Source organism: Clupea harengus, chromosome 24 (assembly GCF_900700415.2).
Source record: "Clupea harengus chromosome 24, Ch_v2.0.2, whole genome shotgun sequence".
Taxonomy (NCBI): domain Eukaryota; kingdom Metazoa; phylum Chordata; class Actinopteri; order Clupeiformes; family Clupeidae; genus Clupea; species Clupea harengus.
Genome location: NC_045175.1, coordinates 3,939,992 through 4,012,080, shown reverse-complemented (window position 1 = coordinate 4,012,080; position 72,089 = coordinate 3,939,992). Strand labels below are relative to the sequence as shown.

The 72,089-nt window shown below is 41.3% G+C and overlaps 4 protein-coding genes across 5 annotated transcripts in view; 3 read left to right on the top strand and 1 right to left on the bottom strand.

Annotated features, from left to right (window-relative positions):
- slc2a15b (solute carrier family 2 member 15b) overlaps positions 1 to 10,464 on the bottom strand; it is a 17,021-nt gene extending 6,557 nt beyond the window's left edge. Inside the window, exons 1-5 of one of the 2 annotated variants that reach the window (XM_031562350.2) lie at positions 10,306 to 10,464; positions 7,771 to 7,869; positions 2,756 to 2,916; positions 1,391 to 1,515; positions 786 to 931 (exon numbers count right to left, since the gene is read on the bottom strand). In XM_031562350.2, the coding sequence (XP_031418210.1) occupies positions 786 to 931; positions 1,391 to 1,515; positions 2,756 to 2,916; positions 7,771 to 7,869; positions 10,306 to 10,350 (576 nt within the window). In that variant the 5' untranslated portion in view covers positions 10,351 to 10,464. The remainder of the gene's footprint in view (positions 1 to 785; positions 932 to 1,390; positions 1,516 to 2,755; positions 2,917 to 7,770; positions 7,870 to 10,305) is intronic. The other variant, XM_031562351.2, reaches the window with a different exon arrangement.
- Positions 10,465 to 27,189: 16,725 nt separating this feature from the next.
- LOC116218984 (cytosolic phospholipase A2 gamma-like) lies at positions 27,190 to 31,660 on the top strand. The gene is made up of 8 exons (XM_031561757.1): positions 27,190 to 27,285; positions 27,597 to 27,690; positions 28,023 to 28,165; positions 28,329 to 28,530; positions 29,052 to 29,163; positions 29,887 to 30,033; positions 30,209 to 30,298; positions 31,611 to 31,660. The coding sequence occupies exons 1-8, from the start codon at positions 27,269 to 27,271 to the stop codon at positions 31,658 to 31,660; spliced, it is 855 nt and encodes a 284-aa protein (XP_031417617.1). The 5' UTR covers positions 27,190 to 27,268.
- A 241-nt stretch (positions 31,661 to 31,901) lies between these two features.
- On the top strand, positions 31,902 to 34,792 carry LOC116219218 (cytosolic phospholipase A2 gamma-like). Its single transcript, XM_031562336.2, has 6 exons — positions 31,902 to 31,995; positions 32,693 to 32,863; positions 33,095 to 33,178; positions 33,293 to 33,447; positions 34,139 to 34,304; positions 34,514 to 34,792. Exons 1-6 carry the CDS (start codon positions 31,908 to 31,910, stop codon positions 34,720 to 34,722), a joined length of 873 nt encoding a protein of 290 aa, XP_031418196.1. The 5' UTR covers positions 31,902 to 31,907; the 3' UTR covers positions 34,723 to 34,792.
- Positions 34,793 to 40,800: 6,008 nt separating this feature from the next.
- LOC116218983 (cytosolic phospholipase A2 gamma-like) lies at positions 40,801 to 50,148 on the top strand. Its single transcript, XM_042703410.1, has 12 exons — positions 40,801 to 40,817; positions 41,859 to 41,955; positions 42,194 to 42,336; positions 42,995 to 43,086; positions 43,344 to 43,363; positions 43,815 to 43,914; positions 44,912 to 45,055; positions 45,928 to 46,017; positions 47,323 to 47,502; positions 48,475 to 48,566; positions 48,973 to 49,138; positions 49,946 to 50,148. The coding sequence occupies exons 1-12, from the start codon at positions 40,801 to 40,803 to the stop codon at positions 50,146 to 50,148; spliced, it is 1,344 nt and encodes a 447-aa protein (XP_042559344.1).
- Positions 50,149 to 72,089: the final 21,941 nt, after the last annotated feature.

Here is a 72,089-nt window from a genome sequence, read left to right as displayed (position 1 = left end):
CATCATCATCATGTCAAAATCCTGTTAATGACCACATGGCTTTGCATATTATTATATTTGCTTTTATAAAGTTTCAAATTCTGATTTCTGATTCTGAAGTTGGAGACTCTGGCAAACAGATCTGTTGCACAATAGAGTTGTATGACTTCCTCTAAAGGTAAAGTGTATTTGCTCAACGTGTCATGAGGGCAAACAGTGAAGAAGAGTTGCTACTGTATGTTCAGCATCAACAGAATTGTGTAACCTCTTCAGCACATAGTTACTGTACTCCTCCTGGGAGAAGGATATGACATCAATACCCTCACCGTCACAATCATCATCATCATCATGTCAAAATCCTGTTAATGACTACATGGCTTTGCATACCTGACTGAACTCTGCTGACTCCTGACTACATGTACACACACCTGTCATACCTAACCAAGAGCATTGCACTTCCAATGAGTTTGATTAGGTGAAATTGAAGCAGGGAGAGTTAAGGTTTTTCTGTGCCGGGGGGTGGGGGGTACTCAGAGGCAGGTGAGAGAGTCCTGACACGAACTGATTTACTCAAGAATGAATAGTCATACGCTTTCTTTTTTTGGCAGGATCGCGCCATCACATTGTTAACAGTAACCCCCTTTAAATCCTATTCTCAGAGTAATTTTCTAAAATCCTATCTGGAACTTGACCTAGAAACAACTGGTGGACCCGATGACCTGGCTGAGGGACCAGTGTTTGTTTCGTTGTCTGTGTTTACTGTGTTTGTTTACTGTGTTTGTTTACTGTGTTTGTTTACACCACACCTTCCCCAGCAGCTCGTGCAGCCCCAGGATCTGCGCCATGAAGACTCCGATGCAGATGAAGATGCTGGGCACGAGCCCGAGGAAGCCCCGCAGGTTCTTCGGCGCGATCTCCCCCAAGTACATGGGCACCACGCTGAGCGAGATCCCTGCAGAACCCAGCACAACATCGCAGAACATCAGGCCGGTACTCCAAGTACGTGCTTTGGTGACAAACCTGGGTAAGAACGTAGTGGTAAACCTCCTAAAGGAGCAGCCCTATGGCTTGGTTTTGTTAGGAGAATTAAGCCTTAGGGCTCCTCTATTAGGAGGTTTACCACTTACTCTGATTTAACTTTAACCCAGGTTTGTCACTAAACCACATACTTGGAGTACCTCCCCAGAAACGGAGGCTTACATGTAGATTACTTCAGTCTAGCCATCTAAATAAAGCCACTCGATACAAAGAGCATGTGTGTGCACAGCTCTTAATCTTTCAGTTCCTCCTCTAAAAGTGGACTCACTGTCACAACATTAGAAGGCGATGTTTTATGTCTTTATAATGCACAGTGACTTTTGTAGGACAGTAGAGCTTAATGCTGTGTGATTATGAGAGGCTGACCGAGTACCTGAGTGTATTCCTGTGATGAACCTCCCGACGATGATCATCTCAGGAGAGCCACACAACCTGCTGGACCCCATCAGCGCCCCCCCTATGAACACCAGGACCGTGCTGTACACCAGCGTCCCTTTCCTATGATGCAGGTGCGCAAACACACACACACACACAGAGACACACACAGACACACACACACACACACACACACACACACACACACACACACACACACACACACACACACACACACACACACACACACACACACACACGCCCAAACACCGACACACACACACACACACACACACACACACACACACACAGACACACACACACGGACATGCACACAGGCACGCACCCCCACACACACACACGTACACACGCTCAAACACAGACACAGACACACACACACACACACACACACACACACACACACGGACATGCACACAGGCACGCACACAGACACACACACACAGACACACACACACGGACATGTACACAGGCACGCACACAGACACAGGCACGCACACAGACACAGACACAGACACAGACACAGACACAGACACAGACATCTTTGATCAGATATTTCATGCTTAAGAACCAAATCAAAGACTAAAAACTAAACATTGGTCACGAAAACAAAAACAAATAGACAAACTCACAGCCAAATCAAAGATGAATTAACCACAACCAAACATGCAATTACTACCAATTATCATACGTCACTGAACTAAGAAATAATTCAAAAAAGGACATTTACATATGGAGAAAAACAGTAGAGACACAGAGAGGTAAAACAGGTTAAGGTTTAGGAGTTTAGCAGATTCTTTTATCCAAACTAACTCAGCAGGATATGTGTATAAATATAATATTTGACATATAGTTGACCTACATGTACATGTACTGTATGTATTGTATGTACATGTGTGCATGTGTAGAATATGCACAACAAAGGCAAACTGCCAAAGCAGAATACATAATGCAAAAAGCATGCCTGCCCCACATGGCATTTTGACATTGCATGTCACACTGCTTACAAAGCAAAAGTCCTCAGTCCACTCTCTTATATTCTATTGTACCTGATGCTTACATGGGCATGAGGCTGTTAGTGCCTTAAGGGCAAGTTCAAGCTTGACGTGGCATGACGGTTGTATGATCAGTCAGTACTGGTCTGTTTACTTACAGACATCTCCTTCAAATGTCACTTTTGGAAAAGGGCCAAGAAAGATGGAGATGGGAGGGGCGAACCAATAGCAATGCTCCGTACCTCCCAAAGAAAGGTCAGAGACGGGAGAGGCGAACCAATAGCAATGCTCCGTACCTCCCAAAGAAAGGTTAGAGATGGGAGAGGCGAACCAATAGCAATGCTCCGTACCTCCCAAATCTGCCGACGAGCACTCCCACCATGAAGGAGCCCAGGAGGCCGCCGATAGCAAAGATGGAGACGGTGACGGAGTACATGACCGTGAGGGTCTGCTCATCCAGGCCCACCCCATGCCTCCTCACCTGCGTGCTGTTATAGAACGCCTTAATGTACTGTGCAGAAGGAGGAGAAACAGAGAGAGAGAGAGAGTGTGTGTGAGAGAGAGAGAGTGAGTGTGTGTGTAGGTATTGTGAATCATCCTTGTCATGTGTACACGCACTCTACAATACAGCCCCGCCACACCCAAGCTCTAAGTCCTTAGCAAACTGCAATGGCGTGCATCTCATCCCAGAGGCATTGTTTTTTTTAGAATCAAAGTGTTTATCGATTTTCATGTGAGAAATACACACCTCACATTTAACATCACATTAACATTCTGCACTATACACACACTACACAGCAATCAGGGCAATAAAGACAGAAGTTAGTTAGTGTTAGTTAAGATCGAATAATGCTTGGAAATAGTTAATTATGGGGCACTAGTCAGTTGAAATTGAATAAAAGCTAGGAAGTGAGACCAGACCTGGTAGAATTAACCCCTACCATCATTCAATCTTGCAATACGATCTTCAAAGGAGGCTGTGTCCGTCATTAGCTTCAGCCAGTCTGTAAAACTAGGCCTTATTTGGCTCTTCCTGTGTCTAAGGACAGTTCTTACTGCAGTGATAAACACAGCTAGTGCCAGAGAAGACTCTGCTTTAGACACTCCTGGTGGTAGAAGGGACCTATTTACAAGCAGACATAGCTGTGGAGACTCTGGTAATGCTGTAGTTAACCACTCTCCAATGGTTTTAATGATTTGTTTCCAAAAAGGAAAAACTAGAGGGCAATCCCTCAAAAGATGGAGGTAGGAACCTGTGGCTTTCATATATTTCCAACACAGATTGTCTTTCATTAATCCCATTCTATGAAGCTTAACTGGTGTATAATAGTATCTGTGGATAACCTTGTAGTATGTAAATCTGCTAATTGCATCCCTCACAGGCCATCCTGCATCGAAACCACCTTTTCCCATGCCTTTTCCTCAATGTTTGAGTTCATGTCCCTCTCCCAGATTTGCCTTAAGTGATTACACTGACCAAATACTATCTGCCATTATCTTATAAAAAGCAGAGGCAGTACGAACCAGCTCCGGCACCTTAAAATAGCAGAGCGGCTTATTTGTGTCTTCATCAAGTGAGATCGTCAGACTTACAGAGCTCCTCAGTACTTCCAGAAATCTGCTTTATCCCTTTAATAGAATTTTAGTTTGAGTTCCTCAAATGACTGGAACACCCATAGGCATTGTTGAACAGCTACCATCACTGTCTCTCTTTTTTTATTTACTTTGATGGTTGTCATACGGAAAACTCTCTCTTTCTTATTCTCTCTTTCTTATTTACTTTGATGGTTGTCATACAGAACACTCTCACTTTCTTATTTACTTTGATGGTTGTCATACGGAACACTCGCTCTTTCTTATTTACTTTGGTGGTTGTCATATGGAACACTCGCTCTTTCTTATTTACTTTAGACTCTCAGTCCACACACTGTTGTCTGTTTTCAGGGCTTTATGCAACGGGACTAAGACTAAGATAAATCCTTGAGCGATTGCACGAGGGGAAACTGGGAGAAATGTAAGGGCTAAATCAATGCATAAATGTGGAGTCAGACTGTGCCACATGATTGCGCTCAAAATAGAGAATGAGGATTCAGGATTCAGAGAATCAGCTTTCTGCTTCATTTTTATGTGCTTTTTTCCCCTTTTAATTAGTCCATTTCTAGGATTAATTGGTGTAAAGCCGATGATGGATAATTAGTCACTTCCATCACACGCAAGCTTATTTTTATTTCGAAAAACTGTTTGGAAGGAAAGAAACGGATCGCCACGGTCTTGTACAGCCTCTCCCCTCTTTGAGGCGGTTCACACCTGGGACCAACATGCGTCTTGGGTGACCCGACCACGAGTGGGCAGCTCCATGTATGTCAGTTCACACCTGGCATTAGAATGTGTCTCCACGCGCGTCTCGAGTGACCACTTGTGATCGGATCTCACATCTCTGCTCTATATGCAAATAAACACGTACAACATTTCCACTTAAAACGACCAAATGTCTTGTTGTTTTTAAAAGTGGCAGAAGGTAGCAATCAAGGATTCAAGAAAAAGAAAAAAACTTCTCTCTGGATTTATTTTTCGTCTTGCGTCTTGAGTGCATCTTCTTTTCTCCTTCTCTCTGCCTCCTCTCTGCCTCCTCTCTTCTCTTCTCCTCTCCTCTCCTCTCCTCTCCTCTCCTCTCCTCTCCTCTCCTCTCCTCTCTCTCTCTCTCTCTCTCTCTCTCTCTCTCTCTCTCTCTCTCTCTCTCTCTCTCTCTCTCCTCTCCTCTCCTCTCCTCTCCTCTCCTCTCTCTCTCTCTCTCTCTCTCTCTCTCTCTCTCTCTCTCTCTCTCTCTCTCTCTCTCTCTCTCTCTCTCTCTCTCTCTCTCTCTCTCTCTCTCTCTCTCTCTCTCTCTCTCCTCTCCTCTCCTCTCCTCTCCTCTCCTCTCCTCTCCTCTCTCTCTCTCTCTCTCTCTCTCTCTCTCTCTCTCTCTCTCTCTCTCTCTCTCTCTCTCTCTCTCTCTCTCTGCCTCCTCTCCTCTCTCTCTCTATCTGCCTCCTCTACTCTCCCTCTCTCTCTCTCTCTCTCTCTCTTTCTCTGTCTCTCTCCTACCTTCTTTGGTTGCTTCAGGTCAGGGTCAGCTGACTTGTGCTTTATGTCCTTCAGCTGTTTTACCGGCCTGTCAATCAATGTGCCGCACCTAATATGTCCATTTCTGTGCTTTAAAGATTGACCCACCCATCACACTCTGCCATGTTCTTCTCGTTCGCCTACGCGCGTGGAGTCACTGGGGACGGGGCAGTTCTTCAAGAGCCCACGCTTAAATTTACCCTAGGGGCTAATCACAGGACATAGCATTCCGACGGATCAAATTTAGAGGTCTGTCTTTTCTTGTTGACATGTTTGAGTGAGTTACTGTAAATGAATGTCTTCCTGAGTGCGTGTGGAGTGCAGAGGCCGCTTCATTCCCCCTTGCACTTGCACCTTCAGGAGGCCAGCCACACACACACACACACACACACACACACACACACACACACACACACACACACACACACACACACACACACACACACACACACACACACACACACACACACACACACACACACACACACACACACACACACACACACACACACACACACACACACACACAGACACACACCTTCACACAATGTGTAATGCAATTACTAGCCTGGAACTGCTAGCTTGTCATCTGACCACACTGAGAAAAAAAGGTCACCTTAGAATTTGCCTCCCAATGAATGGACATTGAAAGCCCATTTAGACCCTCATTCAATTGGAAAGAGATGGAAGGTAAAGTGGGAAATCTGAAGGGGGAAATCTAATCTGCCAATACAGTGCAAATCTTGTGGCAATGGCTACTACCCATGTACAATACTTGCATGATAAATCTGCGGCAAAGAGCTTGCATATACATTTAATTCTAAAATGGTATAATGCCCTTCAACATGCAACGTAGGTCATATACTGTATAAAACATATATTCTAACATTGTTATTTTATACTATACTAAAAATAAACATGTTTGAATTTGACAGACTTTCCATATGGGTATCTTAGACGCTGTCTGGCTTGTCTGGGGCATTTAGTCCCCATGTCAAACAGACGGAGGGCCGATGCCTATCAGTGGGCTTGACACGCATAGCAGGCACACATTCCATCGCTCATCTCCTTCCCAGACATGTGGCCATGGGGAACGGAGGAATTATGTGTGAAGAAGAGGAGGAGGAGGAGGAGAAGAGGAGAGAGAAGAATAAGGAAAGTGGAGGTTATCTCTTTGGGCCATCTGCCTGTCTGCGAGTCATGTGACTCCTCCTCTCCTCTCCTCTCCTTCTTTCTCTCTCTCTCCGCCTCATCTCGCTCTTCTGCTTCTCTTGGTCGTCTCAGTTCACGGTCGACAATTCAGATCAGCCGCTTTGTGCTTTATTTGCTTCTGCTGTTTTACCGGTTTCCCAATCAGAGGCGTGGAGCTATGTAAATTCCTGTGCTTTAAAGATGGGCCAACCACCCACCCCTCCCTGACACACACACACACACACACACACACACACACACACACACACACACACACACACACACACACACACACACACACACACACACACACGCGCACACACGCGCACACACGCGCACACACGCGCACACACACACGCACACACACACACACACACGCACACACACACACACACGTTTACTCTCGTGACTCCTCGACTGGCAGGCGGGGGCCACTTAACGCCCATTCTCCACATTACAGCCCATTAACACCACGGTGGCCAACCAATTTCCAGACTGGAAGCTGCACCCGCCCGTGCTGCCCACAATGAACGCCTCTTTCCTCCTCTTCAGCTTCAGACTCTCCCGTGTCAAAAAACGAAGCAGGTCGAAATCAGAGCGGACTACCGTGCATCGTTGGCGGCAGAGGATTTCTGTCAGTTTTACCATGAGAGACCGTCCGTTGTCCGCTGAGAGTTTGGACACTGACACAAGACATCAGACAGCAGTGTATGTGAAGACATATCGATTTGTAATGAACTCACAGTGTTTTTAAGGCAAGTTAAGACATTCTCAGAGCATATGTGTCTTACCTGTTCACCCTAAGTTATCAAGGATGCAGCATAACTTGCCACAGTGTGGCAGGGCAAAAAATATAAAAATAATTGGTTCAAGGGATGCAACAAAAGTAATAAAAGTACCCTTAAGTTAAGATACATTAGGCAAGGTTAACTGGAAATAGCAAGTTTTATGTAATTATTACGTTTGTGATGAAGTAAATAAATGTCCGTTTTTTGTGTGAACTAAAGCCATTGATTAACAGACTAACTGATACATAGATTGATTGATTGATTGATTGATCATGTTGACTCACGTCAGCAGGAGAGTTGACCACAGCGAGGTTGTAGCCATACAACAGGGAGCTGCCAAAGGAAGAGAGGAAAGCTACAGCTAACAGGGACTTCGTCAGGTGCTGAGGAGGAGACAGAGGAGATGTGTCAACTGGACAGACAGACAGACAGGCAGATAGACAGACAGACAGACAGACAGACAGACAGACAGACAAATAGACAGGAAGGCAGACAGACAGACAGACTGGCAGATAGACAGACAGACAGACAGACAGACAGACAGACAGACAGACAGACAGACAGACAGACATCTTTTAGTTACTCCACAGGGAAATGGTGCCTCCTCTCCAATTGCCCCATAAAGGCCACAAAGAGTAAGAAACATGCAGGACAAATTACATTTGCACGTAAGATGTATAATATCAAACATAGTGGGTAGTAGACTGAGATGCTAAAGTGTTAGCTAATTAAATGATGTCTTTGGCAATTAACCTAATAACATACCAAAACAGTGATGGGGTTTATACAGAATGGAAACTAACTACATGCCACATATAAACAAAAGAGCCAAAACAAAAAGAGCACAGCAGTGACTGAACTTAGTTTGAGAACCTGTATTTCATTTGGCCCACAATCAAGAACAAACATAAGCCGCTTTCTGTCCCAGGAATCTACAGAAAGAGCTTTTCCAGTGGTCAACCTGAACGGACTCTGTTTAACCTACTTCAAGCCAACGTTTGAACTGGCCAGTCACTTTCAGTAGAACTCTTCACATCCAGGGTACAACTCTGCTTCAACGGCGGCCCCAGCTACAGCAAGTAGCCTACTACCAGAGCAGAAGCCAGTCACATTCACACCACATTAGCATCTCGCATTTCTCTGTTTCCCATGACATTGTAATTGGTTCTACATAGAGGAATTAATCCAGAGCAATGGCTATATAGACACATACTGTATTCAGTGGCATGAAATAAGACACAGTGTGGAGTATAACCTGCCTGCGGTCTCTCTGTGTCTGATGTTGGCCATAGGCCACGCTGGCATGCACATGACTCCATCAGATGCTGAATCAACTCGTGCCAAAGGGGGTGAATATTTGCCTCGCCAACGTGGGTTACGTTAAGCCTCTCGCCAGAAGAATGAATTCTTCTGTACCGCCTAGGTAAATCTCCCTATTTTGTTTTTTGCTTAAGTCAGCACAGAAAATCAGAGATCGGAGGCCGGCACGAGACATCTTTCCAGTTTACACTTTTGGGTGTACAGAGCAATGGCCACCACAAAGCCTACATAAAAACTGTCATATCCAACCAATTAAAATTTGTGGCCAATCCTGAAGTGACAGTTCCATTGTTGTCAGTAGGTAGAGCCATTTCATGAGATAGGACACATTAAATCATTGTCGTTCTCACTGTAAAATGCATCGTCATTAAACACAATACACCACATTATCTAAAAAAAAGGGGCCTTGTGTATCAATAAGTAAGTCTTATAAGTACTACACTACTGTTTAAAAAGAAAAAAAAAGTTCAGCACAGGTCGCAAACTGCTGGAGACGCTTGTGTCTTGGCACCAGGCCACACACCCACACACACACACACACACACACACACACACACGCACAGTTCAAGGCTCAAGGCTCAGCCCACTGTATCGGAGGCCAGGGTGGGTTACTGAGGACTTTTCCCAGAGTTCCTAGCACTGCCAATACAGTAGGGAAGGCTCAGCATGTCCCAGCATAAGTAGTATTAGCCGGAGAGGATGACTTTCAGAACTTGTGCTCTGAGAGTCTGCCCTACAACATCCTTGACCACAGTTTATATAAGAACGACTTGGTGGCCGTGAAAGAAAGACTACAAGAAGCAACAAAAATAACTGCTCCTGACAATAGGACATTATTTGACAGAAAATTGTTCTTAATGTTCTTATATGTTCTTGTGATCTGTCAAGGCAGTGCATGTCTCCTTGTCAGTTGACCACAATACAATAATAGCTTACAGATGACCAGACGTTTAATTTAGTGACTGAACAGTCAGATGAAGAGACTTATGCAATTAAACGTGAGAAAGGGCGCTCAAACAATGGTGCCCTGTGTTACCAAATCAATGAAAATTTAGCCTTTCTTTGAATATTAGAGAAAACTTGGATCCTGGCAACAAAATAATACACTCAAACACTCAAACACTTCTGAGCCTCTCTTTCTCTCAATGTGTTTTTTGCAAACTTAAAACAAGGTCAGTTTAATCCTTAACCATGTCTATCCTATTCTTAAAATCTTGTGACTCTCTGAGATGACAGAAAGAGACAAGCATAGACCTACCACCAACGGATGACACTAAAACTTTCAAGACAGAGCAATGCAATAATGCAATTTCATAAAACTTCTGGCACAGACACAGACACAAACATCAGATGACAGATGCCACACAGCAATTCAACGGTGCGATCTGCCCACCTTTTCAATGTGTTGTCTACCACACAACACGAGGAAAATAACGTAAGGTAACGTTGTTGCACTTTCAGGTCGTCAAAAGGAAAAAAAAGGTATAATTATTACTTACCCCTGAAATTTTCCCACTAGAATCAATTAAAGCCTCTTCCGCCATTTATAGATAGGCTACATAGAAAACGGCTCCCCGTGACGCAACGCAACGCTGGGCGAGGAGGCTGAGAATAGTGAGGCTGAGTATAACAGTTTATGTCCCCGCTTTACGATCCATGTTGCTTTGGTAAAGGGAGGGCGTGTTTTGTGGTGACTGACTGGATTTTAAACTAACGGCTACGATTAAGGCAGCGTGGATTCCCACCAATCGCTACAGCTCCCAAAGGAATGATCCTGCCCTTACCGACTTCACTACCAAGTTGTTTCCAGAGTTTCAGCGGCGCGTTTTACAGATCAAAAGTTCTTTAGCACGTGCAAGTATGTGGCCAGTGTGGGAACCACTATCTGACATCTGTCGAAATGATGACCATAATCGAATAAAGATTGTAACATTTTACCATATTAAAGCCTGACACTTCACGATACTTTCCTACGCCTATTTTAGTTGGTTACGAATCTTCCTTAAGAATTTAGATATGCTATGGTAGGCTATGATGCTAGATAGATTAACATTTATAGCCTAATATCTATTCTGTTAATGTCTATTGTGCATTCATGGTGAAATAGGAGGCATAGAGGGCATATATATGCTCTGCTTTTTTCCTTCTGAGGCATTTAAGTTAATGTATAGTAACTGGATTAAGGACTGCACATCTACTTAAATAATGCTAATATCGGTTTGCCTCTCTAATTGTAGATCTACAAAGCAAAAAGAAGAATCTCTTTTTGGCACAATTGGCTCTTAGTGGTTATTGAAGTTTAATGATCTGATGTCAGGCCTGCACTGCTTGCTATGGTACATGGTTAAATGAAACACACGCACGCACGCACGCACGCACGCACACACACACACGCACACACACACTATAATATATCTTAATGTTCTGGGTGGATCTCCATGACCAATTCACAAATGGAAGTTTAACTTTTTGACAATATTTAAATGCAGAACCTAAACATGGACAGCTATTTTGATTGGGGGCCTGGTTTGGAATCCCACACCTTGAGCAAGGTATGCTGTACAGAGCAGAGAGAGAGAGAGAGAGATCATTTTCTGACAAGGTCCTGTCCAGACTTTGCAGAGAACCAGGTTAAATGAGGCCAAAGATGCCAGAGTGGAAATTATGCAGTGGTAATTGAGGGATCAATGTTTTCTTCCGAGTACACACTTCTGAGTATACTTTTCAAAGTATACACTGAACTTAAGACCGTACAACACAGTTCTAAAAGTACACACTGTGCGTATGTTTCGAGCAGGTTATTTTTGCCATCTTTGAGAGAATGAAAGATGGGGGAGTGAAAGACCTGATTCTCATGGTCCAATGCAATTGCATTTCTCTGCTTCATTTCACAGATACAGAGAGTTGACACGCGACACTAATTTGACACTGAGGTGTAAATACTACTTTTCTTCACTCCTTCCTTAAAGCAGCAATAAGGAGTTCTGTTGCAAAACTAGCAAGCTAACTGCCTAAAAGGTATGCAAAAACATTGCAAACACCACCAACAGCCCAGTTGACACTGATAGAAGCTTGCCAACATACTAACTGGTGTCTTTTGGCAGTATAGCTGGTGTTGTCATGCTGTGAAAGCTTTTCTTCCATTTTTGCAGTGTGTTCCAGCCCGGAACATAGAACTACATAGTGACATGGCTAGTGGAAAAGACACAGGTGTTTATCTGTCCTTCACATGACCATATGCTATCAAAATGAATTAGAGGATGGTACCAAAACTAGTTGCCTATAAAACCATACCTCATAAAGTGTCAAATTGTTGCGTAGTGTTAGTTTAAAGAAAGCCTAATGGTGGAACACACTGGCTCTCAATCAGTTATCGCTGTGCACACCGTTTCCGAAATAGATCCTCACTCTTCAATGCTACGCTTTTCAATCCTGCTCCTATTCCTCTCCGCAGTGCATACTATCTTGAGGTCAGTCTATTGAAAAAGCTACTGATTGGCTGAGACAGGTGCGCTCAGCTGATTGGTAGTGTTAATTGGCTACAGTAAGATATGCAGTGCAGGGCAGGATGGCAAAGATGCAGGAGGTAGTTTTCAGTAGTTTTTTGTTTCATAAACTCTCTGTAGTAAGGAGAGTCTTGTGATTGACCTTGAGTGGAGGGAGTATGTCTGCTGACAGGATGCATCGTCATGGAGGAGAATACACACCTCCCCCTCCTCACACATACTTGCGCTCACACACACACACACACACACACACACACACTCTCTCTCTCTCTCTCTCTCTCTCAAGAGTATGCTGCATGTTTTCAACAGTACACTGCAGCACATGTCTGCTAATGCCTGTTAGCCTCCCTATTTGTTCTTCAGACATTCACACATAGACAGTTTTAAGGGCTCAACATAAACCAACATAAAGATGTTTGAAGAAGAACCATGAAAGAGGACCTGTTATGCTCATTTCCAATGTTCATAATATGATTTTTTTATTCAACTAGAATAGATTTACATAACTCAGCGTTCCAAAAACATTTTTTTTTTCTCATACTGTACATCTCTATTCATCTCTATTCACCCTCATACTATTCATCTCTATTCATCTCTATTCACCCTCTGTCTGAGACGCTCTTTTAGAGCTCCTGTGTCTTTAAGCCCTCCCCTCCCGATGAGCCTAGTGTGCTCTGATTGGTCAGCTAACCGGACAATAAGGATTGTGTTTCGAGATTGCGTCATCTTGTAACAAAGGAAAATGGCTGCAATTCCATTGAGACATCAGGCCGCTGACAAATGACGGTGAGAGTTACTTCCTCTGGCGTTTACTTTGGGCTTTGGGTAACCTTTAACCGTTTACATGCGAAAAAAGCTACATAACACACTAAAGGAAAGGAAAAAAACAGAAAACTATAATAGGTCTTCTTCAATGGCAGCCCAGTGGTGGATAAATACAGTGAGCCTTTGGGGTCATAGAGTCTTGATGCTGAGGCCCCCCCCCCCCCCCCCCCCAGGTCATGTGCTGAAAGTCATATGACTTCCATCGGGGCACGCTTTGCCTGTGGCACCCTGCTGCTTTTGTGACCAATCAATTCCTGTGGCTCACATAAGGCTCTATTCACGTGTGTGAGGGGAGGAGAGGAGAGGAGAGAAGAGGGGGGGGGGGGAGGAGAGGAGAGGGGGAGAGGAGAGAGGAGGTGTACCCTGCTGAAATGTTATTTAAACCATACAAGCTCACACACACACACTAACACACAGACACACAGATTCACATACACAATCACCTCACAGGCTCACACACACATACAGACATACACACTCAGGATTCAGATTCGTTCACTCATGCTTACACACAGGCACACAGATTTTGTGTACATTCACAACAGAGTCCTTGAAGAAGCTTGCAGATCCAGAGTGAGAAATGTCACACACAGCTAAACAAAGCCTAGTACACACACTACATAGTACACACACTACATAGTGCACATAGTACATAGTACTAATGAGAATGAGAAGTCTGCCTTTGAGTTTTGACACTATGTGGTCAGCATACTCAACACATCCCACCCCATCCTCAACCTGAAAGACAAGCATGGATCAAAGGCAAATACAGAGGCAATGGAGGAGAAAAACAACAAAACTGAATGAATGAATGAAAGCACAAACGGATGAATGAATGAACGAATAAACGAATGAACGAATGAACGAATGAATGAACGAATGAATGAACGAATGAACGAATGAACGAATGAACGAATGAACGAATGAATGAACGAATGAATGCATGAAGGAATGAATGAACAAACGAATGAACGAATGAATTAATGAATGAACAAACGAATGAACAAATGAATTAATGAATGAACCAATGAACGCACGAATGAATGAATGAATGAATGAATGAATGAATGAATGAGAGATGGTTGATGGATGATAGATGAACATCAGTCAGCTTTCCTCCTGAACTGATTGCTGTTATATCTACTGCTACTGATGTAGTTATCAATGTTATTAGTGGCGGTTGTGGGTGAGTAAAAAAAGTCTCATAGCTTGTGAGAAACTACCAGGCGTTGGCGCTGTGGATGTCCAAACTGCTGTTGCCCTGTAAGATGCACCTGACAAGGAGAACCAATCAGTAAATGTTCAGCGTGTGTCCTGACTAAAGGATCGAAGGATCACAATCAATCAGATAAAAAAGTGAACAAACAAATAAAAAAAGTAAAAACAGCTCAACATGCTACTGTTCTGTGTTTGCCTCTTGGGGCTCCCTCTCATTTCTCCTCCTCTCTTTTTCTCATCTCATCTTTCCCTTCCTCTCCTCTCCTTCCTTCCTTCCCCTCTCATCTCCTCTCCTACCTCCCCCCTCTCCTCTCCTTCTCTTCTCTCCTCCCCTCTCCTCCCCTCTCCTCTCCTCTCCTCTCCTATCCTCTCCTCTCCTCTCCTCTCCCCCCTCTCCTCCCCTCTCCTCTCCTCTCCCTCTCTCCTCTCCTCTCATCCCCTCTCCTCTCCTCATCTTCCCCCCTCTCCTCTCCTCTCCTCTCCTCTCCTCTTCTCTTCTCTCCTCCCCTCCCCTCTCCTCTCCTCTCCTCTCCTCTCCTCTCCTCTCCTCTCCTCTCATCTCCTCTCCTTTCCTCTCCTCCTCTTCTCCCCTCCCCTCCCCTCTCCTTCTCTTCTCCCCCTCTCCTCTCCTCCCTCTCCTCTCCTCTGCTGGGGCCTGAGGCCTCTCACAGTGGCCCGATGCATCACATGCTCCAGCGCCCTGAGCCTGAGGAGCAGAGGATTAGCAGGAGCTCCCCATGAGAAACTACCGTATCATGGATTAACGGCCCACCTCCACGGCTCCTCACAAAACACGCGAGGGAACCCTTACAGGAAAGCACAGTTCCCAGAGAATTACAGAGAATTCCGGAGAGTTCCGTGTGCTCCCCTCCCATATGGCCTGGATGAGGCCTGTCACATGAGATGTGAGGTGCAAGTTGAAAACAGCAGCATTAATCAACATTATGAATGACAAACTGAATGCGTTCACTGCTTCTGATTAACACACAAGTACAGTTTAGAGTATTCAGCCTTACCATCATTTCTGTCCTTGATTTATCCTAAGAATTCCCAGGCTAGCACGTCCTCAAATCCCTTCCCATCCTCATTCGCAAACCTTTTCTGGGTAGTTTCTATTTAGTTTTCCAGTGAGTTTCTTTTATTCCTGCCCTTTCATGCTCTTAGCTGCGTCTGAATGACGGTGTGCAGGGATCACTAAAAACCCCCCCACACACATATCATCACCATGTGACTGCCAACCCCACGAGGAAGTCTGCTTATGACTGCACCAATTCACTTAGCCATTGACTTATTTAAATAGCAGGCCAGTTAAAGGGGGAAGAAGAAGAAGAAGAAAAAAAAAAAAGAGAAATGTTTCCCAGGTGGGCTTCTAATGCGATAACCGCAAGAGGTGACAAACATTTTCTGCGGGACAGTTGTCCACGTTGCCATGCAGATGCGGACAGTGAAGGACACCGCTGGACACAAGAGGACTCCTGTGTTCGGGCCTAATGAGCACCAGGTCTCTGCTTATCTCGTTTGTGGTGCCAATGCAACCTGGGATATATATAGCCTCCGCCGTCATCTCGTCACGTTAGAAATGCCCGGCGAATGGCTGGAAGAGGGAGAGATGCGTCTCATATAAAAGGCAACAGCCTCCTCTTTGTCAGTCTCTTTCATTTAAGTATCTGACTCTCTTTGTCCCACACTCTCGCTCTACTCTCCCTTTCCCTCTCCCTCTCCCTCTCCCTCCCTCTCTCTCTCACTCACTCTCTCTCTCTCTCTCTCTCCCTCTCTCTCTCTCTCTCACTCACTCTCTATCTCTCTCTCTTTCTTCCCCTCCCTCTCTCACTCTCTCTCTCTCTCTCTCCCTCTCTACTCTCCCTCTCTCTCTCACTCTCTCTCTCTCTCTTTCTTCCTCACACTCACTCTCACTCATGTTTTCTCTTGCCCTCATTTTCTCTCTCTACATATCCATATCTATCTCTCACCAAGCATCGTATGATTTTACAATTTACTTTTTTTAACCCATCGGGATGAGATCTAGGGGTATCAAACCATCCCTTCATCTTGAGTACCAAAGCTAAAGATGTTTAGCTCCTTGAGTCTATTTCTAGTGACCAGGACCCCTCGCACAGATCTGAGGCACAGATCATGTTGAGATCATAGTAAAGTCACAGATCTCTCTCCTAGTCCCCTGTTGAGATCATAGTAAAGTCACAGATCTCTCTCCTAGTCCCCTGTTGAGGTCATAGTAAAGTCACAGATCTCTCTCCTAGTCCCCTGTTGAGGTCATAGTAAAGTCACAGATCTCTCTCCTAGTCCCCTGTTGAGGTCATAGTAAAGTCACAGATCTCTCTCCTAGTCCCCTGTTGAGATCATAGTAAAGTCACAGATCTCTCTCCTAGTCCCCTGTTGAGGGGAGTATGGGGTTGGACCGGTGCGGTTCTGACCCGAGTCAGCTGCTTTCAGGACCAGTGACTCATTGTGAGTCACTAAAGAATTAAATGAACAGAAAATGTTGTGAGTGAACCCATGTGGAAACGGTCTGTAAAAAACATCTTGGAATCACACTTGTCTTTTTTTGGGAGAGGAATATACTTTATAGTTAGGCTGACGTTGTCATACTCATAATTCTAGTCAGAATATGAGTCTGATACTGCTCCATTAGGCTGTGATTATGGGGCGTGTTTCAACCGAACCAGGAAAAAAAATTCCTCTTCGCTCAATTGGATATATCCACAACCAATCAGAGCAACGTAGTATGACCATAACGTAGACCATCGGGGCCAGCTGATGAATTCAACTTTTACCGGATCCCGTAGGAAGGACGGCAAAAACATCTTTTCGATCGACAAATGCCTTGATCACGTTTCTCTGTTCCTCTTTCAAAATGAATGCGCTGTCGATGTCTTCTAAAACAGACTTGAATCTAAACATCTCAGCTCTACAGCGGCAGCCATGTTTTTTGAAAACGAATTCAACCTAAGCTCTTTGGTGACGTGGTTGATTACGTTATTGTTGATCATCTGTCCATCATCGTATCAAGCCCGCCCTGACAATTTGATTGGTCTGTACAGCTTCTGGTCGGGCATAATTCCTCCTCAATAGAGCAATGCCAGACCGAACTTCCTGACCTCAAATGTTGTGGGCGGGGTTACGTTTGTCTGGTACCCAGGCTACTTTATAGTGGTAAATAGTACAATATCAACTTGGATCAATTGCCACCTTTGTGAGATCAAGAAGACTAATCAATCTGAATCAATTAAAATACACTATTATTTGTAACATTACCTCACACTATTAAATAAGTGAAGACGTGGCATAAACGGACTGTATGATTGTTGAATGAATGAACAGTTTATTCTTACATGAAACAGTACATTTAGTTGTTTCGAGTATAAACCAGATTAAAGATAATAGAAAGAAAGCCAAATTGATGTTAACAACCATAAGCAATGATAATAGTATTGAAAGAAATGGTTGCCCATTGTTAAATATAATAGCCAATTAACCACATAAACATAAATACATTGTATGCAAAGAACCTGTTAATAAACCCATATTGAATGTGAACGAATAAAGGGATGAGTGGGGGAGAGATAGATGACATTTCTATCTGTGTGCCTCTGTGTTCTCAGCGATAAGGATTGGGGTGTTTTGGTTATGTCTCGAAGGCCATAGGGTCGCTCTGACCTCTGAGCAGAGATGGGCAGTATTTCTATTACTTGTATTTGAAATAAGTATTTCAATTACTTTTGAGTATTTTGTAATTTGTATTTGATAGGGCTGATAAAAAATCTAACGAAATTTGTAACAAAATACTTTACAGTGGAGTCATTTTGTATTTAAAATACTCAAAATACTTTCTCCAGTGTTTAGGCAGAAGGAGATTTTTTTTCAGTCGGATTCTACCACTAAACCATATGATCTGCCTCTGAATTTCAGTGTCGAATCAGGCAACAGTCAGGCAAAAGTGGTGTTTCAAATGGCCCCGCCCCTTTTTGGGGCGAAATGGAAATCGCCCCAGATCTCTCTCATTGACTCTCATGTTAAATAATTTTTTTTCACAAAACAGGGCTGTGTTCGAAAACTTAGATAGCTGTCTTGATCCTTGTCAATTTATCTTCATTAGTACGCCGACTAAAAGGAGGTTCTTTCAAAGAGCGAATCGAGTTGTTGCACTGAACGTTAGCCATCTTGACAGAATGTGACTTGATCAAAGCCGCAATAACGTATGACGAAAGCACGGTGGGGCGAGCCCTCCCGGAAGCCATAGAGATTGCATTGAGAGTCACACAGCTGCTGCCTGCAAAAATATATATACTGTATATACATAATCAATCAAGTTGATGTCTTTTAATAGCTTTGCTTAGTTACACTGACATTCTGTGACTGTTCTTCGTTTTTGTTGGGTTCACCAGGGCTTTGTGTACATTATATAGCCCCAGGGGCGGTCGCCCCTGAGCCCGTGGGTCTAGGGGGCCCGTAGCCGGGGCCCATAGACATATTTATGTCAATCTTAATAGTCTGAATAGCCAAGTCGCATTGCCAAAAATACTGATGTATACCCATATTCAGCGAAAAAATTACACTGACAGGTGTTATAGGCGGAATATGTGCACGGGGGGAGGGGGCGTGGCGGTTACAAACATGAAAAAAAAAGGGTACGGGACTAAAATGTTTGGGAACCACTGCCTTACGCCACTGACAAGGGCCCAGCATAATAGCCTGCACCTGGGCCCGTGGTATTTACATTACGCCACTGTATAGCCCAAACCTGAATGCTCTGCTATACCAAATTGTGAGAAAACGGAAAATCCAGAAAAAGTATTTCCTATATTTTAAATACAAAATACATGTATTGTATTTTGTAACATTTTCTGGCACCAGTATTTTGTATTTTATTTTAATACATTTATTTGAGGGGTATTTTGTATCAAAATAAATGTTGATGTATTTTTGCCCATCTCTGCCCCCGAGTACATATCCTGCAGCAGTTGGTAACTGTTCTATATCACACGTTAGGGCCTGACCCAGTTTTCAAGAAAAATGGGAAGTCAGGCTTTAACCTTCAAACTCCATCTCTGTGCACCCTCATTACACATTCTTCATATTCTGACACATGAGTGTTTGGGTTGCAGACATTTGAAACAACTCTGTTATGAGGGTAGGAATATTATGAGGCTAACTTTGAAGCAGTACTTTTGCCATTTGAGGCTTGTGCCCCATTTAAGAGCTGTTATTCATACATGCGTGGAGACACTGGCACCACATTTGTTTGGGGAGAATGCCATTTTTAGCCATCTTGATGAAGCTATAGCTTGACATGCCCCTCAGTCAAAATAGTTTCAACTTGTCTTTTTCTTTTCATCTACATTTCTATTTGTGGTATCAATATCTAGGAGGTTTATTGGTGCTTTCATGGGGTAAAAAAACTATTTTACTGAATGTCACTATGGGTGGCCTGATGTAAAGGGACAGGCAACATTCCTAGCAACCACCCTTGACTATCGTAGTGACACCCAAGCAACCACCAAAGCAGCCACCTCACCTACCGTAACAATCACACAAACTACCCTAGCAACCTCCTTGACTACCTCAGTTACACCCAATTCATTTACACCCAATACATTTTTTCTAAAGCTTTTACTTTGTTTTCAAGTGCAGTGAGGTAGAAATGATACTCTGTGTTCTCATTGATAAGTGTTTTGGTTATGTCTCTGAGGCCATAGGGTCGCTCTGACTCCTGAGTACATATCCTGTGTCAGGGAATCACAGTATATCCTGTGTCAGGGAATAATATGAGGAACATGACAAGGCAGCCACTGTGACCACCAAGTGTGGTCACCATAATCTCCCAAATGGTAATCTTATCATGGTGATAAACTAAGGCCACACCCTGGCACTGTTCTGACGCCTGGGGTCAGCAAATCAACTGAGGTGGAAGCAACAGCCACCAATTCTAGTGTGGGATTGGGGGTAGGCCATTGAGAACCAGCTCAAGCACGCAATTTTTGGAAATCTAAGAAGTGGGGACCTCTACATTCTCGTCTGGCTCTCAAATCAACTTCTTCTGCTTGCGTTGGAAAATGCCAGTATTAAACTGAATGTGTTTTCACTTCCAGGTTCAAGTACTCTATTCAGGCTTTCAGCTACTCTGGTGGAACAAAGTTCCTTCTTTACCTTTTATTGTCCTGTTTGACATATTATTCTCCCTCTGGTTGTTCTTCTGACATGGACGTGGTGGTCAGGTGAGATTTCAGGGTTTGCCTTATCTGTGTTACGGTGGGGGATTGCATGCTTTTACGTTTTTAGAAAGTGTGTGTGATGTAGTCATATATACGTTTTGTAATCAGAAGTTACAGTTCAACGAATCATTGGTCGTATACAACATTTCATATCTATTCCTATGACTGTTAGAAAATCATTTTGGTGAAATGTTCAAAGCGTTGTCTTTAACTAGGAATCAGCTTTACTGTCCTCCACCCTATGCTACGGATGAGTGTTGATGTGAAGAGATTGAGTTCTAAATCTGAAATGTGCCACCCTCTTTCCAGACATGACCTCTGTGATGAGGAGAAGAGCTACATTCAGAAGAAGCTTCAAATAGGTAAAATAGCTTTTACTAAGTCATTTGCTTCCCATAAATGGAACACTGTTCAAGTGGATTTGAAACTAACCAAGTATTTGTCTGTCAACCAATTTAAGAGCCTTTTAGATGCTAAGGATGTGCCTCAATGCTGTTGTTTTAAATGATTCTCTGATTTTTTCTTTTTTTACTTTATGCTATTTTTAGTTTAATGTGTTTTGTTTATTTATTTTGTCTGTTTTGTTTTGTTATGGTTTTAATATTTATTGTTCATCTGTATTATGTACCCTCAATCAGGGCATTGCTGCAAAAGAGCCCTGTGCTCAGTCAATTCTCCCTGAATAAATAATGATGATAATGATGATGATGATGAAATAGTAGCCAACTGTCTGTGCAGTCATGACATAGTCTACAAGCATGTGAGTAGCCCATATTCATCCATCGATCCTTTCTTCATTCTTTACATTCATTCATTCATTCATTCATTTATTTATTGGAGAGGTGCGTCATTGGTGACAGCAGGTCAAACAGAAGCCTTTGAAAAGAATTGATGTAAAACTGTTAAGATCCCATAAAGTCACTGGTTCACAAGCGTTCAAGAAAGTTCATGAAAAACAAACAAACACAAATGTGTTGCTGTGTGTGTGTTAAAGCATATTTGTGATGTCTGCTAAAACATCGTGATACTGGCTTAACCTTTGTACAAATAACTTGTTTGACTGACTAAGTGAATGAATGAATCAATGAATGAATGGATGAATAGACACATCTGTGGATGAAACCAAATGACATTTCTGTCTGACTGTTGGCCTCTGGTGGAGGGCAGAGGGCGCACACCGCCATTCTGGGCGTCCTACGGCAGCTGGGGCAGGACAATCTTCTGGACTGCTTTCTCTACATGGCTGGGGTATCTGGATCCATATGGTCAGTAGCGCTTGGTCACTAAGTAACCATGCGTTTCATAAAGTGATATGTTTAGTTGTAGTTTAATTACATTTTATTTATGTATTTCTTTATTTTTATTAAGCGCTTTCATTTCCTTCATTCTGCCCTTGATCAAAATGGTTCCTCAAAAGGCAGAAACTGAAAGAGTATTGAATGTATGATTTGTTGATTTGGTAGCTGAGAAATAGGAAATGATAACATGGTCTGTTCAACTGAAAAACTCACTATCTGAAAGCCATTCATTGTGACCAACCCTGCCCATTAAGATTCAGGAAATTAAATGAGTGATGGTTAAGACAGCACTCATGGAAAAAAATATTCCTGGGGCTCTGAAAGTACTAAAAGGAATTCTTTCCTCTGAAGGTGCAACATGCTCTACTTTTTAGCTGCAGTATATTAATGTGCATTGCGAGTCTGTTTCTTTTGTGAAATTTAGATGAAATGTCTTAATAAAACACATGATTTCAGCCATAATAGATATTCTTACAGTTATTTTAATCTGTATGCTGGTGTGAACATAGTATGTGAGGGACTTATAGTCTACTCTGCTGCCACCTAGAGGACTATAGGATGTACAGCCCCATACTCCTTGGGTCGGCTGATGACATCTGGACCGATCTTAGGACCAGTGATTCATTGTGAGTTACTTAAGAATGAAATGAAAATAAAATGTTTTGAGTGAACCCATATGGAAAAGGTCTGTAAATAGCATATAGGAATCACACTTACAATACTAGCATGATACATCTATGGTAAAGAGCTTGCAAACACATTTCATAATGCCCTACTGTATATGAAAGGGGCCATAATTATATACTGTTTGTTTACACACTGTTATCGTATGTATTATATAAAACTTTACATATATGAATTTTACAGACTTTTTCCATATGGGTGATGTCAGTATTTCTCCTGAATTGCAACCAGCTGAATGCCCTTTCCTTTCCAAGCATATCCGAGTACCTACAATGGCCGTCAAATGCCATAACAACCTGATAAGCCCTATCTCAAGCCAGTCTGTGTGTTTGTCCCTTCTGGGCTACTGTAGAAACATAGCGGTGCAACATGGCGGATTCCGTGGACAACAAGAGGACCTGCTCCCTATGTAGTTATAAAGGGCTCATTCTAAGCAAACAAAAGCACAATGAGTCATAGTTACAGGTAATTTATACACTAATGGAAAACATAATTATCAATACTATAATGCATTTCTGCTAATAGATGCCACTTAAAAACCACACACTGTGCATTTAAGACCAGAGACACGGGGACAAATGATTTTTCACTGAAAGGCTGCCACAAGGGGGCATGTTGTACATGCAAATTGAGTATTTCTCTTTCGCTCATTGTTCATGTGTGTATTTGTGTGTGTGTGTGTGTGTGTGTGTGTGTGTGTGTGTGTGTGTGTGTAGGTGTGGGTGTGTAGTTGATGCAGCATCAAGTCTTTGTTCCAGTAAATGAACAGTAATTAAACATGTGGAACATACTCCAGAAATAAAACATGTGGAACACGTAATAAAACATGTGGAACATACTCCAGTCATAAAACATGTGGAACATACTCCAGTAATAAAACATGTGGAACATACTCCAGTAATAAAACATGTGGAACATACTCCAGTAATAAAACATGTGGAACATACTCCAGTAATGAAACATGTGGAACATACTCCAGTAATAAAACATGTGGAACATACTCCGGATTCAGCGATGTAGGTCAGAACCACAAACCTCCAAAATTCTAGCCATATATACTATTTTAGGATACCTCCTGGGCTCTTAGAGTAAATTAATTAGGCTTCTAATGTAAAGTTTCTCTGACCCTTTGCCTGAGCTGGTTCTCAATGCCCTACCCCCAATCCCACACTAGAAATGGTGGCTGTTGCTTCCACCTCAGTTGATTTGCTGACCCCAGGCGTCAGAGCAGTGCCAGGGTGTGGACTTTTGCTTTATCACCATGATAAGATTACCATTTGGGATTTTGGTGACCACACTTGGTGGTCACAGTGGCTGCTTTGTCATATTCCTAATATTCTCGTGCAGGATATACTGTAATTCCTTCGTGTGTGTGTGTGTGTGACAGAAGTCAAAATGTTTAAAACATCTTGAGCTTCTTTCATACAGTACAAAATTATTAAAATACAAAGTGGATGACACCAAACAAAGGCCAAATAGCTGGTAAAGTTCGTGTCCCATCTCAGCAGTCACTGGGAGCATATTTATACGGAAAAGACGCTGCTTTCTCTGAAAACTATACAGCCATGATGAAATGTTAAACGACTTAAATATACTGGTCTGTTCAGAAAATGTTATTCCTGATGAAACTTGACTCGTAATGTGGAATCAAATAAAGTATACAGTATGTCTGTGTGTTAACACAGCTGAGACATTCTTCAGTGTATCCAGTAGCCATTTCATTGAAAGAGGAAGTCTTGCTCACTAATTAAACCCTGTTGCAACATACACCCCATGCAAATGTGAAGTAAACAATGGTTTAATCAGCTTGGCAGCTGCGGCATGTGACCAAGGGTGTTGCAGGTGTGTAAAAAAGTACATCTTATTTCATATTACAATACGCACTGTGTGTTAACTGTGTGAATGGTAAATAACAAATGAAATGTTGAAACAAGTGGCCAAGATAACCGCTTACTTACTGTTGTGTGCAGACAGAGAAACCTAATGAACCAAAAACCCAAATCTCTGATATCAGTAGACCAAGGCCACAATTTATTCATCAAAATTGTATTTACAGAAGATACATTTGTATAGAAGTGGATAAGGCCAAAACACCTCAGCTCTATCCTTGATTTTGCGCCAGGCGGGTTTAGCTAAGAAGTCTACTCTGATTCTGAGGCATTTAGATGATATTGATATTGAGTTGATATCAGAGTACTACACAATGCAAGTTGTTTGTCTTTCAGCGATATAGTTGATGCTGTGCTGTGAAGTGTTCCAACCCAGACCACAGAACTACACAATGGTGACCAATCGAGGGGTTAGTGGGGCAACAGGCCAGGGTGTTTGTCTTATGAGTACCGCTGGGTGAGGTTGTAGCAAATGTATATATAGGAATGGATATACCAGCTATTTTAACACATTACATCCACACTTCCAACAATAACTACAACGAGGCAGACGAGGAAGACGAGGACAGTCCTCAGCTGGGTCTGTGTGTGTGTGTGTGTGTGTGTGTATCATTCACCTTGAGAGTGTCTCCTTTTCTAAGCTCAGCTCGTTCATGGCGGAGGGGGCTCAAAAGCACCGTTCCCTTTATGCTGAGGAGTGATTAAAGAAGGAGGGAAACAGAGAAGCAGAGAGAGCGAGAGAGAGAGAGAGAGAGAGAGAGAGAGAGAGAGAGCAAGAGCAAGAGAGAGAGAGTGGGGAAATGACACATTGAGATCAGTGCGATAACGAGCACTTCTCTGAAGCAGCAGGCATTCTGCTGTTGCTCCGTGTGAGAGCTCACTTTCTTACACTCCTGTAAAGCGTTAATCAATTAACAGTTTCGCACGGTATTATACACATACTGGCATAACACACTACACTTATACACATACTGGCATAACACACTACATACATACATACATGCATGCTATATTATTAACAATGCCCTTAAACACTTTATTAAATAATTATTTAAAAACAATATGGACACCCCTTCTCCAATGAGCGCTCCCCTCGCGGAGCGCGAAATGAACGAAGAAAATCGTTCCCAGTCCTGCATCCCAGTTTGCTCCCACGTTCCCGGAAGACACAGGCAACAGGTAAGTACAACGCTAAACATTTTGGCCAAACCGATCAGTGCACACAGAAACCCCCATCCCGTGTTAATCACCCATAATATCACATCTAAGCAAACCCAACATCATAATCACATAATCCATCGTTCATTATATCTGTCCATAAGAACGTATTTTATAATCAGTGACCATGTTCAGGCGGGAAACCACTGCTTTACGTGACAGACGCAATGTGCTCTGTCACAACTCCATACAAGATCAGACAGCTCTCTGCCATCTCTCACGTGTGCGTGTGCGTGTCTGTCTGTCTGTCTGTCTGTCTGTGTGCGTGTACGTGTGCGCGTGCGCGTGTCTGTTTGTGTGTGTGTGTGTGTGTGTGTGTGTGTACGTACGTATGTGTTTATGGTATATACCTAGCAAGTTGTTGTTCCTGGTTATGTTATGAATTTTACTACATTCATAAATAAATTAAAAATGTTAAATATTTTTGCATTTCTGGTCTGGATATTGCCCTTGTTATGAGCTGGAGTGATATTTAAAACTACAGTATTTACAGTTTATCTCATAGTGATCCTTGGCAGTGTGAACAGGCCTCAAGAGCTCCTTCTGCTCTCTGCTGGCTCCTTGATCTCTCTCTCTCCTCTCTTCTCATCTATCTCTCGCCTACTCATCCCTTTATTCATTCACTCATTCAATTTGGGTTTGTTTACAGGTTCTTTGCATACAATGTGTTTAAGTTAATGTGATTTAATTGGCTTTTATATTTAACAATGGGTAACCATTTCTTTCAATACTATTATCTTTGCTTATGGTGGTTAACATCAATTTGGCTGTCTTTCTTTTTCTAAAATTAATTTGGTCTATACTTGTGATGAACAAATCATTGTAACTACATATGGACCAGCAGTTTGTCTTGAACAAGAACAACAACGAAACTGGACGAAGCTCGTACCTTGATCAAACACATAGAACCAACCAGCTTGCTTCAGACATGGTGGGAGGGAATGTCTCCCACATTTAGACTATAAATCGCCCGTCGTTTTGCATCCTGCACAACTTTGGTTATCAGTTTAACATCATAAAGCTTTCATCTCTCCTCTACTGGTGCCAGCACCATCAAGCGGCTGTGATATGTAAGTGCCAGATCTCTAATCTCTTGGGGTATGCTCTGAACCGCACTTTCATCTACAAATAATAATAATAGTAATAGTTATAGTAGAGGTAGTGGTGGTAGTAGTATTAGTAATAGTAGTAGTAGCAGTAGCAGTACTAGTAGTGGTAGTAGTAGTAGTAGCAGTGGTAGCTAGTATTGACTTTTAGTTAATTTTAAACTGATTGATGATGAACTGATTATCTCTTGATATGGGGAGAAAGGTCAAAGAGCATAAAACAAAGAAGGGGTAATCAGGGCAAAGTGCATTATGGGAATTTCCCCAACAACTAAACTAAGAAGTGAGTACCTCTACATTCTGGTCTAGCTTTCAGATCCTCTCGTTCTGCTTGCATTGGGAAATGCCAGTATTAAACTGAATGTGTTTTCACTTCCAGGTTCAAATACTCTATTCAGGCTTTCAGCTACTCTGGTGGAACAAAGTTCCTTCTTTACCTTTTATTTTCCTGTTTGACATATTATTCTCCCTCTGGCTGTTCTTCTGACATGGACGTGGTGGTCAGGTGAGATTTCCGGATTTGCCTTATCTGTGTTACGGTGGGGGATTGTATGCTTTTAAGTTCTTAGATAGTGTGTGATATATATATACACACACACACATATACACGCACACACATACTTCTCTTAATTTTAAGATACTCTTATATAACATTTCATGTCGCTTCCTATGATTGTTAGAAAATCATTTTGTTGACATTTTCAAAGAGTATCTTTAACTAGGAATCAGCTTTACTGTCCTCCATCCTATGCTACGGATGAGTGTTGATGTGAAGAGATTGAGTTCTAAATCTGAAATGTGCCACCCTCTTTCCAGACATGACCTCTGTGATGAGGAGAAGAGCTACATTCAGAAGAGGCTTCAAATAGTAGGCAACTGTCTGTGCAGTCATGACATAGTCTACAAGCATGTGAGTGGCACTAATTCGTCCATCCAGCCTTTCTTCATTCTTTACATTCATTCATTTATTTATTGGAGAGGTGACAGCAGGTCAAACAGAAGCCTTTGAAAAGAAGGGATGTAAGTTTTAAGTGTTCAAGAAAGTTCATGAAAAACAAACAAACACAAATGCGTTGCTGTGTGTGTGTTAAAGCATATTTGTGATGTCTGCTAAAACATCGTGATACTGGCTTTACCTTTGTACAAATAACTTGTTTGACTGACTAAGTGAATGAATGAATCAATGAATGAATAGATGAATAGACACATCTGTGGATGACACCAAATGACATTTCTGCTCAGGATGAACTTCCACGTGTGGCACTGTTGGCCTCTGGTGGAGGGCAGAGGGCGCACACCGCCATTCTGGGCGTCCTACGGCAGCTGGGGCAGGACAATCTTCTGGACTGCTTTCTCTACATGGCTGGGGTGTCTGGATCCATATGGTCAGTAGCGCTTGGTTACTAAGTAACCAGTAGTATGTAGTGTAGTAGCACTTACTGCACTCTTTCACTCTTCTTGTCTTTCATTTGGCACATTTTGCCCCCAACTGTCGTTCGATCTTCATATCTGCTGATTCTGGTTCCGCATCTGTTTGATGCCACACAGGGCCATGTCCTCGCTGTACGCGGACGCCCATTGGTCAAAAAACGTGACGAACGCAACCAGCGGGCTTCTACTGAGCATGTCCGAGGGGAAGGGCGTGACGTTTTCGGAAGGCGTGCAGTGGCTCAGGAAGAGACACGCAGAAGGGGACCTGTCCCTCTCGGACCCCTGGGGCGTGCTGATTTGCGCCTTGAAAGGAGTGCCAGTGAGTATCCAGCCACGTTTCATTTTTGGTTTCTCAAAAAATAGCGGACAAGAAGGTGGATAGGACACACTTGTGGGCTGTACTTCAAATGGTAAACAGGACAGGCAATTCTTTGGCAACACAGGGGTCAGTAGAGTGACGTCAGAGTCATGGATCCATTCCTGTGCAAGTTCACCCTTACCCATGAATTGCTTCTGACAGAGCAGTCAGAGAAATGACTGGAGTGGTTAGAGGCTCAAACAAATATAATGAATTATGCACTGTTCTTCATTATATAGATACAATATGTCTCATACATAGATGTGTTAAAAAGGACAACATTTAGCCCGGAGTCAGCCAATCACACTGTGTGACCAGCAAACAAATGACAGACTGATAGACTGACTGACTGAATTGATGGATGGAGGAATGAATGAATGAGTGAATGAGTGAGTGAATGAGAGAATGAATGACTTAATGAGTAGATGCGTGAATGAATGAGTGCATTTGCAATCCAGCTGTGTTTGTTTATGATTCATCAGCTGGAGACTAGGACCCTGTCAGATGAGGGCAAAAGACAAAAAGATGGTGCCAATCCATACCCACTCTACAGTGCTATAGAGAGAACACTGTTTCACAAGAAGGAAGCAAAAGGTGAAAAAAGATTTGTTTTGTGTGAATTGTCCAAGGCATAAGCCCTTTGAGGAGTGGTTATTTCCCCCAGAGTTGTAATTTTCAGATCTGCAATTTATACTTACGGGGCGACAGTGGTACAGAGGTAGAGAAGTCGTTTAGTAATCAGAAGGTTGCTGGTTTGATTCCCTGTCGAAGCGTCCTTGAGCAAGACACTGAACCCCTAATTGCTCCTGATGTGCAGTGTGCCATCAGTGTAAATGTAAAATGTAAAATGTGTATACATTGTAAGTCGCACATATGTAAGTCGCTTTGGATAAAAGCGTCTGCTAAATGACTAAATGTAAATGTAAATTTAAAACAGTAACTTGAGTTCCTCAATAAATGGAACCTTCAGTGAGTAACATTCAAATCACATGTTTGAGATCAGAGGGTCTCCTCAAGCATTTTCTGGAGCTGTTACCCCCATGGACAGAACTGCATTATGTTATAGCAACAGAAACAAAGGCTAACATTAAAAGTATGAACACCCTTTGATGTAGCTTGATTGTTCTCTCCTTTGTACGTCGCTTTGGATAAAAGCGTCTGCTAAATGACCAAATGTAAATGTAAAAGTAAATGATGATTATGGTTATCAAATTTCATATCAGTGTTTAAAAAAAAAGAGGAAACTATAAAACAGCTTTTGAAAGGGAAACTAGACTGTTTGTGGACACAGTAATTTCAACAATGTTTCCTCTGCAGAGATGTGGTTTGAGATGAGCCCCCACGAGGTTGGATTCACAGGACCTGGGGCTTTTGTCAAAACTTCCCTGCTGAATAGGCATTTTGAGGGAGGGCATGTGAAAAATTGCCCAGAGATGAAGCCAATGGACATGGTTCAATTGCAAGGTTTTTGTTTTTGCACATACTTAATTCACTTATTTTACACACACACACACATGCGAACACACACACACACACACACACACACACACACACACACACACACACACACACACACACACACACACACACACACACACAGCTTTGTGTTGTCTTATGGTGCAGTGGTGTGTTTTTGCAGGGATTTGTGGAGGTGTTGTTGGAGACGAGAACCAAACCAAGCACTATATCAAGACATACATCTTGGGCTGGATCCGGTCACTCTGGGCTGGTGCGTATGATTCTCTCCACTGTGCTACTCAGCTTGCTGTCTGTCCACTGTCTCAGTCTCTCACTGTCTCAGTCTCTCAGTCTCTCAGTCTCTCACTCTCAGTCTCTCACTGCCTCAGTCTCTCACTGCCTCAGTCTCTCACTGCCTCAGTATCTCACTGCTCAGTCTCTCACTGCCTCAGTCTCTCACTGTCTCAGTCTCTCACTGCTCAGTCTCTCACTGCCTCAGTCTCTCAGTCTCTCAGTCTCTCACTGCCTCAGTCTCTCAGTCTCTCAGTCTCTCACTGTCTCAGTCTCTCACTGTCTCAGTATCTCACTGCCTCAGTCTCTCACTGCCTCAGTATCTCACTGTCTCAGTCTCTCACTGTCTCACTGTCTCAGTCTCTCACTGTCTCAGTCTCTCACTGCCTCAGTCTCTTACTGTCTCACTCTCTCACTGTCTCAGTCTCTCACTGCCTCAGTCTCTCACTGTCTCACTGTCTCAGTCTCTCACTGTCTCAGTCTCTCACTGTCTCAGTCTCTCACTGCCTCAGTCTCTCTGTCTCAGTCTCTCACTGTCTCAGTCTCTCACTGTCTCACTCTCTCACTGTCTCAGTCTCTCACTGTCTCAGTCTCTCACTGCCTCAGTCTCTCACTCTCTCACTGTCTCACTCTCTCACTGCCTCAGTCTCTCAGTCTCTCACTGTCTCACTCTCTCACTGTCTCAGTCTCTCACTGTCTCACTGTCTCACTCTCTCACTGTCTCAGTCTCTCACTGTCTCAGTCTCTCACTGCCTCAGTCTCTCACTCTCTCACTGTCTCACTCTCTCACTGTCTCAGTCTCTCAGTCTCTCACTGTCTCACTCTCTCACTGTCTCAGTCTCTCACTGTCTCACTGTCTCAGTCTCTCACTGCCTCAGTCTCTCACTGTCTCAGTCTCTCACTCTCACTGTCTCAGTCTCTCACTGTCTCACTGTCTCAGTCTCTCACTGCCTCAGTCTCTCACTCTCTCACTGTCTCACTCTCTCACTGTCTCAGTCTCTCAGTCTCTCACTGTCTCACTCTCTCACTGTCTCAGTCTCTCACTGTCTCACTGTCTCAGTCTCTCACTGCCTCAGTCTCTCACTGTCTCAGTCTCTCACTCCTCACTGTCTCAGTCTCTCACTGTCTCACTGTCTCAGTCTCTCACTGTCTCAGTCTCTCACTGCCTCAGTCTCTCACTGCCTCAGTCTCTCTGTCTCAGTCTCTCACCTCCACTGTGCTACTCGGCTTGTCTTGCCCCCCCCCCCCCCCCCCGCCAGCTTGCCATCTTACTATTTTCATTTGTCTGACAGGGATGCAAGATAACTCAACGCCAACGCCAACATCAGGTAAAGAGCTTTGAGAATGACATATATGTGAACATGGCATTAGAACAACAATATATAGATCATCAGTATAGAGATCATCAGATCATCAGATCATCAGTATAATCATCAGTATAGAGATTCTAACAATAATCCATTCTGCTGGCCTCAAAACATATTTTGACTTTTAGTCTAGGTTCACATACTACCGTAAAGGTCTGGATGTTTGACGTAATTAACACTCTGGATGCTTTTTTGTTTGAACTCAAAGGTGTGATTCAGATCATGATGACACTGGTTGAGTTGGTGGAATCTAATGATGACCTGGAGCGCGGCCGCGAAGCATTAGCCATGTTGAAATCTCTTCTTGGGGGTAAGACAACAGGATTTTATACATTCCCCATGTGTCAACCATTCTTCACAAAGGTGTTCAGTTTCATAAAGTGATACAGTTGTGCCCTTTTAGTGTAATTTAATTAACTAAGAACCACTAACAATGAACCCAACAACACCCAAATCCTATACAGCAAACACAAAGTCAGAAAAAGGAAAGACCAGGGATTCTACCAATCTTCCTCCTAGTCACAGAATTGTGTTTTCACACGGTTTCATTTCCTGTATTCTGCCCTTGATCAAAATGGTTCCTCAAAAGGCAGAAACTGAAAGAGTATCGAATGTATGATTTGTTGATTTTGTAGCTTAAAAATAGGAAATGATAGCATGGTCTGTTCAACTGAAAAACTCACTATCTGAAAGCCATTCATTGTGACCAACCCTGCCCATTCAGATTCAGGAAATTAAATGAGTGATGGTTAAGACAGCACTCAGGGGGAAAAAAAAATATTCCTGGGACTCTAAACAAACTAAAAGGAATCTTCTCCTCTGAAGCATGCAACATGTTCTACTTTTTATCTGCCGTATATTAATGTGCAATGCGAGTCTAACTCTTTTGTTAAATGTAGATGAAATGTCTGAATGAAACTCATAGATATTCTTACAGTTATTTTAATCTGTATGCTGGTGTAGTGATCATGTATGAGGGACTTATAGACTACTCTACTGCCTTCTAGAGGGCTATGGAATATTCAGCCCCACCCTCCTTGGGTTGGAATATGAGTTCTGGACAAACATGTCGGATCAGGACAGAAGACTGAGCATGGAGAAGATCTTTGAAGAACTTCTTGAATCATCAGAGGAGTGGGCCCAGGATTTGAACACATTAGATAATACACTAACTGATGGTAGGAGTTGCTATTTAAATATTAAGTCCAAAACACAGTTATATTAAAATAAAGACCTTTTCATCAAGTATAAAGACTGGGAGAATTAAAGTAGACAACCCCTTTGTGATATTGAAGGATTACTTTGGGTGTGACATGTTTGTATTACATTTTTTTTTTAACTAAGAACTAAGAATTGCGATAATATGAAAATTCAGTTTGCCAATACTGTTCTCACTGTGCTCACTTCAGTGTGGTGGCTGGTTAAACACATCTTGCCATTATTCCGTGGATGGCAATTTGGAAACGTGGCCAATTTTCTCCACGACTTCCATGGTAACAGTCTTCTGCACTGATATATTTCAGAGAAAAGTTTGCAAAAGAGATCATCATGTGTATCTTTATCAACATCTGTGTACTTGCTGTATTCTGGTCAACGGTTATGTGCAGACCCCAAGGTCCCGAAGGACATGTGTGTGAAGGACACAATACACCTGATGGACGCAGGGCTCTTCCTTAACTCTCCGTATCCGTCCATGCTGAGTGGGGCGAGGGATATTGACGTCTTCGTGTCTTTTGACTTCAGTGAGGGCTCTCCCTTCGAGGTACAAAGAAATAATCTCGCACCCTCTCACATGTGGTTCCATTGCACACATCTTAGGAAAAGGGCAGCAAACAATTCGGTTGCATCTATACAACAGCTGAAGAGTTGCGCTGCACACAAAACTAGATTTAATCATAATTTGATAGATCACAATACTGTAATGTATAAAACTGTATTTAATCATAATTTTATAGATCACAATACTGTCATGTATAAAACTGTATTTAATCATAATTTGATAGATCACAATACTGTACTGTATAAAACTGTATTTAATCCAATTTGATAGATCGCAATACTGTACTGTATAAAACTGTATTTAATCATAATTTGATAGATCAAAATACTGTAATGTGATTCTCTGGAGTGTCAGGTTCACGCTGATATTTGTACTTCCTTCACATGAAACTATAAAGAATATTAGGTAAATTAAATAAATATGCAAGACTTGGGAACTTCTAAATGCTCTAGTCCAACCTAGTGGCCTACTTATACGCTCAATGTACGTTTACAGTGTTAACTTATATAGTCTAACTCTTATAAATGTCCGAAGAATGATTTGCGATACTTGCTTGCATAAGTAGTACTGGCAAAATACCCCTGTTCTGTACTGAATAAGTTGCTCCTCTCCCTCTCATCATTTGTGTTTTGAGTTCAGTCGTAATGCTGTTGATATGTACATGTTTATTCAGACATTAAAGGAAGCCCGTGATTACGCAGCCACCATCAAAAGGCCTTTCCCCAACATAGACTTCGAGAACTTGGACCCTCACAGCCCAGAATCATTCTATGTTTTTGAGGAGGAGGGCAAACCAACTGTAATCCACATCCCCCTCTTCAACATGGATAATTGCAAGGGTTAGTGACTACAAACGCCCCTCTATCTCTCCCAGTTTTCCTTTCGTATTCCTCCTTCTCCTCCTCCCCATGTTTGATCCTGTTTTTCTATTTATCACCACTACTCTGTATTCCGTACCCCTTTTCCTCTCATCTTCTTTTTGTCTTTGTAACTCTTCTTTTTTTTTTTTTTTTTTGCAACTTTACCTTTCCTCATGTCAATCCCACAGATGTGTCCACCATCAAAAAGGAGTGGAAGGAATACGCCACGTTCCAGATGGCCTACAGAGACAAAAAGAAGATCGACCACCTGGCAGATTTGGCCGCAGAAAATGTGAGGATGAACAGAGACGGCATCCTGAAAGAGATCCGAAAAGCAGCTCTGAGAAATACACACCTCGACTTTGAGGGCTGTGCCATCATGTTTAAACATACCTGAAAACACACACACACACAGACACAGACACAGACACAGACACAGACACAGACACAGACACAGACACAGACACAGACACAGACACAGACACAGACACAGACACAGACACAGACACAGACACAGACACAGACACAGACACAGACACAGACACAGACACAGACACAGACACAGACACAGACACAGACACAGACACAGACACATACACAGACCACACACAAACAGACCACACACACACAGGTAGGACCTCATTCAATATGGCCATATTCTTCCATTTCTTAAGTCATTGTAAACATGCCCATTCAATTACGTTACTTTAACAAACCAACTCATTACCACTGGTCTTCATGAAAAGTTATCTTAAAGACCTATACTTTTTCAAACATTCATTGTTTATAAATTATGACTACATTTTAATAATCAAACTAACTAAATTAAATTAAATCTTGTCAAGCTAAACAAAAGTACAAATGTATTTATAATGAACCATATTATTTATAACTTTGAGGACTTAACACGTGGTCAGTAGGCAATGAAAACAATCCCTTTAGGTGCTAGCCAAGATGTGGTTTGTGTCCTGGAAACGGTCCACCTGATGTTGAAGGTTTTTGTCTCTGTCAGATGTCGTTGTTTCTCTATAATCCCATTTCATAGTAATACATGTCAGTCTGACTACCCACATCTGCTCCACACTGTCGTTTGTTTGTTTCAGGTACTTGGACTTGAGTTGTGTTTCTTTTTTGTGTGTTTCGTGTTTATAAATTCTTACACACCCACACACACACACACACACACACACAATGGGAATACTCACTGCATTCATTAACTACCCAGAAACAAACTATAACTAAATCTGAGGGTGCAGCTGGCCTACCTGCTGCTAACCTTTGACCCCTCTCTCAAGGTATCCTAACTCCTTACTCACCCTCCTCTTTCACAAAGCCCACAGGTCATCCATCCATTTCACACACCCATCCAGCCATCCATCCATATGCTACACTGTATCACACAGCATGGTCACCGCCATATATATGTGCAGCTGGCTTAGTACATGATGATGAAGGACCCTCTCCACAAATGGCCTGGATATTCACTTACTATACAGTAAGAGAGTTCTATGCTCATTTTATGCACCGAAGGTCTACATAAATACCCCTGTGAGGTTATTTTATTATCAGTAGTCTATAAAAAAAGGCATTTTTTGGAACTCTATTTAGTCGCTTTTTTTGTAGAGAAAAATTATATTTTCCAGTGCCTCATTTAGAAGGGCAAACAATAAGATATCAGGAACACTAGGGGTGCTGAAGCTCTCAAAAAACATTTCTGGCCAAAAGTTCCTCTTCAAATCGAAATGGGGCCCTTCCTAGCAACAGGCGATCATCTAATCTCATTGGCTTCAATAAGGCAACACACCTTAACATTCTTCCCCCTTAAAAGAAAAAATAACCAAAACAAATATATCCTACTTGTTTTTCTTTTTGCCTTTTTTATACAAAATATATACATAATAAACATAATATCATACACATGGTGACTGAATGACATATCTTCTGTAAATACAATTTGTATTAATAAAGTGTGGCTACTTATTGATTTGTTTCAGGGCCGGTCTTGTTAAGAACGGGTCCAAGGGCTTCCATAGATAAACAAACAATAAGCTTGGCAGACGAGTTTACCTGCGCTGTGGCACTGTGTGTGTTGTGTGGGATAAGATGAGGCTGAGTCTGACTCATTCTGCTTCAGTAGAATCATGTTTTATTACGTCGTCACCGCCCTGTTGTTTGTTTTTAAGGTGACAGAAGTCAAACGAAAGGATAAGTCTTGTCTTCATTACAAATTCTTGGGAACATACAGAATAGGAAACTGCTGGGTGTAGGTAGGTGTATATAAGTAGATGACAAGAGGAGACGTTCTAATATGTTCCGTACAAACGTCCTTCTACAGCTGTTCAAATGAAGTGCCTTTGAGGCTGAATATATTTCATGCAGAAGAAAGAATATTTCAGCCATCCACCCACATGGCCCTCAATGTCTTTCCCACCTCGAGCTAACGAATCTCTTATTTCCCTCACTCTTCCCCACAAATGCTAGATTCACAGTTGAGGTCTTGAGGTACTATGAATGAATCTGTCCTTTTCTTTCCTGGGGGTCAGACAAAGTTCACACGCACAGGGGTGCTGCTGGTCTGTTCCAAGTGCACTGGGCTGCACCTGTCCAGAGCCTGTGTGCGCCAGGACTCTCACCTCCCCCCCCCCCCCCCCACACACACACACACACACACACACACACACAACTACTGTAGGGGAGGAGCAGGGGCGGTTTTAGCAAATTGGAGGCCCTGGGCAAAGAACAATTTTGGTAGCTCTTAAAAATACATACTTGAATTTTACAGTGTGCACTTGAAACTAGGAAATAATAACAGTATTGAAAAAAATATAAAAAGACAGACTGATATATCCTAATAAGACTGACACATCCTTAGGCTTAGTCTTAGCCAGACAATTCTATTGTATTGTTCATTGCATTTGGAACATCAACGAGTTGCTGAGATATGATCTTTCTGTCAGCCTCATGACTTGCAATACAAGGACAATTTTTCAGATGAATTACCTTAAATACCTACTGTATCAAACACAACATCACACACTATAGCAAAGATGATACGGCAACAACAAAACAAAAACACATTTTCAAAAATGTATAAAACCTGATTCTGAACATATTTCTAAAGGAGCAATATGTAGCACTGACACCAAGCCATTACAATATGTAGGCTACAGCAGTCAAAATTCAAATTAGTGGAGAGAGTTGTCTACCCCCTCCTCCTCCTCCCCACACCAAACTTATATGAACAATTATATATATTTGCAGTGTTTCTATTGTTTGCAAATATATATAAACCATCTCAAATTCATGCCCCTGGTACAAAAAGATAAATGTAGGACCAGGGACAATTGAGGTTGTTGACTATCGATATCTAGAGCTCTCTGTGATGGAAATGTACTGTATGTGGGGACTTTTTTCATTTTAAAAGAGATTGGATCTTTATTGCAATATGAAAAACAAAGGTTATGGTTTACTAGGAATTTATGATATCAACTCCAACTAAATGCCTCATAATCAGAATAGACCTCTCAGCTAAACCACTTGGCACAAAAACAAGGGAAAAGGTGCTGTGTTTTTCCCTTAATCCACCTTAATCCACCTTAATCCACCTTCCCTTAATCCACCTCAATTTGATGAATGAAATGTGGCCTTGGTCTACTGATGTCAGAGGGTTTGGTGTGTTTGATGTTAAGCTTTCTCTGTCTGCACACCACAGTAAGTAATCTGTCATCTTGGCCCCTTATTTCAACATTTAATTTGTTATTTACCATTCACGCAGTTAACACACAGTGTGTATTGTTATATGGAATATGATGTACTTTTTGTATGACTAAGTTTTATCAAGCATAAACATTTCTTAACTGAGCAACCATCTCACCTACCGTAATCACTCAAACTACCCTAGCAATCACCTTGATTACCTTGGTGACACCCTATCAACCTTCCTAGCAACCACCACAAGCAACCACCTAAACAACCATAGCAATACCACCTAGACTACCCTAGCAACCACATTAGCAACCAGCTTAACTACCATAGCCAAATCACTACATCTAATATAGAACCATTGGCAACCACCACTGGAACAATCTCAACTACCATAGCAACCACCCCACTACCCTTTCAACACCATAGCAACCACAATGGCATCCAACACAACTACCACAGCAACCACCCTAGTTATCCTCTCAACACTAGCAAACACTGTTGCATCCACCTCAACTACCATAGCAACCTCTTACAAACCAGCTTGATAACCCTTGGAGCAGCCATAGCAACTGCCTCAACTACCCTTGCAACACTCTAGCAACAACGATGGTTACCCTAGTAGCACCCTGACAATCACTATAGCAACAGCACCAACTACCCCAGCAACATCATAGTAACCAGCTAGACTGTTAAGAAATTGCATTGTCAATCACATTGACCACCCTAGGAACACAACCATTACCATAGCAGCACACATAGCAGGACCTTGTACACTTTTTGTTTTCCTTTTTGTTTGTTTTTGGTCTTGCCTATGGTTCTGAATATCTTTCTTTAAAGATTATTGAAGCTTTTACTTTGTTTTCAAGTCTTCAACTATTTTCTATCTTCATTTTTTTCCATTGCAAAGACTGCTATTTCCTTCAGGACAAGGTCATCACAAGGTTGAGAAAATCGATCTAAACTTTGAATGAAGTTGGACATTCAACTGGATGTGAAGTTCTCATAAAAACTATTGATAACACTTAATTTGGATGGTCCCCTATAGATTACGGTTAGGGTTAGGGTTAGGGGTTGGGTTTGGTTAAGGTGATATTCAGTGAAGACTGAACTACAATTCCAACAAACCGTCTGTCAAGTCCTTGCAGGCAGATTATCCAAATAAAGTGTAAACAAATTATCATGGAGAATATTAACATAAAAAATGACCATAATAACAATATGTATTTCCTGAAGGAAACTCTATTGCTTGCAGTACAAGAACAGTGTTTCTGTTTATCTATCCATCTACTCATTTTCTCCCTTCCTTTTCGCTATCTTTTTCAGATATATTTAATTCTGAAAACATTTTAGAGTGTCATTTCAACAACTTAAACAAGCAAGCACTGGTATTTACTGCTATCATTTGCTCTATAGTATTTAACTTTGAAACTTTCTAAACACTTGTTTCAATCGCTTGACATCGTCCATCTCTCTCTTTTCACCACCTTCTCCTAATCTGTCCCAATCACTGTGTATGTAACACGTTTTCCTTTTTTTTTCACGTTGCAGGCTAGTACAATGCAGGTCTGAGGTCTCTTGCCTATAGAGCAGCCACCTGGTCAAAACCCATTGATGCTTTTTCTGTCAGGTATATTCTCCTTCTTGACCATGGCATTCTTCCAATTAATGATGTTTGACTTGATGCAGAAATACAAGAAGTAAGTAGTAAAGAAGTAAAGAGTAGTTGAAATAATTTTGTGATACTGATACCTTGAAAATTAGACATGCATTCATGAATTTTAAAACACTGAGTTGAATTGATCTGTCTAAGTCTAAATATTAGTAAGGGACATCTTATAGAGGCTAGCATAACGGTCAGAATGTCGGTGCGTTTTAACTTTTTAAACTATTGTGTGGGGCAAATCACTAATTTGTATGTGTTTCTCATGTTGACGTTGTTACTATGACATTTTTGCATGGATAATTTGTGGAGGTCATGTCCTCAGTAAAGTGTTCATTTCATGATTTGTTTTCCCCATACTCTGAACACCTAGTTTCAGAGAGCTTCAGTAAAGTAAATAAATACTTGGCCCACAAGTCTGTCACACACACACACACTTCTCAAGAACTGACAGACACCCACTTGCTTTGAATCAGGACCAACCAGCTTGCATCAGAAATATCTCCTCCCATTTCCTTTCCTATAAAATCTCAACTCAACATTTATGATGAATTTTTCAGTTCCTGGTGTTTGCATATCAGACAAGAGCTTATCCAATCAGACCTTGTGTCAATGGCAGACTTGGGATTCCAAACAAGGTGAGCTTCAGTAGGCTGTAAGATGCAAATGCCTGATCTATACATTTGCCAACCATGTCTCGTACTAAGGGCAAGGTAACTGCTCTTGCAGGTAGCGGAGAGATAAAATAGGTTTCGTTATTGTTGTGGCACAAAATGATTATGTTGTACAATGGGTGGTAGAGGTTACAATGGATGGTGGATTTGCCATGGTGGTTGAAGTCTGTCAACTGGTCAGGTCATTGAAAGGGGGAAATTACACTCACATATAGCCCAAACAAACAAGTCAATCTGATTCAAATCTCTGGTGACTGTGAAATCATTGTCCATTCAGTACTACAGAAAAAACAGCTAAGAAAGAGAAGGGTCGAGGATGTTCTAAATGACATTTATGTTTTTAAAATGTAGAGGCACACTGTGTCACACTAATTACCAGTCATTGGCCACTGATACTGATCCCTGATACGTTTCTCCTTCTAGCTGTTCTGCAGACATGGCTGTGCTGATCAGGTATGTCAAAACAAGGGTCAATAACCTTTTGATTGAAGATTGCCTGTGTGTAGCAATTTGCTTTGCTTGTATATCTCTTGTCAATATCCTGAAATTTGTAGCTATCTCTATATATTTCGTCAGCTAGGTAATGTTATCTAATATTACTACTAAACCTACTAATATTAGAAAGCTAATAAATGTAGGTTGCCTGATAGCTGGTCAGCTTATTGCCAGTATAACCACCATCTATCAAATACCAAAACTATAATTATATTATATATACTATATTTGTCTAGCAATTAATAAATTAGCATGACAGATAATGTTTTTTAAAAGGTGAGTTTTTAAATGCTTTCTTAAATGTCCCTTGGCTGTCAATGGAATGGACAGTCCCAAGTAGGTCATTCCACCATTGAGGACAACTTTACAAATGAAAAGTCTTAACTGCAGTCACATTCTTCAGAGAAAGAAAGACAAAGACATCTAAAGTTTATTGGTCGATATTAAAAAGAATTAGAAAGAATTAGAAAAGGGGCAGGTGCCGATGCAGTGGCTGTCCTGTAGGCAAGAGGAAGACATTCAAAATGTATTCTAGCGTCTACAGGAAGTCAGCAATTGGTAATCAGCAGAGGACTTCAATGTCTCCTTGTGGGCTGATCAAAGACTGAATGCGCCACATTCTGCATGGTCTCATCACACGTAAGCAGGCCAGCTAGAATAGCAGTGCAATAGTCTAGGGGCTGCACAAGGAGGTGCATATCGATAGAGTCTGGTCTTCCTGGTGAACTGACAAGACCTTGGGACAGAGGCCACATGGTCAGAGAAACTAAGTGGGTCATCGATGAAGTTTCTGGCAGCCTTAGTTGGGTCAATGTTGAGGGAAATTGGTTGTTAATATTTTAATATGTCTGGTACGTCTCATTTACAGAAGTAATCATGTCAAAAGTTACAACATTAACTGAGATCTGATGGACACAAGTATGACAATGGTGCATGGTCTTGATTTGATAAACCTTCTACAAATTAAAACTCTAACCTCCACAATTCTTACTCTTTAAGACACAAACTCTGTGATGGTGAGAAACAGTTCACTATGGAAAGACAGATCATAGTGCAGAAAGTTCTGGAGAGACATGGCATTCACGTTCCTGATGTGGTGAGCAGCTCTGCAAGACGTTTGCATTCATCAATGTTTATATAGATTCTTCAGCAGGGTCTTAAAGTTGGGAGAGTTATGTCATTTGTCAATTTCTCTTGGTGGCTTTACAAGTGAAATGGCATTTCCTCTGTCACAATTCATATACTTAGGCCAATCATAATAATGTAATTTAGAGAGAATCACAACAAGATATCGTTTATAAATTCTGTTCCAATATTGTATGTTTTATTCTCAGAAAAACATTTCTCGCGTGGCACTGTTGAGTTCCGGTGGTGGACAAAGAGCCAACATCAGCTTCCTAGGTGTTATGCAGCAGTTGTATAAGGAAGATCTCCTGAATGGCTTCCTTTATGTGGCTGGAGTTTCTGGATCCACATGGTCAGTATCTGTTTGTGTTTTTGGTATTTTGCAGAGTCCCAAGTGTCTAACAATTTTTTTTAGAAGTAAAACATTACAACATTAAATTTCATATTATAGTTAAGATGACATTCACTATACTTACTACAAGAACAACAACAACCACACTTGTAACAACATTACCATAGCAACTGATGTTTAAATTCTTGAACGTACCAAAGCTGTTGAGAGAAAGGGAAAGCACAAGGTAAGTCATGCCACTGAGGTACCACAAATGAAAAGAGTCTTGACGGCAAGATTGCTGCAGAGAGTGGGCAAATACCACCGATGTTGATAGGAAGAAAGTGTTTGACAGGAGGAATACATCTGAATGACATAATTTAAATAGGTGGATGCTGATCTGGTGGCTGTCCTGTAGACAAGGGTAAGAGATAATAATCTGATTCTAGGACCTAGTGCCAGTGATGGGTAATCAGCAGAGAAGCCGATCAAAGACCAAACACGTTGCCACTTCCTGGATCCTCTGCAACGCTCTTACCTTCGTCTCAGGCCCACTAGAAAAGCATCGCAATTGTCCACTCTGACCTGTCGGACCTTTGATCTGAAAGTCCTCTGACTTATTGCTGTTTCCTTTCCATCATCTACTTTGTCTCTGTGAATCTGTTTTTGTTGGTGACAGGTCTATGTCCTCATTGTACCAAAACCCCACATGGTCACGGGATGCAGAGAAGGCTACAGGGGAAGCATTGTTGAGCATGTCTGAGGGGACAGGTCCGACATTTCACCAGGCCGTGGAGTGGTTCAAGGGGAGAGAAAACGAGGGCAATTTTTCCCTCTCTGATGTCTGGGGTGTGATAACTTGCAGAATGAAGGGTGTATCTGTGAGTATAAAAGTACTACAAAGTGTTTTTAAAATGACCTAACAGTAAAAAAAATACGTGGGGTGTAACATCTCTTGGCACATATATGTGCATTGTCTCCTTATCTTGGCTCCATAGTGCTTCATTGTCTTGTCTTGTGCAAAACAGGTCACAATTTGGCAGAGAAGGTGCCAACATGGCGTATGCATACTGCTGACAGAAGTCCTCCATATGTAACATGAGCGTCTACTCACACTGTTGTAAAATTGACGCCACACAACTGATCTGGACCTCGTCTGCTTTTAATGCTCTCACACACCCTGGCGCTCCTCATTCATCACCTTTGACTAAGTTAATGTAATATGTAATATCAATTGATGTTGATGGAGACACTAATGGTAGCCTAGATATCTTTTCAGTCCTATAAATGTTTTCATGCTAACTACATGCAGCCTTCAGCCTACACCTTCTTAGATAAACCAGAGAAGGGTCATTCAGTAGCTTTCACAATTTGCTCTTAAACATGGCTTGTTCCTATATGCATGGAAATGGAAGACTGAAGTTTAAGACGAGGAACACAAGTTCTGATGTACAAAGATAAATATAACATGATCTATTATCATGTTTTTTCTCCATCAGCTGGAGACTAGGCCTTTGACAGCTGACAGAGATAAATATGGAGCCAATCCGTACCCTCTCTACAGCACCGTTGCAAAGCAATTCCTTGACAAACCAAAAGGTAAAACACCATAATGCATTTACATTTACATTTAGTCATTTAGCAGACGCTTTTGTCCAAAGCGACGTACAAGGGAGAGAATAGTCAAGCTACGAGCAATAGAACCTGGTGTAACAATGAATACTACTTTACATAAGAAATATAACAAAATGAAATAGAAAAGAAAAAGAAGTGCAGAAATGTAACTGCTGTAATTGCAAGTTACGCACTAGTTGAAGTGCCAGTTAGGACGGGAAGTGCTTTCTGTAGAGTTGGGTCTTCAAAAGCTTCTTAAAGGTAGAGAGGGACGCCCCTGCTCTGGTAGTGCTAGGTAGTTCATTCCAGTTCATTCCACCAACGTGGAACTACAAATGCACACACATAATATCAGATATCCGACACAACAATTCTTATTTTTTACGTTTTTGGCAGAAACTGTACAATAAAAAACATACATCACTTGAGGAGAATGAGAGAATTGTGTTTGAATCCCTATGCAAGACAAATAACAGGAAACACAGGAAGAGAGTGGGTGTGCACTGATTGCCATTATTAGATGGGCATACTGATACAACATCTGTCATCATCCCGTTCTGCAGTGGCAGTGGCTCACATGTGACACTGTGTGTATGTCAAAAGCACAACTGATATTAGTTCATCAATATATTATACACACATTATACATAGGTTTAAGGGTAATCTGTTCAAAAGTACAACTGATATTAGTTCATCAAGACATACACTATACATATGTTTAAGGGTAATCTGTTCAAAAGTCCAACTGTTATTAGTTCATCAAGACACACTATACATAGGTTTAAGGGCAATCTGTTGGTGTATGCTGTAAAATTATCAGCCATTGCACTGAGCGAACTCAAAATTAACTTGAGCTTTGAGCTAATGAGCATCATGTCCACTGAAACTGCTAGTTGCCAGCACATTTGTATGCAGGATATTATAACAGGGTATTCACTTTGTAGTTTTGTGCTCCTGACCTGGCAAAATTCTTCTTCAACAGAAATGTGGTTTGAGTTCAGTCCCCACGAGTCTGGATTCCTACAGCATGGGGCTTATGTGGATACATCACTGCTGAACAAGAACTTTGATGGGGGGCATGTGAAACCTCTCCTGAAGAAGCCAGTGGACATGGTTCAACTGCAAGGTTTTTGTTATCACACCCTAACACAGGATAGGTGCTAGGAACAATGGGGAGGCTGCTGTTGTTCTAATGCAGAGCTATTGGCTGGGCCACACACTTTAGACAGGGGAGCTCTTACCGCTAAACTTTACCCTCTGCTTATCACTGGTAGAGACTGTAGTTTGATAGTATCAACAAACTGATATCCCCTTTGTCATCAGAAAATTTTAACATTACTTTCCTATAAGATGAAATGGTAAGTGCTTAAAGTTCAAATGCATACCTGTATGCACGTCTGTGGCAAGATATGGTCAATGTTTTTAGCCAGCTTAGTTTTGGCTTTTCTTTAAGATGCGCCTTAAGATAAGTTACTTTGCAAGATGATGAGTAGATTTAACTCACATGAGTCTTGTGTGAGATACAGCTAGAATAGGGCTAGGGCCAGCATCTTCTTTGCCTTCTTGTCTCATCAGCATTTCCATATAGTCGTGTCAAACATTTGTGTTATAACATAAATCGTTGGGCTGACAAATTTGGCCTTCAGATGGTCTCAGCTAGGGTATTGAACCTGTTATAAGCAAAGCCATGTCTCATCTGATTTGAATAACATCCTTACGACCATCCATTACTATTCTTAGAGAAGAAATGTTCTTGGCCACTGAGCCTTTGCTTGATCTGCTCCAGTTGTAAGCTGAAGGATAGCTGATGGATACATGCCCAATACCTGTTTGTTTTTATCTGTGCATTAATTGTGACGCAAAAAAATGAGGATGAACAGCCATTCTCAATTAGAGTCATTTTTATCTCCCAGGGAAACATGCACTTAGACCACCCAACATGATGACATAGCCCCTTAACCATGAATATCTAGTGACATCTAACCCTGATTTTTGCAGGAATGTGTGGATGTGCAATGGGAGATTTTGCCCAAATCATACAATTTATCAAAGATATTATCTGGAACTGGATCTTCTCAGCAGACCCTGGTATGTTACCTTACCACTTTTTATCTTCAGCACAATACTGTAAACTTTCCACACAGTTCAATGTTCAATGTTCAAAGTTCAATGTCTTTTTAGTTTGACCTGCATGATTCATGAATTATACAATGAATCTGCAAAATTTTTCACTTTTGATATCTCTGACAAAACAAGACCTGAATTATAATCTAGCACATTATGTATGTGCTTACCAAATAGTAATGAAACATATTTTACATTTTACAGAGATCGAAAGTGGTGCAAAGCCAGGTAAACTGCTTTTGTGTCTGCTATAGACATAGCTTTTGCCACTTTTATTTATTAATACTAGTATAGTGTGTTAGATTTGGGCATTTTTCATATACTTTCAACTCATATGAGTTCCTCCCCCACAAGAATGTGTCACATTCTCGCTACCTTCATTAACACACAAATGGTCAGAAAGACCCTTCCTGTCTGCTGACATTCACACCTTTTCATATATAGGTAGCCCAGCATGCACACAACCAGACCACAGACACACCCATTATGCTAAGTTGTGTATTCTATTGACTATAACTGAAATGTAATTTGTATACTGAGGGTGTTGTGTTGAAGAAAGGATGCCGTAGAGACACCAACCGCTACGACCGGTGAGAGAACGGAGCAAGGAGAATTGAGGAGACATCGCGGCCTGTGGAGTCAAAGGCCAACCAGAAGACAAACTACACTATGGACCATACCTCCTAATATCTCCTTCTCTCTCTCCATCGTAGCGTGTTGTGTGTGCTCGAGGTCTGGTACATAGAATAAACCGACATCACTATCAGACGGCATTTCATCGAGTTCTTTGCTAGAATCACGCAACCGCAACTAACGTCAGAGCTAACATAGAGGTCTGTTATATAGTATAGCAGTGGTGTTTTCATGGGAAATCTGTTTAGCTTTCCACCCATACCAACGATATTCTTCAAGTGTGATTGCCAGTTAAAATGAAATACTGTGTCTCCGCATGTACGTGTGTGTGTGTGTGTGTGTTTTTTTTTTACTTAAAGGAAAGACGGATGTTGTATTCATATTGGCTGACTTGATGAAGAATTATGCAGACACTGAGCACAGCTTCAGTGAGTTGGAAAGGCTCAAAGTTCTCCTTGGAGGTACATTTCATTTTTGGTAGCAAAATGAAACTTTTATAATCACTGAACATGACAAAAGCACACATAATTTCATGGATGCCAAATGGGTTCATTGGGTTTTGTATTGTCCTTAAGGCATTTATTTTTATCTGTGGTTCTGGGTGTTAGACTTACAGACTTTTGTGCTGCCATCTAGATCACTACCAAGACTTCAGCCGCTCACTCAAGCGAGTGGATCATGAGAGCTGGAGAAACAAGACTGATCAAGACAAAAATACATTTGTGGAAAACCTCTGTGATGAACTGGCAGCTTCAGCAGACAAGTGGGGTCAAGGCCCCTTGGACGTACCCCAGTCTAATATCATATCTAACGATGGTAAGAGCCTTTAGGTTAAATCTTCTGTTAGCAGCTGATGCAAGGAAATGTTTGCTACCTTTTGAGGTATGTTTTATGGGCAACTAGTTTTGGTATCATCTTCAAATTTATTTTGATGATACGTGGTCTTGTGAAGGACAAATAAACACAATTGTTGTTTCCACTTACCCGCCTAGAATCCGTTGAGTAAATGTCAGAAAAGAATATTGATAGCTATTTCACCAAAAGGCACCAGTAAGCATGTTAGCAAGCTTCTATCAATGATTATTATGTTGTTGTAGGTTTGTGCAAGGTTTTATATGGCTTTCAGCTAGTAAACTCACTGGTTTTAGACCAAAACGCTTACCTGCTGCTTTTAAGGTTCTGTTGTGACTTGGGACTGAGGTTCAGTTTTTGTAAAACAATATGCATTGATGGTTCTGAATGTGTATGCCAATGCCTACTGGGTTCAATGTTAAAGATGAGGAAAGATGGAAAAGTACTGGTTGCTTTCTGAATCAAAACTCTGCAAAAGATCAAAGCTGAAGTGTGTTCCAGATGGTACATATCGTTGCTTACTTGACTGTTTTAGGTGAGTTAGGTTTCATAACAGGGGTGGGATGGTTTGTTTCAGGGGAGTGTTTGGAGTACCAAGAATGTGTGTTTGCCTTTGACACCTGAACACCACCACTGATTTCGTGTAATATTGAAATAATGAAGTGTGAAACTGGAGCCTGCTGTTTGCAAAAACTGACACTAATGTATTTCCTTTTCAGTGTGGTGGGTCTTCACACATATATTCCCGATGTTTGTTGACTGGCACTTTGGAACTATGCCTAATATCCTGTACCGTTTCCAAGGTGACTGAACTTTGAATAAAAAAGTGCAGAAAAAAAACTTTCATCATTAAAAGAATTCAAATAATTTCCCTCATCTGTGGTAAATGTTGCTATAGATCCTGCCATACCTAAGGACATGACCCTGAATGAAAAGGACTCTACCTAAACTCACCATATCCTTCAGTCCTGGGAAAAGCCAGGGATCTCATCATATCCTTTGATTTCAGTGACGGAGACCCTTTTGAAGTGAAAGCACCAAGTCATATGCAATTTCACATTTTAATCAAATAGATAGGTTGTTAGTTAATAGATAGTTAAGTAATCACAGTTCTTTTGTCATGATTCAATTAGATCAGAATTCCATGTTGTAAATCTGTGACATTATGGAATAAATGCAGCTCTTGCATCAACAAGTAGGAATCACTCAAAACGTCAAAAATAACATTAAATCAAGGTTAAGGACATCTCAAGACCATATTCTGTTATAGCAGCTGACTGTCATCCTACTTGCATGTTGATTACATATTTCAAATAATCACACAATAGAAGTTTAATTCTCTGAGTCAACCTTGATTTGATGCAATACTTTACCTGCCATGTTACTGTAGTAACGGAACATGTACTACTGTGTGCTGTTGTGTCTCATATTCAGACTCTGAAGGGGGCCACTAAGTATGCAGCCGCCACAGGCCATCCCTTCCCCAAAGTGGACTTTACGGAACTGGACTCTAATCAGCCAAGGTCCTACTATGTCTTTGAGGAAAAGGGCAAACCAACTGTAATTCACATTCCCCTCTTCAACATGGATAACTGCAAAAGTGAGTGACTTTCTGTGTGTTTTACTGAGTAATAGACACATAGCACTTCACAGCTAAATCCACACTGTAACAACTCCAAATCACACACAAATCAACTGTCTAAAAAGATGATTTCAACCCTAAACAAAATTAGGGTTGTTTGTCCTCATATACATAACTGGTCACTGAGTAACAATATTAAAACAAAGAAAGAATTATGCTTGTCACTCAGTTAGGTTACTGAGATCTCAATTAAATAAATATACTTGGCTCTGTTACATTGTGACTCAGTATAAAATACTACCAGACTACAAAAATTCTACACTCCAACTGAGTGTAATCAACACAGTGACCATGAACACATAACAATGATTTCAGCATCACTTACATGTGTAGCGCCCCCTAGTGTAACAATGATGTCAGCATCACTTACATGTGTAGCGCCCCTAGTGTAACAATGATGTCAGCATCACTTACATGTGTAGCGCCCCCTAGTGTAACAATGATGTCAGCATCACTTACATGTGTAGCGCCCCCTAGCTCCCCTGCATATATAATCAGAGCGCTCCCCAAGATCTTTAATTATATTACAACATCCCTTTGTCAGAAAATAAAAGACAAAAATTCGATATACTCAAGATATGCGACATTCATGAATACAGTGACTGAAAACATAACAATGTAATGTAATAATTTACACTGCATCACTTAGTGTTGGAAATACAAAGAAATACAAGATCTTGGCTTTCTCACCATGGCTTTCATACTCTGGTTCGTTGCGTACCCCTTTTTCCTTATACTGTCATTCCTCCCTGTCTCAACCTACAGATCAAGAAACCATTAAAAAGGAAAGGGAGGAATACACAACCTTCCAACAGCCCTACGCAGACAAAGCAAAGATTGATCACTTGGCACATCTGGCAGAAGTCAATGTGATCATGAACAAACATTACATCCTGGAAGAGATAAAAAAAAGCTGTGCAGCGACGCAGTTGCCACTGAAAATGCCCACAAGGGCCTCTGCGGGTTAACCACTTATGCTCAAAACATGCTTTTAAACGTAATCATGCCAGGCTCATTTCATTGCTTATGAGAGATAAATAATCAGACGCATTTACAACTACCTGCTGCTGGCCTTCAACAAATATAACAAATACTAATTTACAAATACACTGTTTTTTTTCAAAAGCATAAAAATAATAGAAAAGTAAATAGGTCTTAATAGGAACCAAAGACCCGATTAAGAAAATGTAATCACATTATTTCTATTTTTATTTGATTTTACATGGTATGTGCTATCATGCTGATACGAAGGAACAATGCACGGAATCAGGACCAGGTTAATGCAGTCTAAGAGGGTGCTGGCTGAGATGTGATTTTTGCTTTGAAAATCTGATGTGGGTGGTCCTTGTTTCTGGCAGATCTAGTAATTTCCCAATAATCACATTGCATTTTAATAAAAGGTTATCCTGATTATTTTGCTGGTCTGAATTACTTGAGTTTGGATTTTGCACGCACACACAGAATCAAAATCCTGACCACACCCAATAACTAACAGAAAACAAACTCTAACTGACAGTCTGAAGCAGCTGAGGTAACTCTGACTCGGCACAGCTGGCCGACCTGCTGCTAACCTTTGACCCCTCTCTCAGGGTATCCTAACTCCTTACTCACCCTCCTCTTTCACAAAGCCCACAGGTCATCCATCCATTTCACACACCCATCTAGCCATCCATCCATATGTTACACTGTATCACACAGCATGGTCACCATCATGTATATGGTCAGCTGGCTTAGTACATGATGATGAAGGACCCTCTCCATCAGTCACATGACACTTCCAGTCCAGACTACAGCATGATGCCATCCTCTCTCCAACCTCTGTACATCCACCTTCACAGCAGGGGATCCCGTGACTCTCTCTCTCTCTCTCTCTCTCTCTCTCTATCCAACTCATTCACATACTCTGTGTATGTCTCTCACATACACACTTTCCCTCCCTCTTTCTTTCTCATAGATACATGCCATTTACACCACTATCTTTGAAACACTGCACCACCCAAACTAAATGAATGAAATGTGTTTATTTAGCATGTACCCTGAAGCACTCTCTTACTTGTACTGTGTTTCTGACACACACACACACACACACACACACACACACACACACACACACACACACACACACACACACACACACACACAACGTACTCCTTCTGCTGAATGTTGAGAGTGCTAGAGAACAAGTGTGTGTGTGTGTGTGTAGTGGGGGTGAGGAGTGAGGTTGTATACATTAACGAGTAACTTCCTCTCCATAGTACCTTTTCCTCGCTGTGTTTTTTCCTGACCCCTCTACCCCCCACCCCTTTGACAGTCACACACACTCACTCACCCCTTCAGACAATGTTAGATAAGTGGGGAGGGACATGGTGAGGAGGGGGTGGTGCAGGAGTCTTTCAGTGATTCAGTGTCTCTGGGAGTTCATAAAAGTGACGGGTGAAAGGAGGATGAGCTGATTCATCACTGTCTCATTGAGTGGGAAAAGAGAGGGTGGGAGGGATGGTTTAGACAAGCCCAAGAAGGTGCTGAAGCACTGCTGCCACAAGAGGGCACATGTTGGTGTAAATATGTGTGTGTGTGTGTGTGTGTGTGTGTGTGTGTGTGTGTGTGTGTGTGTGTGTGTGTGTGTGTGTGTGTGTGAGAGAGAGACAATGTAAAGATAGGTATAATGAAAAAGAAAGAGGTTGGTCAGAAAAGTTAATAAGAAACGAGAGGCCTTTGAGCATGAAACTGATTTTCTAGCCCAATCTGTTCCATTCAGTAAATCAAAGTAATCGCTCTGCCAAATACACATACACACACACACACGCATCACCCCCCAACACACATCCTCCTAAAATTGTCTTTGATCAAATGGAAAGACATGTGGCATAAAACACATCTGAATGTATGTATGGCAGGATGTATCAAATATCTTTTTATAGGTTACATGATTGATGACCATCATCGTCCCATTGGATATTCCTGAGTCAGCGAGGTCTTCGCTATTGTAAAATTCATGACCAGCAGGGGGCGCTATAATCCTGGCTATTGGATTTTTATTTCGCATAGGTGCTGCACGGCAAAGTTTCTCTGAAGGCATTGGTTCATAGGCCAAAAAGATTTTTTCCTCGCTTTGACCTTGTTATTATTAGCACAATTAGCCCAGTTTAATGAATATAGACACATTTTTACTTTGACTGGTAACCATTGCAAATTGTAGATGTAATATTAGGGGCTAATTCGGTTATTTAAGAGCCATTATCGTCATTTAAACATTTTGTTTTAAAACAGAGTTCTTACCATTTATTAAATGATCTTTCAAAAACACCGAACAAGAAAACCGAAGTAGCTGAGCAAACCTGCAAATTCACGGAAACTGTAGGAACTTAAAGGCTTTCAGAAAAGTAAACTACCAACAACGAAAGACAAACTCTCTTGTAAAAGGGAATTGGGAAACGCAAATATCTCTGTTTCGTTCTTTTTCGTCTTTTTGCCCTTTTTTATGTTCGCTGTACCGGTAGGATTGGCAGTGACACGGTACACTTCCTGTGCCTATTACGTGACGTTTTAATTATTTAGACAATGTTTTAATTTTCACCCTAAAAATGACCTAAATTTCTCATGAGGAAGTTGTATTCATGCCATTTATGTTCAACAGCCACAGCAGGCTATTATATGTTTTGAAGTACGCTTATAAAATAAATGGCATCGTCTTTGTAACTCTCGTCTAGGCAGCATAATATGTTTGGTAATAAATGTAGCCGTTGTTCTGGGATGTACCAAATAACCGTAGCAGGGTTGTGTTTAAAAAAGACGTTAAACACGATTAACCACTTGCTGTTATTTTCAGAAGGCTGCATTTTGAGGTTGTTTGACAAACGGTTAGAGAAAATGCAACTGGCCCCATTCACCTTTAACAACTGTACAATGTAATACATGTGCAACTGATTTAATTGAATTATACCTGAGCAAGTCTTAGCCTGGATCAGAAAGGCATACTAATATGTATACAGTAATACCTCTTATTCTCAGTGTGGCGTAATTGTGATTGGCCCAGGGACAAGTATTTCTTCTTGCCCACCTTTCGTCCAAACATAAGCGCACGGACAAAATAATTGCAGTGCAGACAATTGCTGTCACCATGCACCTTTCTTGCCCCATGCTACTCCTGTTATTTTCTTCCTTCCTCTTCTGAGCACCGCTTTTTTGTTCACGCTAAACAGTGTTTATGCTGCTAACTTATCGCCCTTTTGCTAAAAAACACTTGCTTCTTGCTGAAAGGTTGTACGATTGAGAGACACAAATTACAGGGAGCAAGGTCGTTGACAAACAAACAAAAATAGCTTTGGAGAAGAAAGCAACCAAATTAAATAAATTGTGGTAAATAATATTTATTCTTTTACAAAGCCTAACATTTTGGAACATAGCATTAAGGGCACGTAAAACAGGCTGTGAAGAGGGATGCACCAAGTCGTAGCTTGAAAGGAGATCCGTTGTTTTACATATTTGTACAATTAATTACACATTATTATCAATTGATATGTAATAAGAGTTTAAAATGTTACTTAGTTGTTGCTTAAAATTTTAATAATTCAATAAGTGAAATCATTTACCATAATTTCCCAAATCTATTTTTTTTAAATACTGAATAAATATTTCTATGTATGACTAAGAGGAAAGAGGGGGTGGGAGTGTGTGTGTGTGTGTGTGTGTGTGTGTGCGTGCACGCGTGTGCCACTAAATGGTCTTTTACCAAGGAACTGCAATCTTTAGTGAGATGTGGGAAAACAGTTTTGTGGTTTCCTTTGGAATGTGAGACCTTCTTGTAGAAAAAAATAAAATTGTTGTAATACGTACAGTGGTGTGGTGAACATGGAGCAGTTTTGCAAAAACAAGTGTCACATAAGGTCAGGCAGCAAGGCCTGTGTGCAGAGACGAGTGTCCAGTAAGGTCAGGCAGAAAGGCCTGTTTTCGAACATTATCATGAATGTGCAGTTTAAGTCTACAAGTGCAGGCTGTCGGACAAACATGTTTTCCCCTATCTCACTACAGCGCGAAGTTCTTTGGTGAATGATAACATCAGAAGTGACTTGCTTCCAGAGTGGATGAGGTGTGTTTGTGAAAGAGTATTGTCTATCCTACAGCGCAAGTTGGTCTAGGGCAAGACACCTTAACACCCCCCCCCCCCCCACCCCCTAAAAGAAAAAATAATAAAAATGAATATATCATACCTGTTTTTCTTTTTACCTTTTCTACTTTTCAATTTTATTTATACATACATAATGTATACATAATAAACAAAATATCATACACATGGTGACTGAATGACATCAGCGCACAACATATCTAAAAGACACCAGTGCACGCCCCAAGTGTCAGGCATGACCTTCCTCAAATCTCAAGAGACACTCAACATCACTGTACACCCAGCACATCTTAAAACAAGACACCCAGCCAAACATCATGTGACCTCTACCATGCTCAAGCCAAACTTTGCCCAAACCGCCAAGGGATCATAGACGCCGGTGAATCTTATCTTGTCCAGCACATAGCCAACCAACTTTGCAGTACTGTACCACCAAGCCCAGAAAGAAAAACAGAACCAGAATACTATCGCAAGATCTGCATCTGTTTTTATGACGCAATCCACTTTTTCAAAGCCAAAGTAGTCATGCAATGACCCACCTGGTGTAGAAACTCTTACTACAGTGGAGCACCAGGCTCCCAACCCTGCCTCTACGGCTCTATGTAATCAACTGTTGAATTAGCTGGAAGGTCGCTAAAGAGAGAGAGAGAGGGAGATATGACTGCTTGAGCAGAACCAGAGGAAGTTTGTTTCTTTTGTCTTGTTATATTTGATAGGAAGGGGTGCGCCGCCTTCACAACTCCAAAGCAAATTACAGGCACTACAACCAGAGCAAGGGTGCATTAAAGAAAAATAGGCTACATGCATTCTGCTGGATATAAGTGAAATACATTCTTGTTTTCATAGACTCAGCTCACCACACAACAAGGCAGCCATTTCTAATCAGTTCTAGTGGTAAGCCCCGACAACCAGACCTTGCGGCTCTGGCGGCAGCCATGAAGACTTCAGAGAAGAAAGAGGGTACGATTTATTGGATGAGATTAAACTTTATTGTCAATGTTGGTCAATGTGACATTATTTTTCAGTTACATCGGTAGATATATTGTGTCAATACGCAGTGCATTGCACAGTACTGATTGTCTGTACTGACTGTTTACAGCTGCTGGAAGCGAGGCAGAGTGTCACTGCAGATGAACTGGACTTCGGGAGGGGAATCACGATTGATATGATATCCGATAACGAGGCTGCCACCTTTGAGGGGGTGTCTCGGTGGGCCGTGAAGCCTCCATCCTTTCGAGGCCCGAACCTCACCGGCCTGTGTGCCACACTGCAGGCAAGACTGGATACTAGTCAGAAGTACATAGCTACACATCGCACTGGAACAAATTTGGACAGAATGTTACCAAATACATACGACTCTGAAGCGAAAAAGCGGTAAGGTGAGCTTACATTAGTTGTCATGTGGGGATGGCCACCTTGAACTTTCCTACCGTTCTACACAGTTGTGTTGTGCATTTACTTTCTTCTGTGTATCAATAAAGCTCTTACTTTTAATTATCATGTTCCTTGCAAAGGTTTTCTGTGTGTGTGTGTGTGTGTGTTTTTAGCATAGATGTGTGGTCATAGTTTTAATAACATAATGTTAATCTCAATCAAGAATGATAACTATTTCCTCATAAACTTTTTGGGGGTTGGTGGGGCTCCATATCATGCAGAAACAACTTGCCTACAGTAGAAGTTTATAATATCAGCTAAGGGTGGCATAGACGTGAATCTTATCTTGTCCGGCACATGCCCAACCAACTTTGCAGTACTGTACCACCAAGCCCAGAAAAGAAACAGAACCAGAATACTATTGGAAGATTAATGTGATCGGTGCAGTCCTCTAGTGTCTGTATGGGTAAATAATCAGTTTTTTTTAATGACGCTATCCTCCTTCTCAAAGCCAAAGTAGTCAAAGTGGTCATGCAATGACCCACCTGGTGTAGAAACTCTTACCACAGTGGAGCACCAGGCTCTCAAGACTGATTGTCTGTACTGACTGTTTACAGCTGCTGGAAGCGAGGCAGAGTGTCACTGCAGATGAACTGGACTTCGGGTGGGGAATCAAGATTAATATGATATCCGATAACGAGGCTGCCACCTTTGAGGGGGTGTCTCGGTGGATCGTGCGACCTCGATCCCTTCGAGGCTGGAAGCTCACCGGCCTGTGTGCCACACTGCAGGCAAGACTGGATACTAGTCAGAAGAACGCGGCTACAAATCGTACTGGACCAAATTTTGACAGAATGTTACCAAATACATATAACTCTGAAGCGGAAAAAGACATTTCAAGGTGAATCTGATGCCCCAGGTCCTTGTTTTAGTGACCGGGTACTGTGATGTTTACTGGCTAGGCCAGTTGTTGTTTTCACACAGTTGCACTGTAGGGCATTCTTGGTTATATGAGCTTACATTAGTTGTCATGTGGGGATGGCCACCTTGAACTTTCCTACTGTTTCTACACAGTTGTGTATGTGAATTTACATTGTACTGTGCATCAGTAAAGCTTTTAGTTTGAATTATCATGTTCCTCGCAAAGATTTTCTGTGTGTGTGTGTGTGTGTGTGTGTGTGTGTGTGTGTGTGTGTGTGTGTGTGTGTGTGTGTGCGTGCATCTCTGTGTGCGTGAGCACTGTGCAGACACTTTTGCAACTCTCAAAGCACAGACAATAGCAAATTACTCTGGAAGCAAGTCACTTCTGATGTTATCATTTACCAAAGAACTTCGCACTTTAGTGAGATAGGGGAAAACATGTTTGTGGTTTCCTTTGGCGTGTGAACTTTTCAATGTCATGGGAGAGGGAGTTTGTAAGGAGTCAATTCATTCAATACATAATAAACAAAATATCATACACAAGGTGACTGAATGACACCAGTGCTCACCATATCTAAAAGACACCAGTGCACACCTCAAGTGTCAGGCATGACCTTACACAAATCTCAAGAGACACTCAACACCAGTCCCAGCACATCTTAGGCTCCTGCCTTTAGTTTAGGTTAGATTATGATAGGTTAACTGTATTTGTTTGCGGAATAAAAATGTCAAAGGTTAATAGCTTCCTGTGTGTTTTTAGCATAGATGTGTGGTCATAGTTTTAATAACATAATGTTAATCTCAATCAAGAATGATAACTATTTCCTCATAAACTTTTTGGGGGTTGGTGGGGCTCCATATCATGCAGAAACAACTTGCCTACAGTAGAAGTTTATAATATCAGCTAAGGGTGGCATAGACGTGAATCTTATCTTGTCCGGCACATGCCCAACCAACTTTGCAGTACTGTACCACCAAGCCCAGAAAAGAAACAGAACCAGAATACTATTGGAAGATTAATGTGATCGGTGCAGTCCTCTAGTGTCTGTATGGGTAAATAATCAGTTTTTTTTAATGACGCTATCCTCCTTCTCAAAGCCAAAGTAGTCATGCAATGACCCACCTGGTGTAGAAACTCTTACTACAGTGGAGCACCAGGCTCTCAAGACTGATTGTCTGTACTGACTGTTTACAGCTGCTGGAAGCGAGGCAGAGTGTCAATGCAGATGAACTGGACTTCGGGAGGGGAATCACGATTGATATGATATCCGATAACGAGGCTGCCACCTTTGAGGGGGTGTCTCGGTGGGCCGTGCGACCTCGATTCCTTCGAGGCCGGAAGCTCACCGGCCTGTGTGCCACACTGCAGGCAAGACTGGATACTAGTCAGAAGAACGCGGCTACACATCGTACTGGACCAAATTTTGACAGAATGTTACCAAATACATACAACTCTGAAGCGGAAAAAGACATTTCAAGGTGAATCTGATGCCCCAGGTCCTTGTTTTAGTGACCGGGTGCTGTGATGTTTACTGGCTAGGCCAGTTGTTCTTTTCACACAGTTGCACTGTAGGGCGTTCTTGGTAATGTGAGGTTACATGAGTTGTCATGTGGGGAGGGCCACCTTTACCTTTCCTACCGTTCTACACAGTTGTGTTGTGCATTTACTTTGTAATGTGCATCAATTCAATTCAATTCAATTACATTTTATTTATATAGCGCCATAACAATACAATTGTCTCTAGGCGCTTTACAGAGCCCAGAGCCTATAATCAATAAAGCTTTTACTTTTAAAGATTTATTTTTTGGGCTTTAATCGATAGTCTTAGTGAAGAGTGGGACAGGAAATGAGGCGGGGAGTGGACAGGGGAAATGACATCAGGCCGGAATCGAACCTGTGTCCTCCATGGGCATAAAGTCCAAATGTGGTCAGGGCTACTGGTTGCGCCACAGTGCCCCCCAAAGCTTTTACTTTTAATTATCATCTTCGTCGCAAAGGTTTTCTCTGTGTGTGTGTGCGTGCGTGCGTGCGTGCGTGCGTGCGTGCGTGCGTGCGTGCGTGCGTGCGTGCGTGCGTGCGTGCGTGCGTGCGTGCGTGCGTGCGTGCGTGCGTGCGTGCGTGCGTGCGTGCGTGCGTGCGTGCGTGCGTGCGTGCGTGCGTGAGCACTGTGCAGACACCTTTGCAACTCTCAAAGCACAGACAATAGCAAATTACTCTGGAAGCAAGTCACTTCTGATGTTATCATTTACCAAAGAACTTCGCACTTTAGTGAGATAGGGGAAAACATGTTTGTGGTTTCCTTTGGCGTGTGAGAACTTTTCAATGTCATGGGTGAGGGAGTTTGCAAGGAGTCAATTCAGCCTTAATGTATTTTGAAGATTTCTATAGCATCTACATATTGACAAGGTGTCAACCTAGCCAGAAGCAAGCTGATGTCCCGTTGTGGATGAGGTGTGATTGTGAAAGATGTGGATGAGGTGTGATTGTGAAAGAGTACCGTCTATCCTACAGTGCAAGTTGGTCGAGGGTAACACACCTTTACATTCTTCCCCCTTAACAGAAAAAATAACAAAAACAAATATATCCTACCTAATGTACTTGAAAAGAAACAGAAATTCAAAACTGAAAATTCATTTAAATACAAGTTACTTTTATGACAAACACAACTGAATGCACTAAAGCAAAGACAATATGACAACAACCACAAAACAAAGACATCTGATCCTGGAACAAAATGTAGTACTGACACCAAGTGTTTAAAATTTGAGTGGCCAGTATTTAAATGTGGCATGTTTCCTTAATCTCTGATGACATATTATGGCAATTTTATGATTTAGTACAGTAAATGTAAAAAAAGAATGTTTTAAATCTGAATGTGATAGGCCTATTTTTAATGGCACACTAATGCATGAAATAACAAATAACTGTGTGGAAAAAAATGCCTAAAACCTTTGCACAGTACAGTATGTCATTTAATATGACTTTCCATCTCTCTGTCTTTATGTTTATTATATCTATAAACAATAACAAATCCAGTCTTAATCTAAATTGCTTAATCTCTTTGTATTACATCCTCATGTCGCTCTCTCTCTCTGTTTATCTATCTATCCATCCTTCTCTACCTCTTAGCTATCAACACTGCCATCTCAAAATCTTTCCAAAAGTCAAATAAATAATTAAACACCGTTGCCAGACAATGTGCAGCCAACTCCTTTATTATGAAACACTTCAGGCTGTTTGTGACTTGGCCCAGTTCAGTTTCCATCAAAACTTATTTTTCAGTTGAACATAATTGCTAGCCTTGCACGATCAGACCCCAATTGACTTTGTGAATAGGGTCTAGGCACGCTTCATTGGGGAAGGTTTCCTGTTGTTCCATCCTAATGGCCAATTCCATACAGGTCTGGGGGATGCTCTGAATGTTTTCAACTCTTAGCAAAGCTCTTGCCTTTAGTTAAAGCCACATCCTTTCGAGGCCGGAAGCTCATCGGCCTGTGTGCCACACTGCAGGCAAGACTGGATACTACAGTAATTGTAAAAAAAAGAATGTTTTAAATCTGAATGTGATAGGCCTATTTTTAATGGCACACTAATGCATGAAATAACAAATAACTGTGTTGAGAAAAATGGCTAAAACATTTGCACAGTACAGTTTGTCATCTAATATGACTTTCCATCTCTCTGTCTATATACAGTATATGTTTATTATAAACAATGACGAACCGAGTCTTAATCTAAATTGCCTAATCTCTTTGTATCACGTCCTCATGTGTCTCTCTCTGTTTATCTATGTATCCATCCTTCTCAACCTCTTAGCTATCAACACTACTATCTCATAATCTTTCTGAAAGTCAAATAAAGCATTGCACAGCCTTAGCCTACAACCACTGCGCAATACACGGTATACCATTTTCGCCATATTGTGCTAAGGCATTGATTTACATGTAGCGGCCGTTTGCATAGGAATACATCTACATCAGAGTTACGACTGGCTGAGGAACTTCCTGTCCCTGGAACAACAAAATAAATGTAGGACCAGGGACACTTGTTATTGCGGAAATCAGAGTGACCATTGATCTCTAAGGCTCTCTGTGATGGAAATATACTGTATGTGGGAACTTTAAGCACTTCAGGTTGGATTGGATCCAAGACATTGGACCTTTATTGCAATATGCAAAACAAAGGTGTGATTTTCTTGGGAAGACATTCAGTACACAATATCATTTGAGAAGATTCCTGTGAATGTTACAACATATCAAAATAATAACAGACTGTTGACAGACCATGTCCAGCCAACTCCTTTATTATAAAACACTTCAGGCTGTTTTTGTTGTCATTTACCAAAGAACTTTGAGGTTTAGTGAGATGTGGGAGAACATGTTTTTTTGTTTCCTTTGAAGTGTGAGAACCTTTTAATGTCATGGTTAAAGATTGTGAAAGATGATGGTGAGGTGTTTGTGAATGTATACTGTCCTTCAGTGAAAGTTGGTTGAGGGAAACACACCTGAGGGAAACACACCTGGTACCCTGCTGCCAGAGGCTACAGAGCTTAGTTTTGGTGGGCAAAGACTTCCTCTTTCAAGTTGGTTGAGGGAAACACCCCTTAAAAGGAAATATAACAAAAACAAATATATCCTACCTGTTTTTCTTTTTAACTTTTTTAACTTTTTGATTTTATTTATACATATAAAACAGTTCTACCAACCAATCACGAGTGATTCTTCCCTTTTACACACTGTATTCAGAAGAGTCAGCTTGGTCCCCGGACCAGATATGTTTCATACACTGCCAAATATACTTGAAAAGAAACAGAAATTCACAACTGTTACTTTTATAACAATAACGAACACAACTGAACGCACTAAAGCAAAGACAATCTGACAACAACAACAAAACAGACACATTTAAAAAAAATAACATCTGACTCTGACCACATTTTTAAAGGAACAATAATATGTAGCACTGACACCAAGTGTTTAAAAATTGAGAAGCCAGTATTTAAATGTAGCATGTTTCCTTAATCTGTGATGACATATTATGGCCAGCTTATGATTTAGTACAGTAATTGTAAAAAAAAAATGGCCGTAGACCACTATGGGATTTTTATACTTTTTACTTCCAATTCCATACAGGTCTGGGGGATGCTCTGAATGTTTCAGCTCATCGGCCTGTGTGCCACACTGCAGGCAAGACTGGATACTACTTAGAAGTACACATCTACACATCGCACTGGACCAAATTTGGACAGAATGTTATTAAATACATACAACTCTGAAGCAGAAAAAGACATTTCAAGTTGAATCTGATGCCCCAGGCCAGAAGCTTTTGCAACTTTCAAAGAGCAGAATAAAAAACATCTGATTCTGAACATATTTTTAAAGGAACAATGTGAAGCACTAAAACCAAGTGTTTAAAATTGAGAAGCCGGTATTTAAATGTAGCATGTTTCCTTAATCTCAGATGACATATTATGGCCAGTTTATGATTTAGTACAGTAATTGTAAAAAAAAGAATGTTTTAAATCTGAATGTGATAGGCCTATTTTTAATGGCACACTAATGCATGAAATATTTTACTTTGTTATTTACCAATCACACAGTTAACACACAGTAATATGAAATATTATGTACTTTTTACACACGTGCAAGACTCTTGGACTCTTGTGTCCCCCTGATGTTAAATCTTATATCACTACTATTTAGGTTTTCTGTTGTGATGCTTTTATTATTTTGTGTTTTTTTTCTACTTAAGTGTTTAACCACACCACCAGGAGGTGTCCAACCCACATATATTTCCAACTCCAGCAGTCAGTGTCTGTTCCAGCACACACATAATGCACATCGATCTTTTCAGGCATGTTCCTGTTCCTGTTTCAAACTCCATCTTGGTCCCAGGAGGTCACCTGGTACCCTGCTGCCAGCGGCTACAGAGCTTAGTGTTGGTGGGCAAGACATCCTCTTTCAATGAAATGGCTACTGGGTACACTGAAGGGTGTCTTAACTGTGCTACCACAGACATATTATATACTTTATTTGTTTTAACATTACAAGTCAAGTTTCATCAGGAATAACATTTTCTGAACAGTCCAGCATATTTAAGCAGTTTAACATTTCATCATGGGTGTCCAGTTTTTAAGGGTAGAGAAAGCAGCATCTTTTCCACATAAATATGCTCCCAGGGACTGCTGAGATGGGACAAAAACTTTACCAGCTATTTGGCCTTTGTTTGGGGTCATCCACTTTTATATTTGAATATTTTTGTACTGTATGAGAGGACAGATCAAGGGCTCATGATAATTGAAACATTTTGACTTTTCACACACACTGAAAGAGAATCCAGTCAGAACTTGAGTCATATGATTCACATGCATTAATGTCTTATTGTTCTACTCATATGCCTTTATGTTCCTTTGAATTAGATATCTGTGTTCCTGAATGCGCCATTTCTATCCGTGTGCCCTCAGTGATAAGGATAGGGGTGTTTTGGTTATGCCTCATGACTTATGACAGCTACATACACCCACTTAATTGCTTTGAATCAGGACCAACCAGTTTGCCTCAGCGATATGTTTCCTGTTTCTCTGTATAAAAGCTCAACTCAACATTACTGATGACCCAATATTTCAGTTCCCGGTGTCGTGTATCAGACAAGAGTTTACACAACCAGACTTTGTGTCTATCGCGGACTTGGGATTTCGAACAAGGTGAGCATCAGAGGCTGTAAGATGCAAATGGATGATCTATTCATTTGTCAACCATGTTTCAAATTGAGAGTAAGGTAACTGCCCTTGCAGGTAGCAGAGGGATAAAATAGATTTCGTAATTGTGGTCACTAAATGATTATTATGAAAATATGTGAATGAAAAACTCAATAATCTGTGTGTGTGTATTATTAACCAGCGATATAAATCACCCGTATGGGTACAACATTAACAATCAGTATAATCACAAGGATATTAATGATAATAAGCTGTTAAAACTACTGTACTACTGAACTACTGAAAAAACGGAAGATTGTGAGATTCAATAGTGCACTGCAAAATTTAAATCTTAATAAGTTGAAATATATTAAACCAAGACAATATATGCTTGTTTATGTCTGAGGGGATATTTCTTCCTGCCAGCCATTTTTGTGTGTAAGAGCATTTCACACGCTGGTGCGGAACAAGTGTGTGTGTGCGTGTGTGTGTGTGAAAGTGTTTAATTTAACTCACAAGCTGTCGAAGTAGAGGGTGTGCACAGTGGAGGAGTAGTTTGAGCATTTGTGGTCCTGTTTGATGGTGAAAAACTGAAGACGGTGTGATTTATATGTGCACTGCAAAAGATTTAGTGGGATGAAGAATTTTGGATCAAGACAATGTATGCTTGTTTTGTGTGATGGAATATTTCTTGCCAGGCATTTTTTTTGTGTGTTAGAACATTTCACTTGCCCCAAGCGTTTCAATTAATAGGGTATTATAACTTGTTGCTGAGACTTTATGACTGGTTCTAAGCAAGCTAATGCATGAAGGCGGTTTGATCATCACTGATAAGTACAGAACTGCTTTGTCAGAGACCGAATTAGTGACAAATTAACTTGTTTTCAATCTGGCCTGGTTTTAAGATATATTTGGGTTCTTTGAGGATATTTTTACGTATTTTAAAGTCAAATGTTCCTTTTCTATTTGCAGATAATTTGGCTTATTTCCATTAATAAAGGGATTATACGTATTCAAAAGTAAAATTTTCTTTGTCAGTTGGCAGATCATTTTGATTATTTTAAGTATTAAGGGGATTATTTTTGTCTTGTTATTGAAAACTACATTTTTGCAGTGTGTAAATGTAGACCAATGCTGAAGCGAAGAGTGAGTGGGGTGTCAGCGTGATAGAATAGGTTCTGACTGCCTGCATTAAACCCTAGGGAGAAGTGGGTCTTGGTAGTTGTGAGAACCCGTGTTCTCCACCAGGAACCTGCTCCCAGTAAGGCCTTGATACGGGTAGATTTTCAGGTAGAAGCTTGATTGGCCCTAAGGTGAAAGCCTGCGGGTCATCCGCCTAATTGAGTCTCCCTGAGAGGACCGAGTGGGTACATGTGGGCCGCTGTGACCTGAATAAGGTTTCTGGTGAGTAAGCTCACGGCGAGTGCAAGAACTCCTTGGCCGAAAGACCACCGCGCAGAGGGCACACCAGAGAGCCTGAATTTAACATCACAAAAGATGTATAAAGCCCACCGCTAGAATAAGATAACATCACAGAGGGTGATTAACTCCTCACCCTTAGAGTAAGAGAGTGGGGGGAGAGAGAGTGTGAGGAAGAGCATGAATGGTTGGTCTGTGATTTATGAAAAGAGAAATAGAAAAAGGGAGAATTCTCAAAACTAAACTAGAATATGCATTTTCTGAAGGAAATACCAGTACATGAAGTGCAAAAGTTAAGAAAGGAAAGAAGAGTGAACAAGAGTGGCTATGGATAGTAAAGAGAAAGTTAAAAGGGAAATAGTGAAAGAAGGAGAGAAAATGAGTGAAGCAGAGGGAAGAAGTGTGAGAAAGAGGAGTTGGAGAGGGATAGAAAAAAAACAAGTAGAGGTAAGGTAACTGAGGTATAAAATATATTTGGCAATTGTTGTTGTCACAAAATGATTATGTTGTCCAATGGGTGGTAGTGGTAACAATGAATGGTGGATTTGCCATGGTGGTTGAAGTCTGTCAACTGGTCAGGTCATTGAGAGAGGGAAATTACACTTACATATAGACTACAAGTCAATCTGATACAAATTTGTGATGACCGTGAGATCATTGTCCATTCAGTAATACAGAAAAAGAGTAGAGGACATTCTAAATTAAAATATGTTCCTGTTTTGAAATTATTTAAGGCGTTTTTGTGTATAAAATGAAGAGGCATAGTCCATACTTTGCTACACTAATTACCAGTCATTGGTCACTGATACCTGATACTTTTCTCCTTCTAGCTGTTCTGCAGACATGGATGTGGTGATCAGGTATGTCACAACAAGGGTCAATACATGTTTTAATACTTTTAACTATGATGCATTGTGTTCAATTCTTCTGCTCATTGCTATCAGACACACTAAAAACAGTTGTCATTAAACCACTTTAAAAAGACAACTCTGGATATCTGTGTGTTAAACAACCGTTGTTTATTTTTAATCAAAGTTTAAAACATTTATCTTTTCATGTGCCTATTATTCAGCTCTAAAACACTCTATTCTTATTGCACCAATTACTTATCTTTTAATTATGTACTGTGTACTTCCTTTTAATTATACATAAGGAGTTTATTTATCTGAAGCACACTGAATTGGCCCTATGTATGAAATATGCTATATAAATAATTATTATACGGCTCCTCAGAATTTTCCAAAAAGTTCTGTTAATTTGAATGGGCCACCCCAACGTTCGGACATCTGATATTTCATTAGGACCGCTGCGAAAAATGAATGGCCGCTGTCATTGGCAACGGGTTTTGTGCTTCTAATTCACATCCTTCATATCATTCCGCAAGTAGTCCAGTCATTTAACGTAATGGAAAGTAACTTGAAGTCAGCAATTAATGGTTTGCTACAAACTATTTTTTTCTTAGCGGAAATCACGAAACGGCAACAAAATCGTTAAAAAGCAGTATTTTGGAACAATGTCTTCTATCGTTTTGGCAAGTAACCGTATAATAAACGGGATGATGTATAGTCCGGCGGTCATTATCGTAAAGTAAACCCCTTCAGGTCCCGTTGGGATTTATATCAAATTGTAATACAGGCGGATCAATAACAAGGACTCGACCATGAAGTGGCCTTACATTGAGACATTTTGAGGGGGCCAATAGGTCACCTACTTAAAAGACTGTGGGTGCCACACGTGAAATAATTAAACTTTTCTATTTCAGAATCTACACTTTGGAACATTCTGATTGATGATGAATAATTTTCCAATTACATCTGACACCCATATTTATTTGTTTCCAGCCTATCACCTTTCAGGTGTCATGTGACCTGAGTCAGTTCAGCCCAATTAGAGGATTAGGCTGCCTTCTTAAAATCTGATTGCTTATTAAAATCTGATTGAGAAAAAATTAGACTTTAGGTAAATGATGAATAAGTTAGGATCACAATATTACCATTTTTGAGCACTTTAGGCTTTTAGGAAGACTGCCTGTATGTAGCTATTTGCTTTGCTTGTCCATCTCTTGTCAATATCATGAAATATGTAGCTATCTCTTTATACATTTTCTCAGCTGGGTCATTAAGGCAAGGTAATCTAGCTAATATTAGAAAGCTAATAAATGTAGTTTGCCTGATAGCTGGTCATCTTATTGCCAGTATAACCTCCCAATACCAAAACTATAATTATATTAGAACGTGTATGTCTAGCAGCAAATCAATTCATTTGACAGACATTTTTTTAAAAGGTGAGTTTTTAAACATTTCTTGAATGTCCCTTGGTGGTCACTGGAATAGACAGCACTAGGTAGGTCATTCCACCATTGAAGTTCAACAAATGAAGAGTCTTAACTGCAATCACATGCTACAGAGAGAAGGCAAAGGCAACCAAGGATCATTGGTCGATAGAACTAAAAATAACTACACTGATGAAGTTTCTGGCAGCCTTAGTTGGGTCAAAAGTTACAACATTAACTGAGATCTGATGGACACAAGTATGACAATGTTGCATGGTCTTAATCTGATAAACCATCTACACATTAAAACTCTAACCTCCACAACTCTTTCTCTTTAAGACAAAACCTCTGTGACGGTGAGAAGCAGTTCACTGTGGCAAGACAGAAGATAGTGCAGAAAGCTCTGAAGAACTTTAAAATTGATGTTCCTGATGTGGTGAGCAGCTCTGCAAGAAGTTTGCATTCATCAATGTTTATATAGATTCTTCAGCAGGGTCTTAAAGTCCTGAGAATATTGTTATTTTCTCTTGGTGGCCTTTACAAGTGAAATGGCATTTCTTCTGTCACAATTTATACATTTTATACCAATCATAATAATGTCATTTAGAGAGAATAAGAAAAATATATTGTTTATGAATTCTGTTCCAATATTGTATGTTTTTTTCTCAGAAAAACGTCCCTCGTGTGGCACTGTTGGGTTCCGGTGGTGGACAAAGAGCCAATGTCGGCTTCCTAGGTGTTATGCAGCAGTTGAATAACGAGGATCTCCTGAATGGCTTCCACTATGTGGCTGGAGTGTCTGGATCCACATGGTCAGTATCTGTTTATGGTTATGGCATTTCGCAGAGGCTTTTGTCCAAAGTGTCAAACAAGAAACATATTTGTTTTATTACAAGCCATTAAAGCATAATACATTATACACCATATATATACAATAGGCGACACAACATGACATTTAAACTTAATATCATATTATAGTTAAGCTGATCATTATTTACTACAACAACAACAACAATAATTACAAACAGGTCTGGCAACCTTATATTGTTCTGTGTGATAATCAGGTTTCTCTGACCTGTTACCGGTAGTGGTTCTTAATGGATTAGCCCCGTTCCCCTATAATTGGTTGCAGTCACACAGGTTGCTTACAGACCCCAGGTGTTCACAGCGTCTGCTGTACCATGAATCTCATGTTCTCACACAGGATAAACTGTAATTTATTACACAGGTCTATGTCCTCACTGTACCAAAACTCCACATGGTCAGAGAACGCAGGGGAGGCTATAAGAAAAGCACTGTTGAACATGTCGGAGGGGAGAGGGCCGTCCTTTCACGAGGCCGTGCAGTGGCTCAGGGGGAGAGATGAGGATGGGAATCTTTCCCTCTCCGATGTCTGGGGTGTGATTACTTGCAGAATGAAGGGTGAATCTGTGAGTATAAAAATGTTACAATTTCTTTTTTTAAATGATCCTGCAGTGAAATTGCACATTGACAGCAATTGAAGTCTTGATTGCAGAAATTTGGCAATTAACATCAATGATGCTATCCTGGTGTTTAAATAAGTAACAGTCTACCAGAGACATCGCATAAACACTATTATTCCCACTCTCCCTTCAGGTCTCTCTCTTCTGAGTTGTGCTGTAATTCTATTGCAACCTTGTAGAAGTTCGTCTCAGGTGTATCCCTTTTCTTTTTTTGTCTTATTTCTACTGTCCTTTGCCCTTTCATCTTCAATCCAATTGGCGGTTGCCTGGGTGGTCATCTCAGCCTTACTAAAACTATCAAGCAACTGACTGTTAATGGTAGCCTTTGCAAGCCCTTTGTCAGGGAAATTCACAATGTCTCCTTTTAATCAGACGCAAACACTCCCGTTGAGTGAGAAAGTTTTATAGTCTCAACAAAGGTAATTAAGGGTTTTTCTACGGGGCGCGGATCCCCATTCACTTTGAATGGGGTGACGTCATAAGTTGTTTGTTTGACCTTTTTTTGCTTAGATTTTTTTTTAACTTACCAAGTAGACACGGCACAATGTAGACACGGCACTTGATGCTAGTATTGGGTGTTGGGATGCCATCGAGTGTGGATAGATGGCTAGATAGTGTCATTCTCAATTGATCGGGGCCTACAAGCATAACCTCAGTTTTATCAGAGTTGAGGAGCAGGAAGTTGTTAGCCATCCAAGATTTTACATCTTGCAGGCAAGTTTCTATCTTGGGTAAATGTACAATTTCATCAGGTTTCATGGATAGGTAGAGTTGGGTGTCATCAGCATAGCAGTGGAAGTTAATGCCATGGTTCCTTATGACAGCACCTAAGGGTAGCATGTAAAGGGAAAAGAGCAGTGGTCCGAGGACAGAGCCTTGGGGAACACCGTAGCTTACTCTAGTGTGATTGGATGACTTCTCATGGACGTGAACGAATTGATAGCGATCAGAGAGGTAAGATCTAAACCAGGATAAGGCACAGCCTTTGATGCCAACATGATGTTCAAGTCTCTGTAATAGGATATGGTGATCTATAGTGTCGAAGGCGGCACTAAGGTCTAGGAGAACTAGTATTGAGGTGCACCCATGATCGGATGCGATTAGTAGGTCATTCAGGACTTTGACTAAGGCCGTTTCAGTGCTGTGGTGGGCTCTAAAGCCAGATTGGAGGGTTTCTTCGATTTTGTTTTGGTGTAGAAAGGAAGTAAGTTGCTTAGCTACTATTTTTTCAAGTATTTTTGACAAGAAGGGGAGGTTAGATATGGGTCTACAGTTAGCTAGATTATCAGGATCAAGGTTAGGTTTTTTGAGAGATGGTTTGATCACTGCTATTTTAAATGATTTGGGGACGTATCCGGAAATTAGTGAATTATTCATTACATTAAGTAATGTCTCACTTAATAACGATAATGCATGTTTAAGAAGTTTTGTGGGGATAGGGTCTAGTAGGCACGTCGATGATTTAGATGAGAGGATCAGGGAGTTTAGTTCAGGGAGGTCAATGGGTGCGAAGGATTCAAGGAGAGCACCAGGTTTAGGGGGTGTTGCCATAGCCATAGGGCATTTTAGAAGAGGTGTAAGGAGGAGACTATGAATTTGTTCTCTTATTGTTAGAATTAGCATATGCAGCATTGCTGACAGGCAAACTTCTTCTGTCTCATTTTATACAACACATTAATCAAATAAAAGTAAACCAGTGCACAAACAATTTAAACAACCATGCACATATTACACACATTTCGCTATTGGAGCAACATACCTGTATCATACACAAACAACAGTTGGCATACGCAGCATCTGCACAAGTAAAATAAAATGATAAAAAATACATCAGGTTCAGTATGGCAGCACGGTTAGCTAGCTAACGCTAGCCAACGCTAGCTAACGCTAGCCAACGCTAGCTAACGGAACGTGAAGAATGGGAAGTTCCCAGTGAACTAGCTAGCTAATCACAGTGTGTATATATAATGAACCTCGTAGTCAAGTGAAAAATACAATCAACTTTCTGTTCATTGACAAAACTGCTTTACAACCAACACAATACATACTAATCATAGAAAATACACATTACATGTCGAAGTTGTCGACATTCACTGCATCTACCTATCTAAAAGTTTACAAATTGTGATTGTGCATAGTGGACCTACCGCTGAAAGGCAAACTTCTTCAGTCTCATTTAGTCCAGACATTGTCACACGTTGAGAAGAGATGACAGGGAAAGCCTACCACTCCGTTTGAAAAAAGCGAGTTATCTTCTGTCCAGTCGTTTAAAGCAAACCTTTGAGCTCCGGCATTAGTCTCCCATCATTGATCATTTCACGTTTGGACTGAAAGTCCAGTTTTGAGAACTGCTTCAGCTTAACAATAAAATCTTCCATTTTCGCAATGAAGGTCAAGTAGAAGTGTAGAAGAAGAGCAACGTAATAATCAGCATCAACCCGACGGGTGCACTCTCGCACGCCCCCTTCATTGAGGCAGAGGTACTGTGTGCCTCACCTACGTGCTTTTTCAACAAGACTAAATCGGTTCTACGCCTGCGCACGCATGTGCAAAACCCAGTTTGGAGCGATTGCGCAATCCTAGGTGAGGCACTACTATAATCGTCATGGATACTGACAAGTATGTCTATGATAATCGCTGCTAGACGCTCACTGTTCTTGTGCTCCCACAGCTCATTCACCTTTAAATACTGAAAATAAATCTAAACTATCGAAATAGTGCATCTTTAACTACTAATATTTGACCATCAGTGAGAAAAAATGGAACAAAATCTGCAAATTGTATTATTATGACTATAAAGAATAATAATGCACAAGAAGCATGTTACGTGGTCATTTGCACTACTGTGTCCTTTTTTCATAGGGTTACAGTTTTTTTTCGAGAGGTTAGATTTGATATTGATATTGATATTGGCTTGATATTGATATATGCACTGTGACGATGTAATCGTCCCTACAGGTGAATATGTGCTCTGGCTGCCATGCCATCGAGCCGGGCTCTTTGGTGTGGCGGTCAGAGTGGATGTTTGGCACCCTGTAGACCTGGGTTCGAGTCTGGGTGGGGTGACCACGCTCTCCCTTCGCTACAAATGGTGTCGGGTGTCAGAAGCGGGATGTCCTGCTGTGATGTCATTGGAAGCGCACCCGTACGCGCACACTGTGTGAGGGACCCCCAGGAATGTTGACCCTGTGTGAAGGACCCCATGGTTGGGTAAAGCACAGTGAGAAGGACCCCGGGGTTGGGTGAAGCACTTGTGTGTGGGGTGCTCTGGAAGGGAGAAGCATGGTTGGTGTATGCAGGAGGGATGCCTGTGTGCGTGAAGCGCATGGGTGCACTTCCCGGAGGTGAGGGCAGTGTGACGATGTGATCGTCCCTACAGGTGAATATGTGCTCTGGCTGCCATGCCATTGAGCGGGGCTCTTTGGTGTGGCGGTCAGAGCGCATGTTTGGCACCCTGTAGACCCGGGTTCGAGTCCCGGTGGGGTGACCTCGCTCTCCCTTCGCTACAGGTACCCTTTCATAATTTATGTTAACTTCTTACTAAATAGAAATAATTATTAATTTTTTTTTTTATATAAAATAGCAGCTTTAAGACTTGAAGAATGTATTCGTTTCA

What these genes read in the sequence shown, in the direction of transcription:
- LOC116218984 (XM_031561757.1), top strand. An exon ending in ATGACATAGTCTACAAGCAT is followed by an intron (nt 27,691 to 28,022) that starts GTGAGTGGCACT and finishes ATTTCTGCTCAG; the next exon opens with GATGAACTTCCACGTGTGGC. An exon ending in GGACATGGTTCAATTGCAAG is followed by an intron (nt 30,034 to 30,208) that starts GTTTTTGTTTTT and finishes GTGTTTTTGCAG; the next exon opens with GGATTTGTGGAGGTGTTGTT.
- LOC116218983 (XM_042703410.1), top strand. An exon ending in GGAGTTTCTGGATCCACATG is followed by an intron (nt 42,337 to 42,994) that starts GTCAGTATCTGT and finishes TGTTGGTGACAG; the next exon opens with GTCTATGTCCTCATTGTACC. An exon ending in GAGCATGTCTGAGGGGACAG is followed by an intron (nt 43,087 to 43,343) that starts GTCCGACATTTC and finishes TGTGCAAAACAG; the next exon opens with GTCACAATTTGGCAGAGAAG.
- LOC116219218 (XM_031562336.2), top strand. Translation starts at nt 31,908, where the DNA reads ATGATGACACTGGTTGAGTTGGTGGAATCTAATGATGACCTGGAGCGC. An exon ending in AGATAATACACTAACTGATG is followed by an intron (nt 32,864 to 33,094) that starts GTAGGAGTTGCT and finishes TGCTCACTTCAG; the next exon opens with TGTGGTGGCTGGTTAAACAC. An exon ending in GTGAGGGCTCTCCCTTCGAG is followed by an intron (nt 33,448 to 34,138) that starts GTACAAAGAAAT and finishes ATGTTTATTCAG; the next exon opens with ACATTAAAGGAAGCCCGTGA.